At 43.6% G+C, this 72,089-nt stretch overlaps 1 protein-coding gene across 1 annotated transcript; it reads left to right on the forward strand.

The window, feature by feature from the left end:
* Nucleotides 1-7,266: 7,266 nt before the first annotated feature.
* NT5C1B (5'-nucleotidase, cytosolic IB) lies at nucleotides 7,267-42,556 on the forward strand. Its single transcript, XM_066596965.1, has 6 exons — nucleotides 7,267-7,572; nucleotides 7,645-7,812; nucleotides 25,190-25,319; nucleotides 27,675-27,797; nucleotides 33,020-33,204; nucleotides 37,752-42,556. The coding sequence occupies exons 1-6, from the start codon at nucleotides 7,441-7,443 to the stop codon at nucleotides 38,124-38,126; spliced, it is 1,113 nt and encodes a 370-aa protein (XP_066453062.1). The 5' UTR covers nucleotides 7,267-7,440; the 3' UTR covers nucleotides 38,127-42,556.
* Nucleotides 42,557-72,089: the final 29,533 nt, after the last annotated feature.

The following is a 72,089-nucleotide window of genomic DNA, read 5'->3' on the forward strand; positions in this document are numbered from 1 at the left end:
AATAGTTGATCTGTGGGGGCTGCTGCTCAAGATCTCAGCCAGTCAGCTGATTTGTCAATGCAACAGGGCCGATTGTCGTCATCAGTGATTAGAACCGGAAGTGTAATAGACAGCTTCACTCCCATTGAAAGCAATGGGGGCAATGCCTTTCATTACACTTCCAGCTTCTCATTGTGATCAGAGCCAAAAGTGTAACAGAAAGCATTGTTCCCATTGATTTCAATGCGAGTGAAGCCATCTATTAAACTTCCCACGCTGACCACTGATGACAACGTCTGTCCCTTCTGCACTGACAATGGGCCGGACGATTAGCGGGGATCCTGAGTGGCAGACCCCTGCTAATCAACTACTGATGACCAACCCTGAGAATAGATCATTCATAGTAAAATTGTAGAATATCCCTTTATGGCCAAATGTCCACGGGTGGAGTTGATTTGCGGAATCTGCATTTCAAAGTGCCCATAGAGAAGCATTGGCATCCGCAACTGAATTTAAGCATGCGTATCTGATTTACAGACCGTTTGGTGTAAAAAACAAATCACAGCACGTTCCATTTCAGTGCAGATTCGGTGCAGACGGGCTCAATAGAAGTCAATGTGTGCGGGCCATCCGCCGTGCATCTGCAAATACAATTGCGTATTTGAAGGTTAAAATTAATTAGGGAGGTGGGGAAAAGGCAGGGAGATAGGGTTGCAGATTTTTTTCCACATGGATGATCCACAGTGCATCTGCATACATCCGCGTGGAAAAACCATTAAATCCGTAATCGCCCACAAATGGTTTCCGCGGGTCTCCCACTGTGGTAATCCGATCCACCCGTGGACATGAGGCCTAAGGGCCGAATTTATATAACGTTCTATGGATAAGCATGAAAACATTGTAATTGATATGAAGTCGCTAGAGAGAGGGCCTAGACCACATTGACTGCATCCCTTATTTTAATGTGTGATGAGAAACTGTTTAGGGATCACCTCTCCGGAGGATCTACAAAAAAAAGGATCTATAGAATTTGCACGAGACTAAAACAAAAGTACCAGAATTTAAAGAAGGAATAGTAACGTAGTATGTAAGGCCCGAAAAAAAAACAAAAACATATGTCCATCCAGTTCAGCCTATTAACCCCCAATGTTGATCGAGAGGAAGGCAAAAAAAATGTCCATTGTTACTGCCATCACCAGCCACCACACTGCAGAAGCCAGGGATATGTAAAGGGAGGCTAGCCAATGATAAATTCATCCATAAATGAGTTACATACCAAAAGTCTCAACTACAGGTTAGAAAGCAGAAAATGATGAACTAGCAGCTGGTTGTAACACACTTGAAGCACCTTGGTCCCAGTGCAAAATCTGTTTAGTATAAGCTAGTTCTTGCAGGCCTACTAAGATATAATAATTCCTGGTTTATGTTGGGTCTTTCCTACTCAACAATACAATTTGTTTTTGTAAGTGATTCAATATGCTGTTTAGCCCATGCATCGTCTCAAAAGTCTCTACCTGGATCTGGAGATCCTCTCCATAAAGAGAACAAATCATGTTATCATAATTGCTACTGAAGCTTTCAGAATAATATCAACCCCTCTGCCTATTCATCCTTTGGCAAAATATATAGTTTTTTTTATCTTTTGTATTTTTTTAAGTCTTAAAAAATAAAAAAAACAAGCTAGTTTAGTGATGATTCGGCCCTGAAATGAAATGAATAGGGATAAGCGAGCATGCTGTTGGAGCTTGATGCTTGTCGAATAGTAGCATACTCGATTGTGCTCGTTACTTGAGTGAGCATCACGCCGTGTTCGAGAACATTTTATGGCCCCTCCCCGCTTTAGCACTTCCTGCTGTGACGTGCCAAGCGTGTGAATGTCTACAGCAGTGTCTGGGGAGAGAGAGAAAGAGAAAGAGAGAAAGAGAAAGAGAGAAAGAGAAAGAAAGAGAAAGAGAAAGAAAGAGAAAGAAAGAGAAAGCGAGAAAGAGAAAGAGAGAGAAAGAGAAAAGCTCGACGCCCGGCGGGTCCATTGAAAAATGCTCGACTCTCCCATTGACTTCAATGGGGTTCGTTACTCGAACAGAACTCTCGAACATTACAATAAGCTCAGCTCGAATAACGAGCACCCGAGCATTTTGGTGCTCGCTCATCTCTAGAAATGAACACCAATCAACATATGTGTCAATCACTGCTTGTTAGATTGGGCTGAGAATTCAGCCTGTGTAAAAAGACCAATAGACTCCATTCCCTATTCTAGTCTACTCCAAACCGGTTAGTAACCCAGTAGAACCACTTCCTGACTATATTAACTCTCTCTGTCTACTTCTAGATATCTGTTGCCCTGATTATAAATTTATATCTTTCAGCTCTTTATTACAGCTTTATGGCCCATTGACATGGTTGTATGCCAGTTGCATACGCGATTCTTAGGTGCAACTCACCTTGGACAGCACATGGATACACAACCATGGGCTGCCCGATACCTGTGGCCAGAGGACATTGCATGTCCGATTCTGGTTTCTCATATAGACCAGAATAGGACATGCTGTGATTATTTTTGGTCTGTGTGAAAAACACTCGTCGGATGGGAATATGCCTCTGTGAATAGGCCCTTAGAGTTTAGTGTCCTTAGATCTGTGTTGGATTTATGAAGCCAACTTTTATGTTACCTTTGAAGCAATGTCTAAAAATCATTCTGTCGATACAGGGGGCAGACTAAAATATGGAAACACCAAAGCTGTAGTCTGCTCTTTTTCATCACAACCCTCACAATAATTGTCTGTCTCGGTCACTCAACACATATTTCTGTCCACACTGGTGTTCGTCAGATGCGGTTTTTCCTGTCTTACTGTATGCAGTCATAATCTTCTTCGATACTGTGCCTTGTGATACAGGAAAAACTTCTGCTACCTTTGTTACAGAGGCACCCACCAAACGGGCCCCACCAATTTGACCATGTTGGAATTCCATCAGCTCTGCCATGATTCTCTCAATTGCGCAGAATGTCTCGAATGAAAATGATGCTTAGCACGTGTTGGCGCTGTTATACAGATTGCATCATGCAACAACTACAGCACCGCCTACTAACTCTGCTGTAGTACACATGTGGATTACGGACCTTCAGGAAGGATCCGTATGGGATTTTAATCATTAGCACTGAGCTGCCCTTTTGATATAGTTAAAATTTACTGGTAGTATTGTGAAATATGATTTAGAATCCAATGTAACTTAAGGCATGCATTTTGTACGGTGTTTCCATATTTTTGTCCACCCCCGTATATACAGCCGTAGCCACGTTGATTTGTCTTAAGTTGGTTTTTTATTTTTATGTGTTTTTTTTAATAGTTAAAAAAATAAAAACAGATAAAAAAATATATATTTTTGACAAATGGCGAATAGGCGGAGGGGTTTATATTATTCTAGAAGCTTGAGTAGCAATTATGATAACATGATTTGTCCTCTTTATAGAGAGGCCCTCCAGATCCAGGTAGAGACTTTTCGAGGCAACGCATGAGCCAAAAAGCATATTAAATCACTTACAAAAACAAATGATATTGTTGAGTAGGAATGATAAAAGACCCAACGTAAACTATGAATTATGATATCTTAGAAGGTATGCAAGAACTTGCGTCTACCAAATTGTTCGTATGAATGCTGAAGTTCATGGGCCACTATGGGACGCTATCGAGATAAACTTAAGTGGCTTCAATTTGTCAAGCCCTCTTATGTGCTATGAGGCAAGATCCTTGGCATGTTTTCCTCACCCTGTACTAAAATTAATCTTCTGATTTGGGAATGGGAGAAGCAAATGATAAACTTCTTTAAGCCAACATTAGGTCATCCTATCAAGACCAAAGCCAATGTTAAAACGACAGATGGACTCCATTGGGACGGTATTGGTGTCTTAAACTTTTGACTCAGTGAGAACTTGGTGGAAAATTAAAAGTTGATTTCATCTGGACCTAAAGTATATCAATGTGTTTCTAATACTAAAATGTAATAAGCCAGCATAGGAATGTGCATCAGATGCATGAAATGGACTGTATTATCGAGGTTCCATCTAAGAGTACTATAGCTATGGCCAATAGTGCTGGCGGTAAGGTATTTGAGCTCAATGGATGACATTACCACCCACCAGCATTAAAGGGCAATATACTTTAGGGCACTATAGCTGACATTACAGGGCTCTATGACTGTCGGCACTCAGGCTGTGAGCCCTAGAGCTGTTGTTAGGAGGTGATATGGCTGATCATATAGGGCACTTGGGTTGTAAAATGTATTGATCTAGGCATTATGGCTGCCATTAGATGGGCACCATGACTGTAAATACTATTACTATTATTAAAAAACGGTTTTGCCCATTCTTAGACTATTGTTCACTTGGCCGTAGGCATTCTGGCTGGTCTTATAGGGTTTATTGTTATGAGAATAATAGTTGGATTATGGGGTATACAGATTTCGGCACTCTATTTGTTATATGGTAATATGCCTGTCATTGTTTCACACTTTGTGGGTATTTTGGCTGTCATTATGCAGGCACTGCGTTTTTTATTATGAAGGGGCTATAGCAGTCAATATTGACTGTTAGCGATACGGGTACTATGGCTGTTGATAATGGGCACTTAGACTTTATGGCTGTAGTCATTATGAGTAGTATTAATGTTCCCTGACAGTTGGGGCTTATAAACGGCTGTCCAAAGGGCTGATGGCTCAGTAGGTAGAGTGCAGGAGGTCCTGGTTTCGAGTCCCGACAGTTGGTCACATGATCAGCTCTGGCCAACTAGACAGTAGTGCATGCAAGGTAGTTAGAAAATTGCTTCAGCCATCTTGGACAGCTGAAAACAGGGAACCGGTGGAATCAGAGGGGCGGCACAGAAGAACAACTAGAGGTAATATACCACTCTTCTTTCTTATTGCAGGACAGAAATTTGTCCCCAAATCGGAGGTTTACTTTAAAGGGTTAAAGAGGTAAGAGCAAGTTATCCCTTATCCACAGCACTTGGAGATAATTTGCTGATCAGTGGGGACCCACCGATCCCGAGATTTCACCTATGGCTCATCCCAAAGTTCTGGCAGCGCATACACGCCTCTATTCCATTCACTTCACTGGAGATAACAGATTTAAGCACTTGCCTACCTCTAGCAGTTACACTGAAATGAATGAGTGGAGGCGAGCATGTGCAGCCACCATTGCCGGCACTTCGGAACATGCCGGAGGTGAAATAGCAAGACTGGACAACCCCTTTAAGGAGTAAATAACCTCTGTCCTTACCTTTTGAATCTGCTGGAACTCCAAATAATTAAAGAGGTATTCCAGGGGTGTAGCTAAAGGCTCATGTGCCCGGGTGCCAAAGGTTATCTTGGGGCATCCCAACTTCTTCTAACCCCTTAACGCAGAGGCGTAACTTGAAGCTTCTGGGCCCCAATGCAAAACCTGTAACAGGTCCCCCAACTATAATGCTTTATTCATAGTACTGGGCTCACTATATGGAGAAGAGAGGCCTTATGGGCCCCCTAAGGCTGGGGTCACACAGGGCGGATTTGCCGCGGTTTTGCCGCGGATTGCCATTGCATATCCGCACTGCGGCAAAACCGCTGCGTTTGCAGTGCAATGCAGCACAAATCAGATTTGCCAAAAAGCTGTTCTCACAGGACGGATTTTTTCCGCACAGCCGCAGTGCGAAAATGCAACTGCGTCGTGGTTTTAAAAGATGCAGCATGTTCATTCTTTGGTCGTTTCCGCAGCGCTTTTTTGCCCATAGACCTCTATGGACGCAGCCAAAACCGCACCAAATACGCGACAAAAGTAAAAAAGCGCTGCAGAAAAAAACGCTCGCAGATTTTTCCGCGCAAAATCCGCAAGCCCAAATTAACCTTTGAAGCGGTTTTGCCGCAGAAGCAGTTCTTCTGCGTCAAAACCGCAACGGAAAAACCGCAGCAAAACCGCAACAAATCCGCCCTGTGTGACCCTAGCCTAAGGCTCCTGGGCCCGGGTGCAACCGCATCCCCTGCATCCCCTATAGTTACGCCAGTGGCTCGGTATTCCTAAAATTGACTTTTATCGCCTATTCATAGGATAGGTGATAAAAATATGATCAGTGGGGGTCTTCCCCACAGATCCTGAGAACAGAGGTCCTGTGTCCCCCTCTCTTCCTCCCTGCGAAATCACTGCACCCCCTGGATTGAGGAGGAGACTGAACAGATTGGAGGTTGAGCATGCGCGGTGCCGTTCCATTCATCTTCAATAGGACTGCCAGAGATAGCAGAATGCTTGACTATTGTCATCCTCCCCATTGAAACTAATGGAGCAGTACCGCAAATGTGCGACCACGACTCTATTCAATCTACTCCTCACTGTAGCAGCTGCAGTGAGCATGCAGTGAGAAGAGGGGGATGCGGGGCCCCCATTCTGGGGATCAGTGCAGGTTTCACCAGTGAGACCCCACCAGTCGGACTTTTATCACCTATCCTACAGAAAGGTGATAAAAGTTGATTTGGGGAATACCCCTTTAACTACGGGTCTAAATTTCGCATTTACACGTAGATATATTTAGCTACGATGGGAACACAGAAAATAATTTTCATCTCTTCCAAAATAAACTATTGCTATTTCCATGATGGGATTTTCCTTTATGAACATGTTGTAGCAGAGGTGAGCTTGCCAGACGTTTTAGTGCTGAGTCTTTTAGATGTAGCAGTGCTGAAAATGTCGTTTTGCGCTTCTTAGATCAGTAGTTTTATACAGGTCAACTTACCACATTATCTAACAGAAACTGCATGGATACTAGTCATGACTTTACGCACATTTCTCTACTATCTGATATGCCATAGTGACTGAAAATAGCATTGGTGGGCACTGGCTTCCTATATGAGTCTTTCCACATGCTGTGAAACTACAACTCCCACCATGCCCCTAGGAGACCACAGGTTGGAGACGGTAACATTAGAAGATGCATATTTTATCTAAATGACAAACTCAGCTCTGCTACATCTGCATCATTGTCAGGGCCAGGCGTTCTCCTATCAGTGCAAACAGCAGAAAGTTGCATGCTGTGTAGTGTATATGTGCAGAAGCTGCAGAAAGTCATGCAAAGGGGTATGAATAGTTTGCAGGAGGGGCGAGCAGTCTCTGCCCATAGTACCCACCCCATGGCATGTTAATTGCCTGGTATGTCTGAGTTTCGCCACAGCCCTACCCAGCCTCCTAGCTTTCACATTGTCCCTCCCTCCCAGCGTGAGTCAGTAAGCAGAGGGCGTTGGTTCAGCTTCCTATTCATGTCTTGTCTTTTTACGTAAGTGACAAGGAAGTGTCCTCAACTCTGTATAGTAACTGTACAGCAGCGCCGGCTGTCACTGGCACTCCTCTTTCATTATTTATTGCAATAGTCGGTGACACAGCGCCAGGCAGGCTGCAATAAAGGAGTCCAAAGCCAACTCCGGTCCAAGAACAGAGCTTACACAATGAGCGGAGCCAAGGATAACTCTTCACCGGACACGACCCAAGCATCACCCGAAGAAACAGAAGGCCAGCATGACACTAATGCAGCCAAGGCCTTCTACGATAGCATTGCACCCAAGAAGAAGCCTAAGATGGTAAGTACCTCCAAGTATCTACCGGCGCAGAGTCCTAGGATCCCAGTCTAATACTCTGCTTTATCTCTGCAGCCCAAGCCCCAGAATGCCATCACCATCGCGGTGTCATCCCGGGTTCTGTTCAACATGGTTCAGGAGAGGAAGATGTATGAAGAAGAAGGGGTGGAGAAGTATGTCCTCTACCAACAGGAGCACGAAGAGGAGCCGCTCAAGCCGGGGCCTGCATTTCCTTTCGTGAAGGTAATCTGTGATGGCAGTACTTACTTTACAACGAGCAGCGGTTAGGAGTAGATGCCTACTGGAGATACGTGACATATTGTAGTCTTTATAGGGGCAAATATTGGGATTGACTTCATGCCATTGAAGAGGACTATATTCCGCCTCGTCCTAGGGCCCTTTTGGACGAGCCGATTATCTTTTGAACGAGCGATGACGTCATCGTTAGCGCGTTCGCTCTCGTGCAGCCTGTTTAAAAGACAGATACATGCTTGCTCGTTCAACGAGAAGCATTCAGTCATTCACATTTGCTGTATAAGTGACTGAGACAACTGAATAAACGGAACGCTAAGCGAACGAGCCAACAACGATTTTCGTGCCTGTATAAAATAAACGACGAATGAAAAGTAAACGATTATCATTTAGTTGTTGGCTCGCGCTTAGACCGAACGATTTTTGTTTACTTTCACTCATTTGATTGCTTTTTTTGAATGATTTTCGTTCCATCTAATGTCCCATTTAAACGGGCTGACAGTCGTTTTAAACTGGGTCGGTGGGCTAACATCACTGCTAAGGTTACTAGCGCTCATGCTCAGCATTTAGGAAGGTAGAGAACACCGCTGGAACGCGAGTGTCTCACTCAGCGTTTCACCTTCTATATGAAGCGCTGAGTTGGGAACGTTTACAGGCAACGACAAGCCCACAATCCAGCAAAGTCAATTTCGAGTCCCATGGAAATGGCCTTAAAAGCACTTCTAGCCTGAAAGAACTGAAAACAGAGAGCAATAGATTGTATGCAAATACAGATGAGATAAGGTCCTGCAAACAACCACTGAGGATGTGGTCTATGCAAACAACAATGAGCATCTCAGTCAGTACTCATTTATATTCACCTAAAGCCCCATTTACACGCAATGATTATAGCTCAAAATTCGTTCAAACGCTATCATTGTTTACTTTTCGGCTGATCGATGATTTTAAGGTGAGCTTAAAATCCATCATTAAACCAGAGAGAAATAACGGGGACTGCACGCTGCGTTCTGCACGGGAGTCGGAGATTACATTGTAGTCAGCCAACAGCCCATGCCAGAACAATGGTGATGTGTGCAGAGCTCAGACCTCATGCTGTGCTCTGCAAACATTTTCTGGAGGCCCTTTTACACACAAATGAAGCTGATAAAGTGTTCATGGACATTAGTGTCCATTAGCACGTTATGCAAAACGACCTCTAAAACTGTCAATTTTCCAATCATTTGGAAGATTGTCTATGCGTGTAAATGGGCCTTACAGGCTCATTCACACGAGCATTGTGATTTTTGGCCACCTGCATCGCAGCTGATAATCGCATTAAAGATAATCAATTAAATGATTATCGCATGATAATCACATGAAAGAGAAAAAGCGTCACAGCCTGGAATTCTGTCAGTTGGGAGAGATCCTTCAACTGGCTTAATGGAGCCAGCTGACAGTTTAGCAGCGCTAAATTCGCTTCCCCTCCCTTTGCCGGCAGCTCCCGAAAATAGAAGTTCCCATAGAAGCCTATGAGAGCTGACGTTCAGCTGATCATTTAACTTTTTTATCCTGATTGTCGAGCAAATGAGCGTTCGTAGGAACGCTTAGGCCATGTAAAAGGACTCGTTACCTTCAGGGTTAGGGCGGCATCAGACAAGCATATGAGTATTTACGCGCAATTCTGCGCAACATATTTGCACCACAAACGAGGTTTGATAAGGTAGATTTGCGTGCATATCGGCGCATAGTACTGCACTTTTTGCACACGCAGGCCCTGTTCACATGCACACGTGGGACACCCCGTCTGTGATTTATAAGGCTAGTCAGCCCTGTCAGGCCCAGATGTGTTCTTTCTCCCTGTGGAATTGTGCAGCACATTGCGCATTTGCGCGCATATTGAGAGCACATTTACGCACTTCCTTGGTGTGCAAATATAGAGCAGGTCCTATTATTTTGCACCTGCATGGAATGCAGGTGCAAAACATGTTCACGACAATGAAGCCATTGACATCAATAGGTTGTATTATCTGCACATCGCACTCGTATATTTTATGCACACACAAACACTCACAAATACGGTCACTGAAAAAGCCCTTTCAACATCCTCTATACCATGTATATTTCTGTTGGCCATCACTACCACTTTATTTCTCCATGTATAGACGCCTGGTTGTGATTGTGTCGCGGGAGGTGATGGGTGACACAGATAACAGGATACGATTATTACGACTTGTAACGGTAAAGAGAGGTAATTTTGCAAGCGTAGTGAACATTAGGCAAATGTTACATAACTTCAACAATTCCAACACACAGTCCTGACTATAGCTAACTAGCAACAATTACTAGTATGTGCAGTTTACAGTTAGTGATCACAATATCAATAATATACTTCAACCAACAAGTGAATGATGCTTCAGCAGTAGGTAATAACTCCATAATGGTGGCTTGCTGCACACTGTCCGAAGATAGTAAAAGAAGTGTCTGAAAGCCTGTCCGCAACTGACGGATACATACAAAGTTGCAGTGAGTCTTTGGCTTAACTCCAATAAAGTCCCTGTACTTACACTATGTGCTTGAGCCAATGATGTGACAAGCAGGTCTGTGTAATCCCTGTCATTGTCTCACTTCTTGTGGACATGTGCAGGTTTTTACTGAGGACCGACCTCACTTACACACCCAACATTATCAACCATTCATCCATATACAGTTTGTATACTCCCAGTGATTACTGCTCGTAAATGTAACTTTAACCAGTGCCAGTCGACATGATATATCATTGATTGGCGCATATTAGGGGCAGGTTATCTTCCTGTGTAAATAGCCCTTAGCTTAAATGTAAACAACAGTTGTTCCATGTGAACATGGTCATCAACCGGGTGACTAATGAGAATTAGTTCACAGGTCGCTTTGTTTCAGCTCACCTATGTTTCAGCTGTTGGTTCATTAATTATCATCTGATGTAAACAAGTAATCATTCTCTTTCAACTACTAGCCAACATCTTTGCATGGAGGTGTGCATCTGTTTGGTGTGCTCCTCCCACTGAATGCTGATTGGATCTCTCCTTTTTTGAACCTCCCACTTAATGCTCATTGGTTCCCGAAAACACATAAGTACATGCGATTGATCCTCCACTCAACAGTCCATGCTGGTCTTTGAAAGAACACTCACTTCTTTGGTCTTCTGGTTTTGGTCCAGTGAGTGAGTTTAGCAGGGAGTGTCCACTTGGAGACAGCTCACACGCATTTATGTGCAATCAGTGGACTTGGCAACCAATGGGTGTGTGTTGGGGAAGGGTTGAAACTTCAAATACATGCCAAAGAACCTCACACCCCCTGACAAGTGATACTTTGCTCTGTATAAAATCCACACAGCTATTCATTCAGCGATCATGAAATTGTAAAGCAATCGCTCATATAAAAGCACACAAGCATTCATACCAGGGGCGTAACTATAGAGGGTGCAGGGGATGTGGTTGCACCCGGGCCCAGGTGCCTTAGGGGGCCCATAAGGCCTCTCTTCTCATATAGTAAGCCTAGTACAATGAATAAAGCATTATAGTTGGGGGCCCCGTTACAGGTTTTGCATTGGGGCCCAGAAGCTTCAAGTTATGCCTCTGTGCAGCATGGTTTAGGTATGGGTACGGGTACAGATACAGATAGAGGGGGCCCAGCTCACCTTTTGCATCAGGGCCCCTGAGCCTTTAGTTACGCCCCTGATTCATACTCTTTATTGACTATTTCCAGCAACTAATCAGACGATAGCCGTCCCGTATACAGCTGCCCTTGGATGGAGAGAGATAGTCAGGGCGGTCATTGATCCCGGTGTAGATGTTAAGGTGGGCTTAGACAGAACGATTATCGTTCCAAACAGCGGTCAAATGAACGAAAGTGAATGATAGTCGTTCAGTTTAAACTTGAGCCAACGACTGAACGGCGAATGAGAATCATGCGTTTCTCATTCGTCATTTAGTTTCAGACGGCATAAAAATCCCCATCAGCTCGTTGATTTCTCATTGCGTTTAAACACTAATCGTTCATTGTATCCCATAGAAATGTAAAACACTGAACGACAAGCTCACGATTCCCAACAATGATTTGTCTAAACAGGCTACCTGAGCGCGAAAGAGCTAATGATGACATCACCAGCCCGTTTCCTTGGGCAAATGAGAATCGCGCAGTTCTCGTTAGGTGTAAAATGGCCATTAGTCTTAGACCGGGCTCACACGAACGAGTTGGATTTTGCATGCGGGAGGCCTGCAGCGGGTTCCGGCGGTGAGCCCGGCCGGTGACCCTGCGTACCTCATTAAACTGTATAGCGGATGACTGCGGAGGCTCGCAGGCGGTCATGTGCAGTACATTTTTTTTATATTTGCTTATGTTTCCTGTGCTGTCGCTCAGCGATGACGCGGGTAGCTGCAGCCCATATGTAATGTTAACTACGTACGGGCCGTAGGTCGGACGCCTCCATTGATTCCAACTGCACGGAATCCGCAATACAAATCCGGTCGTCAGAGACCGGCTTAACCCCCCTTCCCCCTCAGCTGGTATATCCAGCCTGGAAGTTGCTTCCTATCTCGCTTTGTTAAGGCTCTTCCTCCTCTACAGAAATCACATACCAAATACAGCAACACATCGCTGACCTGCAGGCGTGGGGGGAGGTAGAACACTTCCAGAAGTATTTGGGATGGCTTGCCAGTTCTGGACTATCTTATTACTGTAAGTCATATTAAACACGTATAGAAAAAACAGAAACCTTCAATGTAAGGCAAAGAAAGAAGGTGACAATACAGGAGACTGCCATGTGTGAGGTCTGGCTGAAATTATAGATGGTGCATATGGACTATGAGGGGAGTTGTCGCTACACGGGGTATAGAGGAGGCAGTGGCACCTGGCACATGGGTGCCTTAGTATGCCCATAGGTCCCTCTGCCACATAGGAAGATACCCGGTGAGGGTCTTCTTACAGATTTTGTATTGGGGTGCAGGAGCTTCAAGTTGTGCTTCTGATGCCCAATGTCCACGGGCGGATCCGATTTGTGGAAGATCCACAAATCAAGCTGCCCATAGGAATACATGGGCATCCACAAGTGAATTAAAGCATCCAGATTTGATTTGCAGACCTTCTGGTCCACGAAAAAAATTGCAGCATGCTCCGTTTCACTGCGGATCCCGCACGGACGGCTTCCATTGTAATCAATGGAAGTCGTCCAATTCACGGCCCGTCCGCAATTGAATTCCTCCACTGTGAGACTCAGTCACCTACTTTTAGCCGTTTAAACTAAGATTATGGGCTAAAAGTAGGTGACCCGCTGAGTCTGGGGCAGGGGCATAACTAAAGGCTCAGGGGCCCTGATGCAAAAGGTGAGCTGGGGCCCCACCTCTATCTGTACCTGTACCCATACCTAAACCATGCTGCACAGAGGCATAACTTGAAGCTCCCGGGCCCCAATGCAAAACCTGTAACAGGGCCCCCAACTATAATGCGTTACTCATAGTACTGGGCTCTCTATATAGAGAAGAGAGACCTTATGGGCCCCCAAGGCTCCTGGGCCCGGGTGCAACCGCATCCCCTGCACTCTCTATAGTTACGCCCTTGGTCTGGGGATATAAGTGTTATACTTACCCTCCCCGTCGCTCCCCCAGTGTCAGCGCTGAAAGATGCTGCTGCAGTGCATTGAGTGGTGCTGATAAGTACCGGTAGTCCCCTACTTACGAACAGGTTCCGTTCCAGTAAGCTGTTCATTAGTGCATTTTGTTCATATGTCCAAATGCTTGTAATGGAGGGGGATGGCGGGTGGATCTCTCTCCATACAACATCAGGTGCAGGCTGATTCTTACAGCCTGCACCCACCTGCAACAACTTCGATAAGCCATGCCGCTCATCGGAGCTGTTAACTCTTTAAATACCGCTGTTGACAATTCATTAGCTAATAGTTAGTAGTACAGGCAAGAAAAGATACAACCTGCGCTTTCTTTCTTGCACGTAGCTTATACTACGTGCTGGAGAGTAAAGGCAAGACCTATCTGCCCGCTGCTTTTTTTCATACTAGCACACTATGGCGCATAGTTTGAATGGTCCCAAAAGAAAAACACGGTTCATGTGCCACTGTGCTCTGTAGCGGCGAGTGTAATTGCGCATACACCCATATGTTTTTGCCCCCTGACCCATAGAATAAAGTTATATGATTTTTGCCACAATGTGTACGCGGTGAAAACAAGACCCTCTAAAGCTAGTGGATTGTGTTTTTTTTCTATTTCACTCCACTTAGAAATTCTTAAAACGTTTTTCAGTATATTATATGATACGTTAAATAGGACCATTGAAAAATGCAACGCTCCCTGCAAAAGAAGGCCGGCGAACAGCTATGGCAAAAGGAAAATAAAAGAGTTAAAAAAGTTTTGGACAAGAGGAAACAAAAAAAGGCCCCCAAATAAAGAAGACAAAGAAAAAAGACATACATGATGTAAAAAAAATCCACAAGGGCAAATACATGAAAAACTCTACATATGTCTAATATTATCGTAGTCACACCGATATAATATATCTAAGTCGCCTTCCTATTTGCACTGGAACCTCCGAAGTTCCGTCGCAGATCCGGCACAAAATCCTGGAAGAAGTAGTGCTGCATGCGGTGCCTTTTCTTCTGGGCAGCTAAGCGGAAACCGAACAGACCCCATTATAGTCATTGGGGGTCCGTTTGGCGCTGTTCGGTTCCATCATAAGACGAGCAGGAGATTCCCCTTTTATGCTCCACGAACGGAGCAGGGAAACTGAACCCTCAGCACAGATGTGAAAGCAGCCATCATGTGCCAACCTGTGCTTTATAGTGTGTGGTAGTAGTATAGGATCACTCCACCCAGTGATTTACTGACTATGCAGTTAATCTCTAATACAACATACCATCGGTTGTTATAATACCCGCCGTGGGTGGGTAGTGCCAAGGTGCATTTATTGTAGATAGCTACCAAGGGTGTAACTCGAAGCTTGTGGCCCTCAATGTAAAATCTGTAAAAATACCTTTTTCTCTACTGTTATACATCATTTCTAGTACATAGGTCAGAGGGCATTTAGCGCCCCCTATAGTAATGCCCCGATAGCTTCTATTAGATGTGCCAGTGGTTATTCGGCAGACAATATGCGTGACATTTGCCAACTTACCTCAACTTAGAGGAAAAGTCTGCAAACAGCAGTAACAATATGGAAAAAGATTTTTAAAGGGATTGTCCGGTTACTGGAAACCCCTTTTTAATAAGACCCCCTAAGGTAAAATAATAAACAGAGAGATACATACCCATCTGCAGCCTACTGCGGTCCTGGGCTTCACTGTGACAGATGATGTCACAGGAGGTCAGGTGACTAGAGATGAGCGAGTATACTCGCTAAGGCACATTACTCGAGTGAGTAGTGCCTTAGCCAAGTATCTCCCCGCTCGTCTCTAAAGATTCGGGGGCCGGCGCGGGTGACAGGTGAGTTGCGTCAGGGAGCGGGGGGAGAGAGGGAGAGAGATATCTCCCCTCTGTTCCTCCCCGCCCCCGCCGCCCCCCGAATCTTTAGAGACGAGCGGGGAGATACTCGGCTAAGGCACTACTCGCTCGAGTAATGTGCCTTAGCGAGTATACTCGCTCATCTCTACAGGTGACCACTGCAGCTAACTAAAAAGGCTGCAACGTCAGTTTCTTGACCACCTGAGTAATGGCACTCAGGATGTGAGCGCAAATGACAGTAGAACGGGCGGTGATGCTGCTGCCTCTCATTGGGGGTAGCAGTCACATGATTTCCTGTGACGTCATCAGTAACCAGACAGCCCCATCAAAGTAACCCTCCAGTTTTAAGAGAAAATTCTGTCTCAGGACTGCAGGGGGTGTATTTCCTGTAGTTGATCTTCTCTGCCATCTCTACGTTACACCAATTCTGGGTTCTGTTTTTGAGCAACCAAGATAGCCAACACAATCTTTAGACTACCAACAGTGCATTAGTAGTGTTACCCTACCAATGCACTATACCTGCTGCCTGATTGGCCAGCACTGCTTAAGTGATCGGCACTGGCCAATCACAGAGCAGTGCATAGTGTGTCTTAGGTAGTTAGAAAATGGCAGTAGCCATCTTGGCAGAGTAGAAGTGGAGCCCCGAACTAGCAGAATGGACAGATAGCTGAGAGGATCAGCTACAGGTGATATACCACCCCCGCACCCTACCCCTCCAGTCTTGGACAGAATTTTGTAGCAAAACCAGAGTCTTACTTTAAATCTAGTGGTGTGCATCGGTGCTGGCTCCCTCTCTCCAAGGGCCCCTATAGCAGTGTCATGATCTGCCTCTATCGTATATCACCCTAGAACATAACATAGGCAGTACACAAGTGGCCCAGTAGAGTTGACCAGTAGTAGGCTTTTCCTTTAAAACATATATCCGATTTTGTCATATTTATTAGAAGAGCCCAATGAAAACTGGGACCCCAGCAATCAGCTGTAATCTAACAACAAGATTTTAATTCCCCTGCAGCGCCACCACAGGAGAAATGCAGAATTGCATGCTTCTTATTGAAGTAAATGATAAAGGACTATACCAGATCCTCCAGAGCAAGAAACACTCTTTGTGGCAACTCTCCACCCTCCATGAGGGTTCTGAACGCAGACTTCCCCCTTTAGAAAAAAAAACTTTTAAAGACTCAATGAGTAAGAAAGAAACCTGTTGTATCACTGTTTATATAATAGTCCCTAATGATTTTTATTACATAACTACTAATTGTATTTAATGAAGTGACTCTTCTGCTCTCAAGGTTGGGTTCCCAAGCTGGGAAATTTTGTAGTTGCTGAGCAGTATGAGAGTCCAAACTTATTTGCTGTTATATAAACAGTGATTGGACTTTGAACCTGATGTTATTGTCACCCCATAGCATCTCTATGCCCTCGTCAGACTGTTTGTATATGGAGGCTTGAAGCCATATTATCAATGTGTTTTCCTTAAAGGGGTTTTATCAGTTTTTACTATTGATGACCTAGGACAGGTCATCAATAGCAGATCAGTGGGAGTCTGCCGCTCTGGATCCCAGCTGATCAGCCGATCCTCCGGCCCACTGTTAGTGCAGTAGGGTCAGACATCCACATTAGTGGTCAGAGGTGTGTTGGTCAGCTTCACTCCCATTGAAATCAATAGCAGCCATGCCTCCTATTACACTTCTGGTTCTAACCGCAATGTGCACTTCCAGCCTGCTGCACGCTTAGCGTGCCACAGGATCAACTGATTGGCGGAGATCCTGAGCTTATCAACTATTGATGACTTGTTTTGAGGATAGGTCATCAATAGTAAAAGTTCAAACAACCAATCTCTCCTGGCCACCGGCCTCCATGCACTGCAAACAGGCAGTCGTTCATAGATGAGTGACTGCCTGATTACACGGACCCATAGTTGCTTGGTTTTTAGGTGAGCTAAAAGCTGAGCGGCTGTGACAAGTGAGCAATTTCTCACTCACTGGCCTGCCGGCAGCCAGTTTATGCAGAATAACTATCCCCAGAATTGCCTGTTTCCAGCAATTATTCAATTGATAATCACTTCATGTAAACGGTACCGATAGGTCTCTATCAGGTGTCAGTTTTTGATTTCACTGCATATAATACTACAGCATGCTATGCAATTCCCCATTCCACACCCCTCCTCTATTAGTCAGAAGGGAGAGCTGTTAGTAAGGTGTGGCTCTCACCTAAGCAGTCTGTTCATGTATCACTTGGTTATGGTCCTTTTTACCTGGGATGAACTGTCGGGCAAACGATGCTCATTCCTGTGCTATTACACAGGAGCAAATATCGCTGGCATCACTTTCAGGGCTGCCGGAATAGATGCAAAGTGGGCCGAGGAGCGATCTTTTTTTCCTGCCCGCCGGGATGACTATGAATAGAGATGAGCGAGCACCAAAATGCTCGAGTGCTCGTTACTCGAGTCGAACATTCAGCTGAGAGCTGCCCCTGAGCCAATCAGAGGCAGCACTCACTCACCCATTCATGAATTCATGAATGGGTGTGAGTGAGACCTGCCTCTGATTGGCTCAGCGCAGAGCCAATCAGGGGCAGGTCTGACTCACACCCCTTTCACACCCACTGCAGGCCGGCCGAGCTGAACTCCGTCTGCTGGGACAAGGTGAGTATATATATTTTTTTTATTTTTACACATTTCTGGATGAATTGCAGGGAAGGGCTTATATATTTAAGCCCTTCCCGACAATTCATCCTGCGATCGCCGGCAGCCCATTGCTTTCTATGGAGCCGGCTGTATTGCCGGCTCCATTGAATTCAATGGTCAGTGCTCGTTTAATCGAGACGAGTACCGCGTGGTGCTCATCTCGAGTAACGAGCATCTCGAACACCCTAATACTCGAACGAGCATCAAGCTCAGACGAGTATGCTCGCTCATCTCTAACTATGAATGATAATCAGCCAGTGTAAAAGGGCCATTAGGCTGCTTTCACCTCTGTGGCAGGGATTCCGTTTTCCTGCTCCATTCGAGGAGTCTGTCTATTGACGGAACGGAACAGCGCCGAACAGACTCCATTGACTATAATGAGGTCATTCAGTTTCCGTTCACCTGCCCGACATTATACTGGTAGAAAAAGCGCTGCATGCAGCGCTATTTCTTCTGGTATTTTGTGCCAGATTTGCGACAGAACCTCCAACTGGAGGTTCCATCGCAGATGAGAAGGAGGTTAGTCATTGGAATGACCATCATGAAATAATATTTTACCCCTGTAGTGGCCACTGCAGGGAAAATATATTATATGGCCACCATAACTTCTCTCATTAATATCTGCTGTTTCAAAGTGGCTTCAAAAATGAGACCGATGACAATCAGCTGATCCTTGCATTGACCTCAATTGGAAAAGAATTTGTCTCGATGAGCTTTGTAAGATTGTCTAATTTGGCTGGTGGAGAATGATCAAGTCTACTAAGGTTTAAAGTGTCAATGAGCAAATTATCTAAGGGTTCCAACAAATCCTGGTTGTTCAAAACATTTTATAACTATCTTCATGTCTAGTAGAACCACTTATGTTTTTAAGTCTCCACCTCACAGCCACCCCCTACATGTTCAGTTACCACAATCATTGATAAGTCTTTCCTTTACAGTTATGAGAAATTGGATGGCAACTTTTTTTGTAACTTTGAGATGATGTTGACAGGTCGGATACATAGACAACGTTTCTGTTTGCAGGACAAATACTATCATGTTTCTATCTACAATTACATTGCAAACCCCCATTTAAGGTCTCGTAAATCTACAAATGATGGATAATTTTATCCAGTGATTAAAGCAGACAGAGCAAAGATTTATGTAGTCAGCATTTATGGGGTTGCCCATCTACTATGTCAGGAGCTACTGAATAAACAAGGTGAGAAAATCAATGTCGATAACTGTCAGGGCCGGTCTGTAATCCTAACTCATGTCTGCCTGTTGCGTGATATGGAAACATTATGCAAACACATTTAGGGTAAAACTCATAGTTATGTCCAGACATCTAGACCACAGGAGAAGTGATAAAAGTGTGATCAGTGGAGGACTCATCGATCCTGGGAATGGGGTAGTTGTGTCCCCCTCTTCTCAACACTGTAGGGTTGTTACTCCCACCCGCAGTGACGTCAGATTGAATAGAACTATGGCCGCATATGCATGGCTGTCACTCCATTCATTTCAGTGAGACTAATGGAAATAGCTGATCACTTGTACTCAGCTTTCTCCAACAGTCTCACTGAAAATAAATGGAGATGCACCGTGCAAGCCTGACTGGCGGTCCCTTCAATCTCCTCCTCATTGCCGGGGGGTACAGCGAGGTCACAGCGGAGAGAATGAGGAAAACAGGACCGCCATTCTTGAGGACAGTGGGGGTCTCAGCAGTGAGATTCACAGCGATCATAATTTTATCACAGGATAGGTAATAAAAGTTAATTCTGGTATAAGCCCTTTAGAAAATGTAATAATGGTTTAATGGAGCCATAAGTCGTCACATAAAGTGACATTTTTGAGTTATTGTTTTTTTTTCTTAAAGCTACCCTCCACTCAGGAACTCAAAATGGATATGTAAATCGGTACCTACCAGGGATGATTACCTGCTATTTATTTTTTCCCGATCCTGCTCTTTATTTGCTTTTTAGCTCCATTCTATTAGGACATATTAGCTATAGTGCCAAATATGAAGTAGTCTGGGAGACATCTTTTACGTGTTGTTCCTGAGACCTGAAGTTCTATGGGTTACCAGGAGTATACTTCCACAGGTGTGGGATGATTGAGCTGCCTGGGTGTGTGGATTGCTCCAGCCAGCCAATCACCACTGGTCTGTGCAGATAAATTTCATCCCCTTTTGCTAGAGGGTACTGGTCATTTATCCATTTACATCTTTCCCTTTCAGAACTTATGGTGGTTTGTGTTATGCAGGCTGCTTGTTTTAGTTGTTTCCCCCACCTTCCCTGAAGATGGTCTGGACACCTGATCTCCCTGTCTGCTTGTTCTGCGGGCGCCTTCTTCCTTCCCGTTTATCAGGTGCGGCCTCCATACTTATTGTAGGTGTAATTGAGCTCGGTTCTGTACAGTAAATTTTTGACTCTTGGTGCTTCAGTGTCGCTATTTTCTTAGACCGGGAAAGAAAATTACTATTGACCATACTGATCCCACATCACTGGGGCTGCTACAGCACCTTTCCAATATGAAGACCATATCAAACAGTTCCTTGTATCTCAGCTTTTTGGACTCACATAAGATTGACACGGAGTAAATTTTGAGTGTAGCATTACATTTCATAAACTTCTAACATCGTGTAGTCATATGTCAGAAGTTTCAATGCTGAGACTCCACTGACCTCAAAAGCAAATGGACAGAAGCACTCATCTGAGCGCTATGCCTGTCCGGCTGTCATCCGATAGTGGTGTATGGACTCCATAGACCTTTTAGGAAACCAATACATTGCTCTGAGCAAAGCCAGAAACAGCCAAACAGGCACAGAGCTCAGATAAGTGCTGCTACTGCTCACTTTAGTGGTTGGTTGACCACACCGCTCGAAACCTCTGACACGTCACTATGACATGTCAGAAGTTTAAAAAATGTTAAGCTACACTTTAAGATTTAAAGAAGTGTTTTTGAGTTTGAGGGGTGGGTGGAGATATAATGTAGGGGAATCTTTAGAAGTGATAGATATTTTAAGAGAAACAGGTTGAACAACTTGGTGCTCAGTTTTATGAGTCTCTTGTAGTCTAATGTAATTTTTTTGAGAATCCCAGTTAGAGGGCTACTCTGGTGAACTTTATTTCTCATTCATTATGTAACTAGCCCCCCACTATATATAAGTCAACTAGTAATTCCGTGTTTACTGTACATCTGAAACTCCTTGCCTCCTTCTCCTCCTGTTGGTCATGTGATCTCATTCTCACCACCTGGGAATCACTTGTCTTTCTGTTCTCTCCAGAAGTCACTGCTTCAGTCACTAGAACTGTATGATCACACTGCTTGGACTGTACCACACAGGCTCTTCACAGGGGAGGGCAGAAACTCCTATCTCACTTACTGGTGTTGATTAGAAGCTCCTGTCACACAGATTTAGTGAATAAGATCACAATCCATCCTCCTGACTGTATACTTATGATCTTTAGCTTATTTAGGTAAATATGGAGGATAATGATATCATGACATTGTCATCCCAGCAGGCAGAGATGGTACTGGCTGTAGCTAGTTACGTGATACTGTGCTGATGCATCATGGAATTGCTAGCACAGCATAGAGGAAGAGAAAGCAGGGAAAAATCAAGTTGGTACCTGATAAGCATCAGACAGGGGGATGCACTGCATGGAAGTGACCACAATATACATAGGAGACATGTAGAGTGTGATAGGAAATCAGATGAGGGGTGCAAGATGGAAAATATATTTTCGTTGGAGTAGCCATTTAATGAATTGGGGATTTCAAGTTGCTTTAATAATTGTCTCCCGGGGGCTGACTAAGTAAAGTAAACCTGCTACTTATTTGTTCAGATCTTTGTACACATATTTAATTTGTAGATCACACCTTGTGCAAGCCCTGACCTGAAGCCTTAGATAAGATAACATACTGGATTTATTTGCTCACTAATTTTTTTATATGAGAAAAGTAATGTGAATGCTGCATGCCAACTCCCAGACACATTCTGAAGGATAGCTAAAGATATATCACTAATTAAAGGAAACCCATCAGTGCACACATAGCAAGCTCGACTCTTTTCAGAAGGCTGTATGCGGACATTCCCATAGAGATAAATGGGGGATCGGGCGAGTATGAAAATAGGCTTCCCGGACTCCGCATTACCTAACCGTAAAGTACCATAACTTAGTTTATGTTGCTTACAGTTGATAACAGGTTCCCTTTAAAAGAGCTGGCCCATGTGGACACTCTCTTCTGTAAATGAGGATCGCCTAGTGATCAGCGGTGATTACCAGAGAAGCAGCACATTTCTCTTGCACTGGCCACTACTGGAGAATTGTGGTATTACATGACACCCTTTCAAATGAATGGGTCAATATATAATAAATACATGGTCAAGTTTGACCTCCAGAATGGAAGCCACTTTTTGCAGAGAGGGGAACCTCCTTGACATCCATATGGACAATTCTTTTAAATGTGCTAGCTGTAGTAAATACGTTTGATATTTTTTCGACAAACATTAGTAAACTGTAATGTCGTTATATAAAGGGATATTACTGTTGGCTTGTTAAATATCCCCAGTCACACCCATCAAACTATGTGATTATGTACGATTGTCCTAGGTGTATAGTCCTGTGTATCTTCTATGGTAATTATTGGTTGGCAGCTTGGTGTTTGTACATAGGTTTGTCTGTGATATGAGGGTGAGCAGGACTTAAAGGAGGCAAAAAAACCTTCAAAAATTTCAAAGAAAATTCACTTTTAATTAACATTACAGTAAAGACACATTCCCATCTGCACCTGTGGTTATGGTCTATTTTTGTTGTCCTTGGGCTGGGTCCCCACAGGGCGGAATCCCACCGGAAATCTCAGCGGAAAACAGCGAGACTTCCGCGGGGAAAGCAGGGCACTTAGCCGCGGGTTTTGGAGCAGCTTGGTCGCATGCTTTTCCGTTGCGGACGGCGCTGCCATAAGGGGAGCGCAGCCGCAACTGAAAAAAATTGACATGCTGCGGCCCGGGAGTCCGCGTCGCAGCGCTGGCTTTGCCGCGACGGCTTCTGCTGGCTTTGCCGCGATGGATTGGACATCTCGTGTGGACGAGATTTTTGACAAATCTTGTCCACATGGCTGGCTAATCCCAGGATTAGGGGCCGCAGGTGGATTTGCCGCAGCAAAATTCCACCCTGTGTGAACCCAGCCATAGAGCAACAGAAGTACCAGACTACTGGATCTGGCATATGCTGGCCTGATCAGTGCTGAACAGACCCAGTTGCTTATAATGGGTCCACCTGGCTATCAGCATTCTAACCAGAATTTTTCTGGCTGAAATAGCACAGCATGGTGCAATATTCTATCTAGGAGTTTATACCAGATCTGATGTAAACTCAGCCTCAGGGTTACACAGTTACACAGGGTTGACAATAAATCATTCAAAATCCACATCCAGCTGGAATCTGAACTATGTCATTCAGTGTACATGCATGCCCCGACTGAACGACGAATGAGAATTTGTTCGCTTCTTGTTTTTCGTTCAGTTTCTGTATGCAGAGAACTGAACAACGAATCGGCCGTGTAAACAGGCAGTCGTCCATCTATGAACAACTGCCTGTTTACTGTGAGTGGAGGCGGGTGGGTTGGAACAATCTCCAGACCACTTCACCTCCATTCACTCATTGCTGCTTGTTTCTATGTAAAAGCACAGGAATGATCATCGCTGGGACAACCTGTCAGGCATCTGCGCCCGACAGATTGTCCCGTGTAAAAGGGCCCTATCTCTATATCCAGAAAATCTGTCTGTCTTTCCAGCTATCTGTCATCTGTCTATCTAATCATCCAAATTGTAACATAATACTATGTAAGCATTGCATGTTCTTGTGTTTTTAATGAGTAGGGGGTAGTACGGTGTTAATTACCCAATCAGCCTCTCAGCCTATTCAGGGCAATACATCAATCATGATACAACAGACACATATGAGTAGCAGATCAGTAAGCAGCAACTTGTTGATGGTTTCTGGATGATTTAAAAAAGGGAGTGAAAATAAAAAAATACCTTTTATGGTTCGCTCACATCAGCGTTGGGAATTCCATTTGCCTGCCCAATTCAGGGAAAAGGAAAACGGCACTCCCTGCCCCAATTGTTCTGTCTTGTGACATAAGAATATGGCGCCGAATGGCCCCTCATTGACTATAATGGGGTTCATTTAATTTCCAGACAGCAGTCTGGCATATTGCCGGAGTTTACAGGATGAAATATCCCACCCTGCTGCGCTATTTTGTCCCATTTTTCCTAGTGGAAATCACTGATGGAGGTTTTGAATGGGATTTTATGACGCTGTTGTGAACAAACCCTAAGTCTCACGTGCATGGCAAACTCTGCAGATCTGCACATGGGGTCCCTATGGATCTATATTAGGGCGTATTCATATCTCATTATGGCCTCTGTGCAGGGGTGCCATCAGGTTTTTCATGTAAAATCCCCCAAATTCCATGTGAATTCCTTGTTAAATCCTGAAAGCAGCACCCTTGGGCAGGACCTGAATGGCAACTATCTCTGTCATTATGAAATCTGCTGAAACAAAAACCAATAGATTTTCATTTTGGCAGGTTTCTGTTTCTTTCTGCCAAAAAGAATAGCATCATGGACCCTGTTATTACATTCAGCAGTGCTCACTAATGTAAAAGATTTCCGTTCAGGTGTATATAGGTGTGCCATTTTGGGGATTTTAAATGGAATCCTGATGGCAACTGTTGACGAAGATCATAAGGAGATATGAACAGGCTCTTATATGTTTAATTCTATGGCGTCTCCATGAAGCAATGTCTTTTTGTAAAAGACTGCAGTCCACTGGGAGAGACTCCTGCTTCAACTTCCGTCCTGCACCAAGCACTTCTCTCAACTGCTTCCTGTCTGTTCCTCCTACTTAGCTTTGTTCCTCCATTCCTTTCCTGCCCCTTCTCGAAGAGACAGTCCCATTACAAAGGAAAGAACATCATACTATCATTAAAGAACGATAATCTGTACCTGTTACAGCCATAGCTCAGACCACCATGACCATTACTTCCTACATTTTCACAAATAACACCTACTATTACATGTTATAAAGATCTCAGAGGTTTTAGTAGGTAGAGTGCATGTTAAATAGGCTTGGGCCAATATGTATTCACAAGTCATTCATGATTAAGTCCTTCTGCTACTTCATGTCTTCCTAAAACCCATATATATATTTGTCTTCTTCTTACACAGGCCTTGGAGGAGGTCAACAAGCACCTGAGGTTGCTTTATCCTGATAGTGAAGAGCTCTTTGATATTGTACTCATGACTAATAACCATGCCCAGGTCGGTGTACGGCTCATAAACAGCATCAATCACTATGGTAAGTAATACCAATATCTCTTTCGAGATCACATTGACTTCCATGGTGAAGAGTCCTGTATATTGAGATGCTTTTTTTAATGTGCATATGTCTACTTGCCTATGTCAGGGTATGGATGACAACACACTTTTTGACTTTTATCAGATGCTCCATTCCAGAAAAGTAGTCTTAACTTATCACACTGCGGTCGCAGCTGAAAGTGATCTCCTATTCTATGCATCTTATTTCCATCGAAGAACGCCCCCCTCCTTCATTTTCACCCTCTGGCGATACAGTTGGCTTAACAGGAGGATTAAGTGCAGATGTCCCTGGTTGTGAGTAATGATGAAATGATGACATCTTCCTCCTTGCTGGTGGGTCGTACAAGAAATAAAAGAGTAAAGACCCTCAACGGGCAGCTGGTGGAAGAAAAAGCTCCGAAAATGTGAGGTCAGCAGATAGAGCTCTGGATGGAGTTAATCAGGAGGAGTGTCAGTCCGGGGGTGGTCTGCTGAAGGCTTTCATCATGACACCTATGTCAAGAGCTGAAGAATAACAAACTCAAGTCTTGCTATTTCAAGTTAAGCACAAAGTAAACCCGGGCCCCTCGTCCTGATGAGAATAATATACGCCCCATGTTTCCAGTTGTGCCATCAAAGTACAACTTATTTTCATAAAATTGATTCATCATTTTTCTACAGCACAAATTACTACGACTTCCAATTTCTTCTCTTTGGTCGTTGGACTGTAAATATATAATGTGTTATACACTGAATGGCCCCTTTATTAGAGGCCCCGTCCTTTCAAGATTAGAGCCATGACCCCGGAGTCCAGCGTAAAATCCACATTAGGTGGGAAAATCCAACGATCCAACAAGGCCTGGTCATCGGTTCTAGACTAGCCGGAGTCGGGATATTACTGCCAAACTTGTGGGGCTTTCTCGTACAACAGTGTGGAGAGTGTACTGAGGATGGTGTGATCGAAAGGAAAACATCCAGCGTAAGGGGATCTTGTGGGCATAAGCAACTCATTCACTCATAAGGGGTCAGAGGAGGATGTTTTGAATCATTTTGATGGACAGGCGTTGCACAGTCAAGCAAACTGCAGCTGAACACAACACTGGTGCTCCAACTAATGAACCCACAAGGCATCATTCCTATCATGGGTGGTCTATAACAGCAGATGATCTGCTCCAGCATCATTGTATTGAGTTCAAACTGTGTTCTTTTTCTTGTGCAATTACGCAGTGTTTCACACATCTCCTAGCATATTGTGCATCACCATTAACTTCTATTTGGACTTTTGTTGCGCAAATGCACTGGAAAATAGAGAATGCTACAATTTTTTTGTGCAACAGAAATGCCCAGGAGAAATAGGTGCATATGAACAAGCTTGATCGAAGTCAATTGGTTCTATCCCCTGTGTATTGAGCACTCACATTTTGCATGCCCAAATACTCGTGCAAATAAATACACCCGTGTAAAGCTGGCCTTAGAGAAACAGAAAGGAAAGACTCCAGTGAGCAAAAGAGAGCAAAACGTGCATCACTAAGCAGTGGAAAAACATCACCTGGTCAGATGAATCCAGATATCTGTTGCACCGTGGTGATGGGAGGTCAGAATTTGGCACAAGCAGCATAAATCGATGACCCCTTCCTGTCTGGTGATCAGAACATGTCAGTACCTCCATCTAATGTGCAGCAACAACAAGAAGCTTCCTGTCTGCAGGGGCTGATATTCCTGAAGAATGATTCCAACATCTAGTGGAATCTATGTTACAGTGAATTGCTACAGTACTGAATGCCAAAGAAGGTCCAACGTTCTACTAGATGGGGGTCTCTAATATAAGGTGGCCATTAAGTGTATATACCTGTAATCTGCACATTAAATATAGGTTAAGTATGTAACATCTACTAAGGAACTTCAAGGATATTCTTAGAGGGTCCTAGTAGGTCAAATTCTTCAAGTATGGGTGGAGTCTGAAGGCCTCAAAAGAGGATGGAATAATAGTCTCTGGCATGCACATTCACTGCATACGTTAAATTAGTCCATAGACCCCTGATGATGTATGATAGATATACAGTGGCATACATCAAGGCTTTATGGTCAGTGTATACAGAGGGAGATTTTCCCATATGCATCAATGTGAACAGAGCCTTAGACCTAACTCTAAAGCTTTCATTACATTTCCCACAATACACTGCTCTCAGTGCATTGCAGGATTCCAACAAGTAATTTGCCAACAGTTAAACAGAACATTAGATAATCCGGCACATGCCAAATTCTTGATTAGGCCATATTAAAGGAATTTCTGGTGGCACTGATACTAGTGAATTTATCTGAACTTTACTCATGCTGATAACCCCTTCTATTTCAGGCCTGAACATTGAACGATTCTGCATGACGGGAGGGAAGAGCCCAATCGGGTACCTGAAGGCGTATCTCACCAACCTGTACCTATCGAAAGATTCAGAGAAGGTACAAGAAGCCATTGCAGAAGGTAACGTCCACTCACCACTCTCATATGTTGTCTCCCTTTAGGGCAAAATAACCATCCACGGGGTCCCTAGAAAAGGGCCAAGGTGATAATGAGGTGGTGATCGCTGCATGATAACCAAACTCTGCTGACTCATCACTCGGTTGTGACAGTCTCTTAGTTGTGGTATCAGCGGACGTTTGGAGTAGAACTGGTTTTTGCTTTCCCCACAGGGTTCCAGACTGACTTGGCCACTTTGGCATTGGTTTGACAGGCAATGGCAGGCCACTTTTCGTTTATTCTTCCACCAGTTGCCAGTCAATGAATCTCTCTGAACTAGGACAGTCTGCTTAAGGGTGCGTTCACATGTGGCAGATTTGTGTTCGGATCCACAGAAAAATCCACACCATATTTAACACTGTGGATTTTAGTCTGAATCCGTGGCAAAATCCACACCATCTGGTGCAGGTTTTGTTGCAGATCCGCAGCATATTTCAACCTTTCAGTTGAACGGTTGACGTTTGCTGAGGATCTGCATCAAAATCTGCACCAATGGTGAGAATTTTGATACGGAATATGATGCAGATTTTGGTGCGAAAAGGAGGATACTGGGCTTAGCCAAGGGGTAACTACACTCATTGTAAAAAAAAAAAATCTCTCCTGCAGAAGTTGTCGGAATAGAATGACACTTTCTCTGTGTGACTGCAACGTTGATATAAGTAAGTAATAACAATATCAGATAATGTATTAGCGAAAACTGACCCTTTGAAGGGAGGCTCTAGTACCCTGTTGTACCACCTCTAGCTAGGTTACAAGATGTGATACGGGCAGGCATGGAGGCTCTAGTAACCTGTTGGGCCACCTCTAGCTTGGATGCAAGTTGTGATACGGGCGGGCATACAGGCTCTGGTTCCCTGTTGTGCCACCTCTAGCTTGGATACAAGATGTGATACACGTATGCATGGAGGATATAAGTTCTGTATGGTATCCTGTGGCATATTAGTCCACATTTGCTGTAAATGAGCCTCTAGTCATGCCATCTCAAAGGTTGTTGAAGTTGACATCTAAGATGATCCCATACATGCTCTATTGGTGATAAATTTGTCAATCAGTGTGACAATGTTGTGGGGGCTTCCTGTGATCCCCTTGTGTGTGCGGCCGAGCATTATCCTGCTGGATGCCTCTTGGAAGCCGCCATGAGAGAAACACATGTGGTTGCAGGATGTCCTGAACATATTGCTGAGCGGTCATTGGCCCTTGTACAACTATTAGGGTGACCCACTGTTGTATGTGATGGCCCCCAGATCATCACACCAGCAGTAGGGGCAGTGTGACGCTCCACAGCAAAGGCAGGATTGAGTGTTAACCTCGAGGTCTCCAGACACGAACATCGCCGTCGTCAGTGCTCAAACTAAACCTGGATTTGTTCCTGAAGATAGACTGCTTCCACTCCATAGCAGTCCAGTTTCGTAGTTCAAGAGACCACTGCAAACAGAGATTATGGTGGGTGTCAAAACAATACACGTAATGGGTGCAATAAGAACAAATGTCCTTCAGCCAAGCGCGTTGAAATGTTTCCGACAGGCACAGGGGTGTAACGATGGTGCCACCTGTCTCTGGATGTTGGACAACGATACGGTTGGATTTGCTTGTGCTTGTTGAACGATCAGACGATCCTCTCTACTGGTGGTCTGTCCAGGGCGTCCTGAGCCCTGCTGCTTTAGGTGTGTGCTCTCAGGCAATCACTGGTCCCAGTATCTCTAAGCAGTCAGATCAGGTGGTGCAAACTCAGTGCTACAACTGTCCAGCTTCTCACATTTCAATAACATTCCCCTCTCAAACTCTGTTAGTTCTGCAAAATCTCTTTGAAGGCGTATGGCTAATGGTCAACAAGCTCTACGCAAGCAGGAAAGAGGTCACCACACACAAGTAGCCTCAGAGAGCCTTTTATAGGCCAAGGGTGGAACCACTTTAACAGTCTCAGGTTCCAAGACTGTTCATCTAATCACACCACAACTCTAATCATTTACATATCTGCCTGAGATGTAACTGCATGCCGGGTTTTGCAGCAAAACGACAACTTCTTCTAGAGGCTTGTTTTTTTATATACTAAGAGTGTGTATGAGTTGCAAAGGTTACAGTCAAATATGGTCCCAGGTACCCTTTTGGCTCCTTTCCCGCTTAAGTATTCAGTATTATACAGGGTGGCCCATGGAAAAGTAGCCTGACGCGACACTCTTGTAAAAGCTGTCTAAAATAAAATCTTTCCTTGTTGCCCATAGCAACCAATCACAGCTTTCATTTCTTATACTGCTGGGGTAAAATGAAAGCTGCGCTGTGATTGGTTGCTATGGACAACAAAGATAGATTTTATTTTAGATTGCTTTCATATGAATGTGGCGCTGGGCTATTTTTCTGTGGCCCACCCTGTACTCATCACCTGGTAGGTGGGGGCTTTTTTATAGATTTTGCATTGGAGCCGAGGAGTAGGAAGTTGTATATTGGCCTGAAACACCTATATCTGGCCCCTTCATAATTGCCATACATGTCTTGTATTTAATGTGGATGCACTGTGCAAAGTGTCTTGTCTGCTGTTATGTGTATTGCACAGCTGCAGCATGTAAGAGGTTAATGTATGAAAGTGGCTGGGAAAGTAACAAGTCTGTCTAGTTATGTGATGTTTGTACATTATAAATATGAGTGACTGAGAGTGAGGTGTGGGTCCTTCTACTTCAACGCCTGAAAGAGAAAGAAGAGTGCCAGCCACATGGGGGTACCTTCAACCCTCACATGGTGAAGTTATGAAAGCGGAGGAGAGGTATCCAGATTACCACCATTCTAGGAACCACCTCTGAGGAGTGAGAGGAGAAAAGGAGTCCGCCGTGCAGCATCTATCCCAAGACTACTGAGTGTCAGCAGAGAGTTGTGTTCCCCTCCAGAGTTATTCTGAGTCCCAGAATGGGCGTGTGTCCAGGAGCGGAGCATTACAGATAACTTAGAGCATTGGCCCCGTCAACGCGAACGAGTAAGCTGTATCCTGCCAAAGCAGAAGTGAAGTTCACCGGTCACTGCCCGTTCCCAATGATTGAGTTTTCCAAGTTTATCTGTGTGTGTACTCTCATTATTTTACCACCGGAGAATCATTGGTGTGAAAAGAACATTGACGTCATGTGTGACATCATGCAGTCCACTACACTTATTCAGGTAACCGTCACCAGGCGTTGCCTGGAAAAGGCCGAACGGTGCCTTGGCTGAGGTCCCGTGCGTCCCTCCAGGGAGTAGTCTGGTAGAGCCACCATGATAAGTGACACCTCTACCCAGGGGCGTAACTAAAGGCTCAGGGGCCCTGATGCAAAAGGTGAGCTGGGCCCCCCCTCTATCTGTATCTGTACCCGTACCCATACCTAAACCATGCTGCACAGAGGCATAACGTGAAGCTTCTAGGCCCCAATGCAAAACCTGTAACGGGGCCCCCAACTATAATGCTTTATTCATAGTACTGAGCTCCCTATATGGAGAAGAGAGGCCTTATGGGCCCTCTAAGGCTCCTGGACCCGGGTGCAACCGCATCCCCTGCACCCTCTATAGTTACACCCCTGCCTCTACCCCTGCCAGCTCCTCAGCATGGCCCTCGTGTCTCGGTAGTCGTGGGACACCACAGCTGCACTATTGGATTAGGTTCTAAATGAGTCTCATGGTGAAAGTGCTTCTAGGATGTCTCCCTCCGTGAGGGTCTGGGAGCAGGCTGGATCCCTTTGGATGCGTTCCAGGCGCTGTCAGTCAGGCGCTGATGTTGTGGAATGGATTTTACATGTGTATATTATTTTGTGCATAGTTTGTTATCCTTCCTTTGGCACGGCCTCCTTCTTGTAGTAGCAACATATTCCACAGACAGAGCAAATCAGACAGCGCTGCCGCAGCTCTCTATGGCTTCTGTTGTGTAAACCTCCACTGTCAAGGTCAGGCTAAACAGGAGGCACATTCAGGGCCATTGACAGGCAAAACTACACAAAGTATGAGAGCAGGAATGTGGGAGAAGACAGTGAAAGTCCAGAGGTTAGAGAGTCCCTCTCCAGTGACCAGCCATGTACAATACTGCTGAAGTCACACGATTGATAGATATTAGGTAGATATTAGATAGATTGATATGAGATAGATTGATAGATATTAGATAGATAGATAGATAGATAGATAGATAGATAGATAGATAGATAGATAGATAGATATGAGATAGATTGATAGATATGAGATAGATAGATAGATAGATAGATAGATAGATAGATAGATAGATAGATATTAGAAATAAATAGATAGATAGATATGAGATCGACAGATAGAAGATAGATGGATAGATATATGTGAGATGGATAGATACATAGAAAGATATGAGATCGATAGATAGATAGATAGATTACAGATAGATATGAGATATATACACATATTAGAAATAGATATAAAATAGATAGATATTAGAGATAGATAGACAGATGTGATATAGATAGATGATAGATATGAGATAGATAGATAGATATTACATAGAGATAGATAGATAGATAGATAGATAGATAGATATGAGATAGATAGATAGATATTACATAGATATAGATAGATAGATACTGTAGATAGATATGAGATAGATAGATAGATATTAGAAATAAATAGATAGATTACAGATAGATATGAGATATATACAGATATTAGAAATAGATATAAAATAGATAGATATTAGAGATAGATAGACAGATGTGATATAGATAGATAGATAGATAGATAGATATTAGAGATAGATAGACATATGTGATATAGATAGATAGATAGATAGATAGATAGATAGATAGATAGATAGATAGATAGATATTAGAGATAGATAGACATATGTGATATAGATAGATAGATAGATAGATAGATAGATATTAGAGATAGATAGACATATGTGATATAGATAGATAGATAGATAGATAGATAGATATGAGATAGATATATAGATAGATAGATATGAGATAGATAGATAGATAGATAGATAGATAGATAGATATGAGCTGTGCATTTATATGGTAGAGGGATCTCAGGTATAAAGGCTTGGGTGCGGCTACAACCTCTGCACCCCCTTTAGCCATACAATTGGTGGCATTCATAGACAATATGGTTGCTACTATGAAAATTAGATTGTACGTTCAATATGGGGACCCAATTTTAGTGACTGTATTAATGAATTTAACCAGCATATTTGTTTCTCTCATAATCAGGAATTGCAGCCGCCACCATGTTTGTTTGTAAGAAAGATGTTGTTCTACCAGAGGAGGAGCTCCGAGTGGCTTTCGATGGGGACGCCGTCCTGTTTTCTGATGAATCTGAGCAAATTGTTAAGGAAAAGGGTTTGGACTCTTTCTTCGAACATGAGAAAGTATTTGAGAACAAGCCGCTGGCACAGGTACAGTACAGGCTCACACTCGTTAGTCAGAAGGACATTTAAAGGGACTTTCTATTTTAGTAGTAAATACACATAATTACTATCATGCATTTGGAAAGTCTTCACACCCTCTCACTTTTTTAACATTTTGTTATGTTTTCTCCTTCATTCTGCCCTCAATACCCCATAATGACAAAGTGAGAACAGAATGTTGGAAATCTTAGTTTTTCATTTTTCAAAAAAATTACAAAGATTTTGCACTGACATAAGTAATCCCACCCTGCACTTAGTACTTAGTTGAAGCACCTTTGCAGTGATTACAGCTTTCAGTCTTCTTGGGTATGACACAAGGTTTACACCTGGATTTGGGAATTTTCTTCTCTGCAGATCCTCTGAAGTTCTATCAGGTTGGATGGGGGCCATCTGTGGACAGCCCTTTTTAGGTCTCTCCAGAGATGTTCTATTGGGTCCAAGTCAGGGCTCTGGCTGGGCCACTGAAGGACATTTAGAGTTGTCCCTAAGCCCCTCCCGTGTTGTCTTGGCTACATGCTTAGCGTCATTGTCTTGTTGGAAGGTGAACCTTCTGAACAGTCTGAGGTCTCTTGTGCTCATTTTTAGGTTTTCATCAAGAGTATCTTTATCAGTGCTATGCTCCATTCAGCTTTTCATCAATCCTGACCGGTCTCCCAGTCCCGGGTGCTGAAAGACATCCCAACAGCATGATGTGGCCACCACAAGGCTTCACTGTAGGGATGGTGTTGGGCAGGTGATGAGCGGTGCCTGGTTTCCTCCAGACATAATGCTTAGAATTGAGGCCAAAAAGTTAAAACTTGGTTTCATCGGATCACAAATTTTTGTTTCTCACAGTCTGAGAGTCCTTTGAGGGCTTTCATGTCTCTTTTACTGATGAGAGGCTTCTTTCTGGCCACAGTGCAACAGTGATGGTTGACCGTCTGGAAGTTTCTCCTATCTCCACACAGGATCTTTGGAGCTCAGTTAGTGACCATTGGGTTCTTGGTCACCTCTCTTACTGAGGCTCTTCTCCCCCTATTATTGTTCCAAACTTCTTCCATTTAAGATTTATGGAGGCCACTGTGCATTTGGTGATTTTGCTTTCGGTAAAGCAAAATTTTCTTGCAGCCTTCTCCAGATCAGTGCTTCCACGCAATCCTGTCTCCGAGCTCTATAGGCAGTCCCCTACCCCCCCCCCCCCCCCCTCCCCTTCATGGCTTGGTTTGGGCTCTGATACGCATTGTGAGCTGTGAGATCTCCTATAGGACAGGGGGATGTCTTTTAAAATTATGTCCAATCCACTGAGTTTACCCCGGGTGACTCCAATCAAGGTGTAGAAACATCTCAAAGAGAAATGGGAGGCTACCAGAGCTAAAAATTCACGTGTCATATCAAAGGGTCTGAATGCGTATCTCTATGCAAAATGTAAGTTTTTCATTTTTAAAAACTTTACAAAGATTTCCAACATTCTGTTTTCACTTTGTCATTATGGGGTATTGAGTGTAGAATGATGGGGGGGAAACGTCATATTTTTTTAATTTACACAAAGCCACAACATAACAAAATGTAAAAAAGCAAAAGGGTCCAAAGACTTTCCAAAAGCAGTGTATTCATTGAAAAGCTCTGTAATTTTCTAATATACTTTTTGTTTCAATCCTTCACCATTTTCAAGATCTCTGCTTGTTGTAAGTGAATGGCAACACAGCTGCAAACCACTACAAACCTTGTCCTGCCTAGTACCATAGATACATTTGTATCTAGTGTTAGCAATGATCTCTGAGCTGAAGAGCCTAGACTCCAGGCTGATACACTGTAGCAAATTAGCTGAGAGATTTGTGCAGCTGCTGCTAATGTATTTAGCTCACAGAGCATTGCCTAGATTACAAGATGATTATGTCCAGTGTAGACAATGCTCTGTGAGTTTAACACAGCAACAGTAGATGAACAAATCTTTCCCTTAGTTTGCCAGGAAGTATCCGCATGAATTCCAGATTGTTCAAGTATGTCCATACACTATAAATGCAGCAAGAAAATCCATAGTGGCAAAATATGCATTTCAACAGCCACATCGCTCCCCTCATCTGTGCAGTCTTTGTCAGCGCTCCCCGCCACCCTCCACTCAGTGGCATCTAGTTAGCGCAGCGCTGCCAGTCAGATTATTCCACATCCACATCACCTGACTGGCTGCGCTTTGCTCACTACAGGTTGCTGGTTACTGGGTGTTGGGGAGCGCTGATAGTGCGAAGATTGCGGAGGTGAGGGGAACGCCGTATCTTCTAAAATCAGACATGCAGCTGATTTCGAGTCAAAATCGGCAAATTTTACTTCTGTTTCGGATGCAGAAATGTTGTGGAATTTGCCATAAAAGTTTTTGCTGTGGCATTTCCGCTATATGTAAGCGTAACCTAAATGTGGATTTTGAAGTGGAATTGCAGACAGAATTAAGCCATTTACAAATATTCATCAATGTCCACATGTTAAACATACAAATTCCGGAGCGGATTTTTCCACACAGCGTGTGTGCATGTTCCCAAAGAGCGTTCTTCCTCAATGACAGCAAAACAATATCGCGAAAATGGTGAAAAGTTAATCAAGCTTTAATGAAAAAGTTGCAGAACCTTCCATCTTTGCAGTTAGTCAGTTTACGGTCGGCGACTCACCGCTGTATTTTGGTCGCTGCTTTGCATCTGTAATACAGAAGTAAATCTCAGCTTCGATTACATAGAAGGGGCGGATTTATGGACACCAGTGTAAAGCATAAATGGAGCAGTCGCCGCTAGCAATCTATCAGGCTGCAGTTTTCGGCCCTCTGAAAATGAGAAATCTAATTACTTGCTGTCGGCAATTGTTCCAATGTTTGCCTTGTACTAGGTATGATAAATCTCCCCCAATATTGTTCTGTTTATAAACCACAAAGGGGCACTGTGAGCTAAATAACACCACGGACAGATCCAACAACAGCTTGTAAAAGTGGTAATGAACAACACTAGATAGATGGTGAAGACTTGTAGGGATGAGACCTAATGATAAGGTACAGCACACAAGTGGTCTGCAGCTATGATATATGTGTCAATTACCACACTGGGCCAGCTTCCTTATGGATGACCCCAAATAACACAGACAATTAGATAAGTAGTTATAAAATAGAGAGAGGATAGATGGATGGATAGATAGATAGATATATAGATAGATAGGTAGATAGATATGAGATACATATTAGATAGATAGATAGATATGAGATAGATAGATAGATAGATAGATAGATAGATAGATAGATAGATAGATAGATAGATATGAGATACATATTAGATAGATAGATAGATAGATAGATAGATATGAGATAGATAGATAGATGATAGATAGATGATAGATAGATAGATAGATATGAGATAGATATGAGATAGATAAAAGATAGATAGATAGAAGATACATATTAGATAGATAGATGATAGATAGATAGAGAGATAGATATGAGATACATATTAGATAGATAGATAGATAGATAGATAGATAGATAGATAGATAGATAGATAGATAGATATGAGATACATATTAGATAGATAGATAGATAGATAGATAGATAGATAGATATGAGATAGATAGACATATAGATATGAGATAGATAGATATTAGATAGATAGATATGAGATACATATTAGATAGATAGATAGATATGAGATAGATAGATATGAGATAGATAGATATGAGATAGATAGATAGATAGATAGATAGATAGATAGATAGGTAGGATATAGATAGATAGATAGATAGATAGATATGAGATACATATTAGATAGATAGATAGATAGATAGATAAGAGATACATATTAGATAGATTGATAGATAGATAGATAGATAGATAGATAGATAATGAGATGGACAGATAGATATATATAGATAGTGGTAGGTTTTCATCAACCTCTCAGTTGCACAGCCTGCAGTGAGAGATTTCATAAGTTCCATCGATATCCATTTAGATACATCAGAAAATGGTTCTGCATTTACATAACTAATGACAGGATCCATCATATTAGTGTGAACGGAGCCTTACACTGGTTACTTTTTCTGTATACGTAAACTTCTCCATTCTGGAGTTTGAACGTCTAGTGCCATGTGCATGAGGGAGGCACCTTGTACTATATACATGGTACCAAGTCAAAAAATGGCCTAAACTGCTATTTCTTGCTTTGTTGTGACAACAGCCGGCTTTCATTTAGCGTAGACATGTACAATGTAGCGAGTATCACACAACGCTCTGAGGATTTGTTATTCTACGTTTTCAAAACACTAGAGCAGGATTGTTATGTGATTTTTAATGCAACAATAGCCGGTGCCAAGTCTGTGCCCAGTGCCAAATGGGATTACGCAATCCAAGCTGCCTGCTATAAACAGGTTCTATTAACAAACATTAAAATTATTAATAATGTGATTATTCCGTCCAGTGTGCCTAAGATTTTGCAATTTGAGTTGCCCAGAATCTCAAAAGATGTAAATACTGCCGCCACATTAAGCATGTATATAGTATTTAATGGGAAACATACTCTTGTCTTCTCCAGGGTCCATTGAAAGGCTTTCTAGAAGCATTAGGGAAGCTCCAGAGAAAGTTTTATGCCAAAGATGCTCGACTGGTGTGCCCCATAAGGACCTACCTCGTTACTGCCAGAAGTGCTGCCAGCTCTGGCGCCCGAGTCCTGAAGACTTTACGCGCCTGGGGTTTGGAGATCGATGAAGCACTTTTCCTTGCAGGGGCCCCAAAAGGACCAATATTAGATAAGATTCGACCTCATCTTTTCTTTGATGACCAGATGTTTCATGTAGAAGGTGCCCAAGAACTGGGTACCATTGCAGCTCATGTTCCGTACGGGATCGGTCAGAAGTACCACAAATCAACCTTAAAGGAAGAAGCCAAGAAGGACCCGGAAAAGAATTAGAGAAACTTATGTTTAAGCACGCTTGTATGTAAATAATTTGGTATCTTCTATAGGTGATTATGGTGAAACAGGTTATCAATAACAATCCACTGTTTGAGTCACGTAAGAAACTGATCACTTGACTTGAAGAAGCTCTTGAAAAACATTCAAGAGGTGGACTGAGCTAGTGGTAGGACACCGATTTCTTATATTTTCACACTCTACAATATGGTGTTTTAAAGTAAGACATTTAGTATGTGATCTCCATTAGGACCACCCAGGTGGTGGCAATTCTACGTCTAACGTGTGCCTTCTATATGGTCAAGTGGCTTTAGTGCCTTCAGTGAACCGCAACCTTCATTTGATATTGTCACGAATGTCATCTATGTTTTTTTCTAAGCACTGGAATTGTGGCCTACATGTTTTTTAGGGAGCCATAGAAACCTTTTGAACAGGAAAACAGTATTGAAAAGTGAAAACCATGATCAAATTCTTAGTTTAGGTTGAGGTGATTATTCTAAGATACCAAGACCTTTGAGGGATACATCTTAGATAAGGCAGGTGATAATAGACACATCTTTGGATACTACAACTTTTTGCCCGTCTTTTGGACGCTGCATGCAATGCTTTTTCTTCTGGTATTTTCAGACGGATCTGCAACAGAACCTCCGGCCGGAGATTCTGACGAAGATATCAAACTACCCTTAGATAAACCATTTGTCTTGCAGGAATGCTGATCTAAACATAGATAAACCATAGTATACGTGTCTGAACATACATATTACATTGTAGAAGCCTTCTTAAGACATCTGCATTCAGGGGAAATCAGGAGACCCTCATACTGGTTAGATAATCAATTGATCTCACTGAAGTCCTTGGGTTTGGCCTCGAAACCAAACAACATAAAAACTGGAAGTGCCAGATGCAACATATGCAGGACCTGGACGGCGCCGAGTGGACCGCATTGACTAGATTGAGGTCCGTTCAGCTTCCAGGATGGAGGGAGAGATTTTCCCAGATGAAATAGCACAACATGCTGCTCCATAATATCGGGAATTTCATGCCTGCAGCCTCCGGTGTAGATGTGAACTTAGCCTATATTTATTCTAAGAAGTCTAAACAACAGTTTTCTCATGGTGGAGGTCTTCTTCAGGTAGATTGTATGAAATAATTTGCTTTGAAAGTCATTTTGAATTTTGGTGCTCGTAGACTAAGAATAGGGTTTGATAGGAAACCACATACTGCACTGAGGGGCCGGGTAAAAATAAGGTGTCCTATGTTATTATCGACTTACACATTACATACTGTCTTGTTTTTGCATTGCATTGGATTCTTGGATGATTATACTGAAGTGCCCTTATGTAATGTTTGCTATATAGCTCATACCGCTGGATTCAGATGACGAGTTTTCTGTGCAAGTTCTGTCCAAGTCCGAGATGTACAGAACTCACATAGAAAAAGAACCCATTCATATAAATGGGTCCATTCATTTGGACTGATAGAAGAGTTAGAAAAATAGCTGGATGCCCTATTCCTGTCCGATTCTCGGATGAGAATAGTGCATGTAAATGTACAGTGTTTCACTTATGGGACAACATAAGGACGGGGCGTCAATCGGCTGTCCGATGCGAGTTGCATTTAAGAATCTCAGACGCAACTCGCTATCAGCCATATGAATATGGCCTTAGATTGGGGTATTTGAGATGATGAATAGCCATAGCTTGGGACTACACAGTGATAAGCTATCTACTGTTTCCCCATTGAAGGACAGTACTTACCTTTGTTCTTGACAACAGTGGGGGTTTCAGAGTTCAGATCCCAACCCAAGTTACCTTTATGGCATGTCTGGTTCAAGAGTTATAAAAGTAAAAAAACTGGTTATTTCACTTTAATTCTTTGACTAAGGGCCCATTTACACAGGCCGAAAATCGGCCCCTTGTAACGAATGTTGATTGACAAAGCATGTGGATTAGCACTCGTTCACGGCAGATGATCAGCCTTATGGGGATCATTAAAGTGATCTTTCATACCAACAGAGCTGTCATTGGTCAGCTGTACATCACATGGTCAGACGAACAGCCAACCAGCAAGACTTTTATGCTTGTATAGATGATCAGATCGGTCAAAAAAATAGTGTTTGCTCCTTCATCGGCTGATCTTTTGTACATTCACACAGGCAGACTATTAGGGAAAGGAACGTTCGGGTGAATACTAGTGCCCAATAATCGACCTGCATAAACTAGTTCTTATAAGGCGGTTTTGGTTCGAATCAATTAGATTTTAATACCACATTCACATTTGTTTCCATGTAGGTAAATGTTGGACCTGGTTTACTGATCTTGAGTTACAGCATGACTTTGTAGCATTCTTATCCCTTTTATAAGTCTATATGATACTGAGCTCACAACACGTATCAACTCCTGCTGCTTCAGAGTCTGTGCTTACTCTGCATGTCCCAGAATGCATTGAAGCTGCACCTCCTTCTAGTAACTCAGTTGATTCTTTAGGGGTGTTCACAGCAATACAGCAGACTAGTTACAGTATCAATCAGGTGGTCTCCAATCAGGGCCGGCTTGAGGTTTATGTAGAAAACACATTTTTGCATTCCCCCCCCCTTACCTGATTGCCTGTCACACACTAGAGGTCTCCTCTATGTACTGCAGTAACTTCAACATGGTGCAGCCCCCTATCTGATGCTTATCAGGCACCATCTTCAGAGTGAGATTTTTTACTTTCAGCTTCACATCAATCCCAAGATGCATCAGCACAGCATTAGCTGAGACTATACCATTTTGCCTGCTGGGGGGATAGTTTAATTATCATTACCTTCTATATTCCCCTAAATAAGCTACAGCCAATAATTTGCTACATAATGAATGAATTTTTTTTAAATCATCAGCCCTTTAAGTGACCCCCTTAGAAATTTATAGACCTCATTGCGGGTGCCTAATAATTTTTAGGCTCTGCTGTGCCTATTCCGTAATTTATAGGCTCCACTGTGCCCATTTAGTAATTTATAGGCCCCACTGTGCCTCTACAATAAAATGAAGCAATAAACTCACCTCTATCACGCTCCCACAACATTATTCATAGTCTGCCTTCGTCTGTTCTGGACAGGATTGTGCGGAACAACGGAGGTGGCGAGATGATATTATGCTACTTGTGTGACAGAGAAGGTGCAAGGCGGCAGAGCAGGAAGCACTTGGCTTCCTGCAGTACTGCTCTCACAGTTAACTGTATCCGCATCTTTAATACCCCATTTTCACTGACAGATGATCGCTCAAATATCGCTCGAACAACAGCTTGAGTGACAGTTTTGAGTGATCATCTTTGTATACTTTATAGTAGCTAATTAGCTACTATACAGCTATGCAGGCGCAGAGGGACCCCGCCGCTATCTCTCAACGAACACTACAGCTGTTCTGCATAAGCAAACAGCTGTAGTGTTCTCTGTGCTTACAGCCTGTCCCCCACTGTGAATTCACAGCAGGACACAAGCATAGAGAATCTTATCAGTGCAGCCGGTTGATAACAGCCTGCTCCGCTGATAACAGCTGATCGCTCAATTCTAGCAAGCTAGAATTCAGTGATCAACGACTCGTGCACGAAAACTGCATGATGTCCCCTTATTTAGACCAAACGAGAATCACTCGAAAGATTCTTTTGAGCGAATTTTGAGTGATTCTCGTATCTAAATTAGCCTTAGGAAATGCATATAATTTATTTCAAAGAGTGAGAACTGGATTAATCCCACCCAGGAGTTGGACCCCCCAGTCACAGTTATCCCCGACACCGTCCCGGCTTTGTCAAGTACTGACATAGGCTCAGTCTCAAATATTCGAGATTGGATTGCAAAGCAATATATTTGTGAAGCTGACCAACATTTCTGTAGATTATATCTTGACATGAGCTACAGGACAGTTTTATTGCAAAAGCACTCCGTGCTTGGTTGTTCACAGGGGTAGGCTGGTTTCATATCTGTGTTGGAACCTTGATTGGAGGTTCCTTGGCAGATCCAGCTTTTTTTCCAGCAGAAAGCCAGGCAGCTGAGTGGCAGTTGGGTCCCTTTGGAGCTGTTCGGTTCCAACATAAGACGGAGCCATTCACCCAGGGAATTCCCCTTTCCTGCTCGCTGAACACGGGAAACCGGAACCCCGCCCCAGATATGAAACCACCCTTAGACATGGCATAGGTAGTCGGTAAGGACCATCTGCAGTGATACATTGTCCAGCGTGATACATTCTATGTTCTCTTGACTTGGCTACAATCTGTAATGTTTACAAACACAGAAGAATGAAGTTGTGATGTTCTCATGAAATGCTGGGTTTTTCTCATTTTTATTGGTGCATGTGAAACTTTTGGGAATATTTGTGAAAAAATATTTTTCTACACAACACAAGGTTTTCTTTCATGCTTTGTTAAAACAGTAATTAAAACTCATTAAAAAACAATATTTCTCTGGTGTGTTTCTTTGATTTTCGCTTTTCGGTGTTTCGGGCACAAACATAGACTAAAGAAGAGATGTACCAGACCAAGAATGATGCTCCCCTGAGTCCCCCAGAAGAATGGTACGCATACCACTGCTCCATCCACTTCTGTGGGACTAAGGACTTATTCACACGGCGAGAATTTAGTGCGAGTTCTGTTGGTTGCGAGATGCACAAAACTCGCTGCGAAGACGCAAAACATTGCATGTTCTATCTTTGGGCGTTCCCTCGAAACGCCTTGCCCATTGCTTTCAATAGGGCACTAAAAGATATTGCATGCCGTGCAACGTGTATGCAAGTGCAATGTGATGTTCACCATTGAAATGTGTTTTGTGGCGATCCTCTCACACCATGAAACATGCGCCTGAGGATCGCAGTTTCGCAGAAGCGATGCATGGCGTTTTTGAATTACAAACGCCTTGCATTGGCGTGAAACACAAACGTCGGTAAGCGAGATATCGGGCTGAGTTTCTCTGTCCGATATTGCGCTTGTCTGTGTGAATATATAGTATAAGGGAGGTAGCATGCACACTGACAGTGAATGAAGCGGTGGCCACGCTTTGTGCCAGTGTTAAATTTTTCTTGGTGAATCAAGGGTGCGACATTGTCATGATCCCTGGGGGTCACAGCAGTCAGACCCTCAGCGGTCAAATATGTATCTTATGGATAGCTAATAAATGTTTCTGGTGGCCTAACCTCTTTACAGAGGACCAATCAGCTCTCCTGACATGTCTACTTACTGAATATGTGTAGTCTGCATGTCATTCTATACATCTTTTCTTACCAGTTGTTACCAGTTTAGGGCGTGTCCAATCACTAAGTCCAGACACACCCTAAGGAAAATCACAAAACCCAGTTGTCAATTTATTCTCACATATCCAGGAGGCATAAAAGAGGAATGCACAGTATAGTTCTAAGAAAGATGCTCAAAAATGAGTATTTCATAGAGAATAAAAGTATTTATTAGTACAGGCTTGTCCACTTAAACTCCATAATTCAATAAATAGTGTATTAAATTGATGTATCAACATAAAGACAAACGAATGGTAGTGTTTTGTGGGCTCCAAATTTAGGGCATCTGCACGAACTCTGTAAGGTGGGGCATGGAGTCCCTTTTGGTCCATAGTGCGGCGTAGGTGGCACTCCGTTTGTCACAGTATGGTACCTAATACTTCTAGGAGCTAGTACGTACATGATGGGGGTTATTTACTTTTCATACGCCAATCAATGTAAAGGCAGTGGCCAGCTACGAGCACCAAATGCATTAAGGAGTGACTACCTCTTAATACATTTATTTTATCTGGGCTCTGCATGACAGTTGAAAACCCAACACCAGCTCCGAGCTATCATTTATGCTAGTTTCTGGCGTAGATTATAGTAAATAGGACAAGCTGTGTATGGCCCCAGCCCTTAAGCTGGGCCCCACTCTTGAAAAAACTGACGGGGTGGGGTGTATATAGCTAAAAAGTCATGATTGCATGTGTATGCCAAAACTATGACTTTTGGATACCAGAATTCTTGTAGCATGGCCTTTATACAATAGGCATGGGGCAGAGCTGGGAGTGAGTAAATGGAGAAGGCATAAAAGGAGTAGGTTTACGGCCTGGTGTGGGTCGTCAGAGGAAGACACATGTTGCTGCAGAGATTTTGCACTGGACTCGAGTCTTGCATCCAGGCAGGGAAAACCAGACTCTCTACGAAGGAGTAACAGTTGGTGGAAATCTAGAAAAAAATGCTGCCAGCTTTGACCCGCACTGCCAAGGATTATTATACTGGTGAGAATTGCATTTCTTTAAAAATCATTAAAAATTTCATTAAATGCTCATTAAAAATTTCAAAGCAGCCAACTGGACGAGTTAAAGATGTGCTTGCGTCCAATAACCACCACGCGGTATGCGGCCTCAATAGCGAATCCTTGCGATTGGGCTTTTGTTCATTCCCACCTCCAAAGGGGCATTACAGTCCCCAACCCGGACTGCCTTGCATGTGACTTCCCCACCCACCTCGATCTTGGCTTGGTACATGGATGGGGCCTCCCAACTCTTCCCCGATGGCACATATTGCAGGAGATAGTCACAAAGCAGTTGGATTTCAACTACCTGATCCGTTTATTCTCATTAAATAAGCTGGTGCCGGAGGTCTCCGGTAGCGACTTTCTCCCATCTCTGGATTCAGGACACATGTGAATGGTGGTATGAGGTGAGCGAGCCATCAGACAAACAAACATATGGCTGTCAGCTTTTTAATGTGTATAGGCAGCCTTAGGGCGTCTTCACATAGGCATATTTGCGCGCTCGCTATGCAGAGGATAGAACCCATTGATATCAATGGGCTTGTACATATTTTCCCATATGTGATAGAGGGTCTATTAGGATTCACCAGACAAACTGCTCACTTCACCCCTTAACATGTCATTGACCCGACAGGTGTAGAGCTTCTTTTTTCACGTACTTGAAAGGTATCATATGAGGTTAAGCATAAAAAACCTTAAGAACATTGCTTCAGCCAAGAACCTCTGTTTTATTTGGCAACGGTTTGTTGACCTGGAGCAAAAGAACCTGGCTGCATAAAACAGGTACTTGCACATTCTATTACGTCGGCCCTATAAAATGTTCACTAGACTATTATTTTCACTTAAGAATTTATTAGTGAATAGACTTCCAAATCCTAATCAGCCTTTTGGATATGGTATGCATCGGGGGGACGGAGTAACAAGAAAAAAGTATTAAGATCATGCAAATATATTCATCATTCTTCTATACTGCATGCTAGAAAGTAGGGAAAAAACTTAAAAAAAAATTAGAAATGTCATTTTCTTTTAACAGAAAATCCATATTTAGACAACGGATTATTTCCACAATTTATTGATGCAGGTGGAGGATTGTAGCGAACGTTCCCATGGATCAGTGACAAAATCACTATATCAAGCGGAATATTACTGATGAAATATGGGATCAGAAGAATGTGCGTTCCCAGGCAGTAAAGATGCAGTGAGTTTGGGTTGCGTTATAGGGTCTAAGCTGAAGGAATTCTGGAAAGACATGGGATCTATTATCCGGAAGCTTAGTATTAACAGTATAAGCCCGTTATTGCTGATACTGAACATCCTGGAACACATTGTCCACCTCCTACAGGCCCGGGCATCAAGCAGAGTGTAATACTAGGAGTAGAAGCCAATAAATCACTGTATATGATCTGCATAGAAATTTAACTATTTAGTATTACCATATTACCCCCAACACACATTTTTTTAAAAAGTTCTTAATGAGTTGTCACAATGAGTCAACCTATTTTTTAAAAGAAAGACTTTTTAATACATGAAAAAGGCCACTGTTGGCCGAAACGTAGCTTTTTTTTTTAGCATGGAATGAATAAAGTTCTACTTTTAATCTAAGAGATTCCACCATTTATGCTGCCACTTCCGTTGCACTACTTTTGGATTCGTCTGGAGACGGTGGGTTCAGGTCTCTAACCAGCGGCTTTGCATGTTGAACACTTCCCCTGATTGGGTTGTATTCTAAGTGCTGTTGGCTTCTACTTCTCTGTTTGTGGACCTCTTAATGCTTGCCGGGCGTCTGACTTAGGGAAACCCCAGCAATCAATTGTTATAGGCAATAGAATTGGTATTGGTGGTTGCTGATGGGGTGGCTGGAGTCTTACCTATATCTTGCCATGCAATAGTTGACAACACCTCTGCCATCAGTCTGTATTTCCAAAACATAGTGGACCCTCCTTGGAGAAGTATGACTGTCTAGTCTTTCCTCATTTACACAAGCATAGACCAGAAGCAATGGGATGAAACTGAAAGGAGGAGACACAGATTAGATATTAGACAGTGAGGGGGATCAATGAGTGGAATAGGTTGCCACGAGAGGTGGTGAGTTGTCCTTCAATGGAAGTGTTCAAACAAAGGCTGGACAGATATCTGTCTGGGATGATTTAGTGATCCTGCACTGAGCAGGTGGCTGCTTATTTCCTGCACATAACAGCGCTCCTCTCACCTCTGCATGCTGAGTGCACACTGCCACCACCAAAAGTGCAACACAAACAGTCACCTTGCATCTGCTACTGAATGCCAGGCCATGTCATGCGGAATGGGGCTGCCTGTCACCAGGGGAAAAATCATGGTGGTTCCTGATGATGGTGTGCACTACGATCTTGGTTCTGGCAGCGAGTACTTAATATTCAGAGGTGAGAGAAGCGCTGTTACGTGCAGGCAATGAGCCCCCATTTGTAGTTGTGTCTACGTGCTCCTGTTAGGTGTGACAGTGGTAGTTGAATGGCTGAAATAAGAGCTGTGGATCTACAGCTGAATCCAAGTCAAAATCCGCACCAATGATGCAAATTTTGAGGCGGAATTGATGTGCATTTTGGTGCGCATTTTCCGCTGTGAACAATCAGCATCAATTCCGCTAAGTGTGAATGCACCATAAAGCAACATGAAGCTTCAAGCATATCTGTAAAAAGTTTTAAAAGGAGCATGGAGCCCTCCCTATAAATGTTCTATCTTAAAAAAAGGAGAACGTCTCTTTTAAAGGGGTTGTCCAACCAAATACAAACAATATGGCATAAAGCCAGGTCTTCTCTATGGAAAAAATGGGAAAACACATAGAATGGAATAGAGTGTAGGTTCACATGTGCCAAAAGATGTAAAAAAAAGCCACTTATCTCCCAGCAGGGCATTGACAGTTCTTCTATTGCTATTAGTAACCACATAGCAATCTGGAAATGCAAGAAGGCTAGAAAGAAGACTCCAGGGGGAAAAAGATTGCAAAACATGGATCACTGAGCAATAGAAAAACATCTCCTGGTCAGAAGAATCCAGATTTCTATTGCACCGTGCTGATGGAAAGGTCAGAATTTGTCACAAGCAGCATGAATTGATGAACCCTTCCTGTCAGCTGGTCAGAACATGTCAGTACTTCTATGTAATCTGCAGCAACTACAAGAGGCTTCCTGTCCGCAGGGGCCAATATTCCTGTGGAACAATGTCATCACTTAGTGGAATGTACAGCACGATGAATTGTCGCAGTTCTGAAAGTCATTACTAGATGATGTCTCTAATAAAATGTCCATCCTGTGTAGATCTGCTTTAAAAATTCCACAAGAACACTGTACAGAGATAAATAAGGACAAAACACGACAACGCAGATATAAGATAACTGAAAATACACAAAAAGAACTGCAGCATTGATACAATGAAACAACAGCATCCTGCCATTGCTCTACAGAAATGGGGACTGCCCATAACACTGTAGAAACGAAGACATAGCTCCAAGGTCAACAATGGAGGTTCTCCAGCTAAAGAAGTATCTTAGAGAGCTCAACGTGTCGTCTTTCCTAGAAGTAACACAGGGGAGAAAGTTATTATCTTGGCCCATATTATTCAAGAATTGCCTGTTCAGCCCCTTTATGCATCCTCCTCAAGGATGACACTAAAGTTCCAAAATCCGGGCCAGAGAAAATAAATTCTGAAGTGTGTTCCACAAAATAGATTGCAGAGATTAAACTCTCTGATTTCCTCAGAAGACATCTTGAAATTAATTTGTAACTTGACAAATAAGAATTGTCCACGCCTGGTTGGGCTATCCGATGGAACAATGGCTAGGTTACAGAAACCTGTAGGCTGCAATTACAGTAATTTCTCCTCCTCCTAGGGTGATATCCAGTCCAGTGATGTATCTGTTCAGTCCCTTGTGTCTACTGGTGTACAAACTGGATATAGGGACATAGCTAAAGGCATGTTGAGGAGGCAGTTACAGCCGGCCCTTGTGCCTTAGTGCCTTATAGATCCCTTTGCCATATAAGAAGAAACCAATAATGAGTGGCACATGGTGGATGGAGGTCTTGTTATAGATTAGGCATAGCGGCCCAGGACTAGTGTTCAGCAAATCGAACTAGTAGAACGCTGTTTTGCATCGAACTTTGCTAAAAGTTTGGTTCGGATTCCAGCTTTTAGCAAAGTTCCATCCAAAACAGAGTCCTACTGGTACGATTGGCTCAACACTAGTCCTGAACACTGGTGTATAACACTGTCTAAGAGTCATAGGAGCTCTGTATAAGGGTTCCTTCACACAGGCATATGTGTTTTTGCACTTGCCTAGCACAACGTAAAAATGTTCACAACGTTGTGAACAAGGTACCTTTGCATGCGTATTACTGCATTCTACTGCCCTGACTGATGTTCGAGGGTCCTGTATGGCCTTCTGAAAGGCCCCAGGGCTGCCATTGCAGAGCACCTATCAAGGCATGATAGACTGCCTGTCAGATCGCAATATGATGTAATGCTACAACATTACATCATACTGCAGGAGCGATCAAAGCATCACAAGTGCTTGTCCCCTCTGGGAACTTAAAAAAAAAGGAAAAGTAAGTTTTAAAAAGTTTTACTAATAATTAAAAAAAATAGAAGGTAATAAAAGTTTTTAAAAAAAAACCCTTTGTTATATTCATAACAATAGAATCAAAATAATAAAAGAAAAAAACATATTTGGTATTGAGGCACACGTACAAATCCGATCTATCACAATGAAAACAGCCGGCCGATATATGCTACCATCTGATGTATTGGGCTCCAATGCATCAGATCACACGGGTGTATTCCAGTGGCGTTAAAGCGCCCGGCCAGCCAATATAGTGCCAGGAGCTTATACGCTGGCCAGGAAAGATAGTCCTGGAACTATCTTTCCTGTCTGAAATACGTTGGCTGCTGCATAGACTCCTATGGGATCCAATGACAGCTGCTGGAGAAGGGAGGTGGGAGGTAGTATAGCAGTGTGACTGCTGAACTCCCCCCCCCCTTTTCTCCGCCCCTTGATCAACCCCAATCCCTCTCCATACAAACTCTGAACCTCTATGACATAAATGTACGTCCTGGAGCGTTAAGGGGTTACAAAACAGTTTGCATGAGGCCAGCCTCAAATAATCTGTATACAGGAGCGCTGGACAGACGATTGTTTAACTTTAAAATGGACACAACTTCTAGAAGTACAGTGAAAAATTAAAGCTGTCTCCATCAGAAAGTGTCACAAACAGGGCCAGACTAGGCATATAACACAATGTCTGCAGCGCACATGTGCTTGCTAGGAGTCATGGGAAAGACAAATAGGACATGCTCTACTTTTGTTGCGCACCAAAGATCCCCATAGAAGTCAATGGGGGATGGGGGGGGTGCACAAATATGTGCACAATATGCAAGGATATGCATGAAACGCTGCGTAATTCTGCTGGAAAAAGAACACATTTGGAACTAATTAGCCAATTCAAGAAGGTATATCATTCTTTGCCATGCGCTAATGAACATGCCTTGTGAGCACAAAAACGACAGTAAAATACGTCGCTGTGTGTGCAAAGAAGTATCGTTCATTCCACAAAAGTGTAGCACTTAGGCGGCTGCAAATGTGCTTACGCTCATATGAAGCTGGCCTAAGGTTGGGCATATTATGGGTGGCATAATATGAAACTATATAGGGATACATTATATAGTCATATGTATGAGGCTTAAGGGTCCTGCCAACTACAGGAGGTCACTTTGAGCATTAGTGTGGGCACATGTAAAGCCCGACACTGAGTAAACATTGGGTGTTGCAGTGTGACGGTGAGAGGAAGGGGCAGGAGAGGTGATAAAAGGTAGAGTTTGGTTCTAGAAGGAGGTGTACGGCAGTGACCACGTGTAGGGACCTGTTGTGGAGCAGCAGATCCGTGTACAAGTGCTGTTAAAATAGACCGTTGTCTGTAAACCAGGAGACCTGGGTGTTGCTTTCCAGTTAAGCCCAGTACAACTACCATGAAACAACCCCCTTAGTTGATAGAGAGACTTTGGGTGCCATTAGTAGGTCGGTGTGAACTGTGTTGCACCAACCCAATACTGGGTTGTCAATCAAATAATGAGAGACCAGTTGACCTGAAGCCTACTGATGGGCATTTCCATCCAACTGAAGCAGTATGAGTCTTTTTGGGGTGTCTTAGGGCTCAATCTGGGCTCAAGGATATTGGGGCTTTTTTGTGTAGCCTTCACGCAGGCCAATTCAGATGGTATGGTAGATGGTTACCCCCCATACTGTTTAATTGCAGCCGGCATCACGTCCCCTGTTCACACAGAAAAATATGCTGCTAAAAATGATAATTTTTGGTTCTCATTTGCTTGTTTGTTGAGTGATTGGAAGCATCTATACATGCTCCCACATTCCAAGGAACTTTCTTGTCCGATCATCAAGTCAAGTAAAAGGCCCTATAATCACATAGTTATTCTATGTAAAATTTTAGGTGCCGTTATACAAAATTCCCATGGTTTACCCCTGGACGTGCCGTTTACATAAGGCTATCTATAGAAAACCAATGAGAACTACTTTTTATTGGTCTCATTGTTGTAATCGTATACCCTTGGATTATTAACAATTCTAATATGCAATCAAACAAGTATTTGTTTAGGGAGTAACGTGTCAATTTGGCTAAGGTATAAAAAGGAAATAGGAACTGTAGTTGGGGCTCGGCCATACATTTGGTATGAGGTGGGTGAGGCTCAGGCTTAGCACTTCACAAACTGCCCTTTAAACTCTAATCTCCGATCCTTCATTTACGATTTAAAGGAAAAGGATAAAACAAAGTTAGCGCTTTAACCTAAACAATATCCTAAAGATCGGGAAGGAATCTAAAGCATTTGAGATATTATTTAATAACGGTAACCACCTCATAAACATGCCGTACAGATATTTTGGATGACAGTTACGGCTAAACATTTTTGGCTTCACATCTGAAACAAATATCCAGACTGCAGTGAAAGGCCAGCCGAGGCGAAGCTAGAAAAATCACACAGCATATATTTATTTAGTACTGGCGAAAATATTTTTAAAAATCCTCAACTGTGAGAAAGTGGCACAGGGAATACAAGTATTAGGCAACGGACCGCGGTTATTACCGTGCCAAATAACAATATGGAACTTGGCATCTGAGCGTGATGGGAGTCAATTATTTCTGAAAATAGGAAAACAAGAACATGGAAGCAGATTTCCTGTCATATTGCATCTGAATGTGTGCGGAAAGCAAAGCAGCTGCTGAAGCGAAGAGCGACTACAAAGAGCAGCTAATGAGCGTAGCGCCTCGGGTCAGGTGATGTGGAAAGCTATGTGACATCACTAGACCAACAGAAGTGCCATCATCTGACCAGCGGAAATGCCATCACCGAATGAGCAGAAGTGTCATCAACTGAACAATAGAAGTGCAATCAGAGGACCAGCAGAAGTGCAATCACCAGACCAGTGGTAGTGCCATCACCAGACTAGCGGAAGTGCCATCGTTAGACCAGCGGAAGTGCAATCACCAGACCAGTGGAAGTACCATCACCTGATGAGCAGAAGTACAGTCACCGGACCAGTGGAAGTGCCATCACCTGACCAGTGGAAGTACCATCACCTGACCAGCAGAAGTGCCATCACCTGACCAGCAGAAGTGCCACCACCTGACCAGCGGAGGTACCATCACCAGACCAGTGGAAGTACCATCACCTGATGAGCAGAAGTACAGTCACCGGACAAGTGGAAGTGCCATCACCTGAGCAGTCGAAGTCCCATCAATCGACCAGCGGAAGTGCCATCAACAGACCAGCGGACGTGCCATCATCTGACCAGCAGTGCTGTGCTCAGTGCAGGCCAATGGGTACTGGGTGAAGGAGTGTGCTGACAGCGAATACTTCAGGGGTGAGGACAAGTGCCACATCTTTTAAAAATCAGCTATGGATATGCAGCTGATATCTAGTCAAAATTTGCACCAACGCTTTTGGATTCTGCGGCGGAATTTGCTGTGGATATTTCTGCTGTGGACATTCTGTAGCATTTCTGCCCTGTGTGAACATAGCCTGAGGAGGGCGAGATGAACAGAGCGGTCTTGTCTGAGTAGCGAAAGGAGAAATGCAAGGATAAAGGGCGCATTCGCGTGCCCTCCTGGAGAGAGACGATGCATAGTTAGGATGTATTCACACAAACGATATTCTCGCGCGTTGTGTGAGATGTGATGCGCAGAAAACTTGCACGACTATGAAATCAATTCTTTTGAATGGATTCATTTACACAAGTGAAAAAATAAAAAAAATATTGCAGTAAGTTCTACCATTGGACGTTCCCTCGGAACGCCTTCCTTATTTTTTTCAATGGGATCGCGAAAGACATCACATGCATCCGAATACCGTGTGATGTGCATGCAAGTGCGATGCGATGGTTCCCAGTCCATTGGAAACACTTGCGATCCTTTCACATGCAGGAAACACGCGGCTGAGGATCGCAATTTCTCAGATGTGATTATTGATCAAAACCACTTTGCCTTACCGTGAAAATTGCACGTTGGCAAGCACAATAGCAATCCGAGTATCTCGCCTGATATCACGCTCACCAGTGTGAACGTAGCCTTGAAGCGAGAGAGCAGAGACACTGGGCTCCTGCCCATGAGAGAAAGGTGTACAAAAAAAGGAGAAACAAGGAAGGCTGACTTTGATTATCCCATTGAACTGCAGTGTATTGATGGGTCTTTTGTGAATGCACCGCTTCTCAATTATCTCCCTGACGTTGACGGGATTGGTGAGTTGCCATCGTCCGGACATTTCTGGAGACAGATCAAACACCAGAAATGCTCAAGTTTTGCTTGATAAGGCATTCAAACATAATGTGGCTTCATAGCTCTCTCCTACAAATTGGATAATCAAGCCCAAGTACACAAGGCGTGCTCAATGGAGTGTATATTCCAGTCCCATACTGAGACTCTAAAGGGTTTATTAGAGACATAAATACTGATGACCTTATACTTAAAGAACTTTGTTACTCATCACATGCAGTATACTCCATAAATTCATTCATTGATCCATCCATGACAGATAGCATACCCTGGCTGAGATGTGAGACCATAGAGCAGGGGTGTCAAACTCATTTTCAGTGAGGGCCACATCAGCCTTATGGTTGCCTTCAAAGGGCTGATTGTAAATGTAAGGCTGTGAGAATGGTGGCTGCAGTAGTAATAAGGTCCCCCATAGTGGCCTCAGTAGTAAGTGACCTATATAGTTACCCCAGTAATACAAGTGACCCCCATAGTGGCCCTAGAACTATAAGGTCCCCAATAATTGCCCCAGTAGTAAGAGACCCATATAGTGATGCCAGTAATGAGAGTGCCCGCCATAGTGGCCCTAGAAGGAATAGGGTCCTCCATAATGGCCCCAGTAGTGACCCCCTATAGTGACCCCAGTAATAAGAGTGACCCCTCCTTAGCGACCCCAGTAGTTACTGACCCCAGTAATAGGAGTGACCCCCCTTAGCGACCCCAGTAGTTAGTGACACCTATAGTGACCCCAGTAATAAGAGTGACCCCTCTTAGTGGCCCCAGTAGTTAGTGACCCTTATAGTGACCCCAGTAATAAGAGTGACCCCTCTTAGTGGCCCCAGTAGTTAGTGACTCCTATTGTGACCCCTGTAATAAAAGTGACCCCCATGCTAACCCTAGTAGTAATAGGAACCCCCATAGTGGGACCCCCACAGTAGTGATAGAATTGCCTGTTAGATTGTTGCATGTGTAGTGTCCCAGAACATCATCATGGTCCCTTCCATGGGTGTCATACATATTTGTCTTATGTAGATACACCGTGCAAGCCTGTCTTGTCCTATCCAGTGTGTGTGTTGCACAGCTGCAGCGCTTGAGAGGTTAACTCTAATAAAATCATAGTCTTCCTGTAAATGTATCAGTCTGTCATGTCATGTGGTATAGGTGAGGGTATAAATAGAAGTGTTTGAGAGCAGGGAAAAAGAGGTCCATCTTCAGAGAGTCCAACTGGTCTACCACCGGTCTAACACAGAGCCACATGGAAACATTTTCAGCTTCGTTGTGGTAAAGATGGAGGAGAAGGAGAGATATCCTATAGCAACTGCAGTTTGGATGTGAGTGGAGTGAGCTCTAAGCCTAAGAGAGAGCCTTTGTAAGTAGTAACTTTTTCTGGCAAGACCCAGTGCATAGGTACTAATTCAAAGTCACAAGTTTTTCCTACACGGCCGTCCAAAGCCAGGATCACCGCGTAGAAATACTCTGCAAATCACACCCACGCGCCTGCCGTGCAGGGTGCAAATCCTAACAGTAAATAATTTCTAGAAGAGTGTCTGTGGAGTTACCCTACCCCCTTCCTCCTCCGGAGTGCTCCCAGTCCAGGATCAGTGCCATATAGATAACGTAGACTGTAGGATCGGTTTCATCTTGTGTATCCTCCCTGACCTCTGAACTTCCTTTCTTACTGTGAAGAATTGTACCTGAATTGTTGTGAATAATTGTTTTGCCAGAGTTTTTCCAAGTAAAGTTCATACCGGGCCCTAACCGTTCCTGGGGAGCCGAGGTACTATAAAACAGTGTCTGTGGTTATTCTCCACCGTGTAGCATACTGGTGTGTGCAGGGGCGTAACTATAGAGGGTGCAGGGGATGCGGTTGTACACGGGCCCAGGAGCCTTAGGGGACCCATAAGGCCTCTCTTCTCCATATAAGGAGCCCAGTACTATGAATAAAGCATTATAGTTGGGGGCCATGTTACAGGTTTTGCATTGGGGCCCAGAAGCTTCAAGTTATGCCTCTGTGCAGCATGGTTTAGGTATGGGTACAGGTACAGATACAGATAGAGGGGGGGGGCAGCTCACATTTTGCATCAGGGCCCCTGAGCCTTTAGTTACGCCCCTGGGTGTGTGGGAACAGTGGCGTCACCCGTGACAACTACTACCCCCATCATCCTGTTTATTGGCATTCCCTATCCTAGGGCGGGTCGACGATGGCCTGCAATCCCGCTCTGGCCTTGGCTGCTTGTAATCCCTCTGGGAAAAGGAGCCTGGTAAGTGCTGCCGTGACAAGCCAACACTTATCCCTCTCATGACCGATGGGCCATGTGTTTGACATAACTGCCAATGACCTTTTAGCATTTGGTTACACTTCTTCATGGGCCCGATGTTTAAATACAGTATATGACTATGTACTCTAATCATCTGTAGAGCACTGTAGTACCATAGATCCCAGGTGCATGGGACTCCAAAGTTTCATGACAAGTACAGCAATGCTAATCCTTTTCTGAACTTTCCAGCATACAAATATCGATGGCCTATCCTCAATATCAGATCGGCATAGATTTCCCTCCTGGCAACCTCCTGCTTGAAGGGTCCGCGACGATCATTCATCAGTCACACGGCCATACTTCAACTGAGTCCTATTGAAGTGACTAGCTGCAATACTACAAACTGTACGGCACCGTGCCTGGTGTATAATGAAGAGGCTGCAGCGTTTGCCTGAGCTTCGCAACCCCTTCAATCTGCTGATTTGCCAGGGTGCCAGGATATTCACGGCCTTCTCTAAGAGTAAGTTATCATTATAAAAGTCCTGGCAAACCCCTCTAAAAAGAATAAAGTAAAAAAAAAAATAGTGTTTAAAGAAAAAGAACTCCCCCCCCCCCCAAATCATTTTTCAATGTTTCTTCTTTAGTGATGATGTATTTGCTACAACCTATATAATAATGTTCACATACTATTTATATTGAATCAGGGTGTGACTGTTCCCTCTGTGCCCCCTATAAGGCACTGACATGGCTGTTACATCTATTTATTGGGGTGCATTTCTTTAAAGATTAATACATGTAAAAAGTGACAGCAAGGCGGTGAGTGAAGAAGCGAGAGTGTATGTGAGAGGGAGTACGTCTGACCCCATCTTCTGATTGCATAGTGGATGGGGGACATGGAGAGATCAAGTGAAAGTAGTTCCAATGCAGCTGAGTAAGGACTCCTTCAGACAAGCAAAAGTGCAGAAACGCTAACCATATTGCGACTTTTTGCACTGAAGGCCTCGGTCACACAGGCATTTTTTCGCGTGATTTGCGTATGCGATCCGCGTAAATATAGACCCAATGCTTCGCAATGGGATCGGTCACATGTCCGCTTTTTATGCGGATGTGCGATAAATTATAGGACACAATGATTCGCAGAACGCGCCTGGGCAAATCGGTGTTCTCTATATGCGCTCAATGGGGCCGGCGGCAGCAGTGCCGACCCCATTGAGAACATATACTATAAAGATCGTTCTCCTCTGCCACAGCTGTAACAGCTGTGGCATAGAAGAACAATGTTCGCCCATTGAATTCAATGGAGCTGGCAATACAGCCGGCTCCATTGAAAGCAATGGGCTGCCGGCAAGCGCTGTATTAATTTTCGGAGGAGGACTTAAAATATAAGCCCTTCCCTGAAAACCATCCTTAAAATGTGTAAAAATAAAAAAACTGGTTACTCACCTTTTTGCTGCAGCCGGAGTTCAGCCACGTCTGGCCTGCAGTTCTCCTGAACTGCTTTCTGTAGTATTCAGCAGGCGGGGATGGGCTGAATGGGCTGCCTCTGATTGGTCACAGCGCTCAACCAATCAGAGGCAGCTCTCACTCACCCATTCCTGAATTCCTGAATGGGTGAGTGAGTGCTGCCTCTGATTGGCTGAGTGCAGGGACCAATCAGAGGCAGCTCTCAGCTATCTGTTATGCGATCCGCAAATCGCGCGAAAAAACGCCCGTGTGACTGAGGCCTAAAGATCGTGCTATTGTGCGCGTATCAGCGCTTTTTACTGAACTTTCTGCTCTGCCGGAGACCATTCACATCGACGTGAGACACACCCGTGCCGTGACTTAAAAGACAGTGCAGCCTAATTAGCCCCAGTGCAGCCTGATTAGTACTTTCAATTTCGCCTGCTGTTCGTTGCACAATTTCGCAGGCATCATGTGCGAATTTGCACATCTCCATAGACTCCTTTGGTGTGCAAATGTGCACCCAAATATAGTATGTGAGAAAGTGAAAATGAATGCATTGAAAATAATGGGTGCTATTCTGTGGAAAATGCGTAAGCAGATTTCACACGTGTAAATGCGCGTGCAAACGTGTCTGTGTGAGTAAGCCACAAAGGCGCTTTTAGATATAACGATTATTTTTTAAAAATCGGTCAAACGAGCAAAATTGAATGATAATCGTTCGGTCTAAATGCACGAACGCGCTTGCCTAGTGGGCTTGCCTAAAAGCAGTCTTAGAATATGAGTCATAGAGATACCTAAGCCGAGAAGGAGAAAAAAGACTGGAAGGGATTCTAGTTGTAGGACTGTACTACCCGAGCTAAAAATCGGTCCAGTGCCAAACGCTGAGAAATACTGGAGAGTGACTCTTGAAGAGGCGAAACGTCTAATGTTGAGACGGAAACACCTCTTGCTGCCATTAGTTCTCCCTGCAGTTGTGTTACGGATATTATACCAAGTAGTAAAGAACACTTTCAACAAAGAATGTGATGTCAGCATTGTTCTGTGCCTGCGTCACAACTGGTTCCTGTGCAAGAGGTAGTTCTACCAAAAGTAAGAAGCTGTGCCGAGTAGGTGGGCCATCTGTGCCGAGATATGAATGCCAAGTTGGCATATGCCAATCAAGCTTCCGAAGAGGCGTAGTTGCTCCAAGTCTTGCAGCAGTTACGTCTATCCCTTTGATCCTCAGCCCCTCCGAGTCAATTCTTTTCTAGACCAAGTTCTTGCCAACGCTGCACTGATGGCCCCCAAACCTCAGAATGGAAAGCGTCTCTTGTAGAATACAGTATATGGCGACTGCTGTCTCTTTTTTTTTACAGCTCAATGATTTCTGACTTACACATTGAGGGCATCCAGAGCGGTGATATTTACTTTGGACTGGTGTTGGGCAGCCGAGCCGTACCAAATATCAGTAATAACTTTCAGATTACATCAACTGCGCCTGCTGTTTGCTTTGGAGCGGGAGCGCTCTATGTTACAAGCGAAGACTTGTTGTAGTATCTTTCACACTCAATTCAGAGCCTCTCACATCGTCTTTTTCATCGCCTCCACTACTACTTCCACATAAACACTGACCTCAATCCCATCGACTTCATATAGGGAGCCATCAAGTCTTCTTTATAACACCATCTGTCTTGGCTGTGTCTTCTAGTGGAATGTGAGAGTTGTAGAAGGAATGACGCTGACAATATGTTACTGATCGGATATATCTTCTGCTGACTTCTCGTACTAAAGGCGACTACTTGATTCGTTTTCTCTCGTTCACATGATCAGATTGCAGTAACTGAATACATGCAGTCCATTAATTAGTATGACGTGCCTACAGAGTCTAAAATTATTTGTCTTCCTGAAAGTACCCAAATACCTTCAATAACTGTCAGCTGAACAACTGCTATTCCTCCTTGTTTATTAGTATTTATCTAGAAGTGCCATTAAGTAATTGCATCGTGCTGTACATGTACAGAAAAACAACTAAAACATCACGAAATGTGCGACAGACTGCAACAGAGGCGACCCTGCCCATGAGGGGTACAGTAATTAACACAAGAGAGTACACTGTATGGTTGCAAATAGATCTGGATTAGAGATGAGCGAGTATACTCGCTAAGGCACATAACTCGAGTGAGTAGTGCCTTAGCCGAGTATCTCCCCGCTCGTCTCTAAAGATTCGGGGGCCGGCGCGGGTGACAGGTGAGTTGCAGCGGGGAGCGGGGGGGGGGGGGGGGAGAGGGAGAGAGATCTCCCCTCCGTTCCTCCCCGCTCTCCCCCGCCGCTCCCCGCCCCCCGCCGACCCCCAAATTTTTAGAGACGAGCGGGGAGATACTCAACTAAGGCACTACTCGCTCGAGTAATGTGCCTTAGCGAGTATATTCGCTCATCTCTAATCTGGATACGTTGGGGGCAGAAAAGTGGCAAATGAGGTTTAACATAAACGTAAGGTTAATGATAAACGTAAGGTTCTGCACATGGGCAGAGGAAATACATGTCACCATTACACACTAAATGGGAAACCCCTGGGTAACACTGACATGGATAAGGACTTGGGGATTTTAGTTAACTGAAAGCTTAACCGGAGCAACCAGTGTCAGGCAGCTGCTGCCAAGGCAAATAAGATCATGGGGCGCATCAAAAGAGGTCTAGGGGCGCATGATGAGAACAAGTCACTGGGCAGACCACACATGGAATATTGTGGACAGTTTTGGGCATCGGTACTCAGGAACTAAAGTAATAAATCGAATGGGTGGACAACAATACCCAGAGAGGTTATCAAAATTATGATTATTTAGTTAAGGAAAAAATGGCTGAGGGGCGACCTTATAACTATGTATAAACATATAAGGGGACAATACAGAGATCTCTCCTATCATTTATTTACCCCTGTACTGTGACTGTAACAAGGGGGCACCCTCTACATCTAGAGGAAAGAAGGTTTCAACACCAACATAGAAGGGGGTTCTTTACTGTTAGAGCAGTGAGACTATAAAACTCTCTGCCTGAGGACATGATAAAAGAGTGCAAGGGGGCCTGGATGTCTTTCTTGAGCGATACAATATTACATGTTATAGTCACTAATGACTTCAGAAGGGTCGGTGATCCGGGGATTGTTCTGATTGCCAGATTGGGGTTGGGAAGGAATTTTTTCCCCTAAAATAAGGAAAATTGTTTTTTTTTGCCTTCCACCGGATCAACATTACAGGATAATAGGCAGAACTGGATGGACATATGTCTTTTTTCAGCCTAAGGCCCTTTTGCATGGGCTGATACATCATTCAGATTGTTGCACCCAGCGGGAATTTGAATGATTATTATTCTGTGGAAATGCATACCCTGACTGGAAAACGAATGAGAATCCGTTCGCTTCTCATTCTGCATTCAGTTTCTATGAATGATTGCCTGATTACTATGGATGGGGGCAGGGGAGACAGAATGATCCTCTATTCACTAGTGGTGACCATTCCTGTGTAAAAGCACAGGGACGATTATGGCTGGGATGACCTATCCAGTATCTGTGCCCGGCAGGTCGTCTCCTGTAAAATGGCCCATACACACTATGTTACTAAGAGGGCTTACGATCTATCAAGGGTGAAGAAGACAATAGATGAGCAGGCAGCATTAATGTCTACCTATGAATCCATGGCAGGCCTAGAAAGGTTCACAAGTAGAGTTGAGCGAACGTACTCTGCCGAGCTTAAAGCTCATTTGAGTATTAGCATACTTGATGGTGCTCGTTACTCGAACGAGCATCACGCCATGTTCGACCCCGCCCCAATTTTTGGCTCCTCCCCGCTGTGACGTGCCTGTTTTGTCCCCCCTTCCGGCCGCAACGCAGCGCGCGCGTCAATGGCAAACTTTTTGGCTGGCAGGCAGTGGGAGTGGGGGAGAGGGGGAGAGGGAGAGAGGGAGAGAGAAAGAGAGAGAGAGAGGGAGAGAGGGAGAGAGGGAGAGAGGGAGAGAGGGAGAGAGAGAGAGAGGGGAGAGAGGGAGAGTACACATGAACAAAGAAAAGAAGAAAAAAAAGCTCGGCACCCGGCGTCCCACATACAAAAGTGCTCGAGTCTCCCATTATAGTCAATGGGGTTCGTTACTCGAGTAGAGCTCCCGAATTTTACGAAAAGCTCGACTCGAATAACGCGGACCCGAGCATTTGGGTGCTCCCTCATCTCTAGTCACAAGGCATCTTGTGTCTATGGTAACCAAACAGTGATCTAGTGATGAGGAAGCCATTTGTATGACAAAAGGAGCCCCTTCCCTCTATCAAGCCATCTAAATGCCACTGTCAGTACTCATAGGGACATCTAAATGGTTGTTTACTTTATACACCATTAAATCCACAAATCATATTATGTGGGCTCAAAATGATTTATGAAAATAATGGACTGCCTCGTATCATAAATTTCCAGCTCATAAGATGAAGATCATGCATTGTCCTCAGTGTGAAACTAACCAGTCAGCAAAGTATAATTCTCCTTTTTGTTTTGTATATCCTAATACGTATCTCTATAATTGCCTTATTGTTCTGGTGGATGCTCATTGTCATTGAAGAGACCCAGCGGGTATATGGAGATTTATTAGTAATCAATGCTTCATGGGAAAAAATATGCAAATTAGCTCATCTGAGTCAATCTACAGACTCCTATTTGTAGACAGGCTGTTTCAAGGATCTTGTGGTAGGATCTGTAGTGTGTATCTATATAACCGGCATGACTGTGAGGTCGGCAGAGCACATGTAGTTAATCATCACCCTAAACAAATATTGGCGGGAAGCAGATAAAAGAAGAGCATCCTAGCTTCAGCAATTTGTCAGTGAGGAGGAGACAGTTGTGAAGACAGAAATGTGATGACAGATCAACAACAAAGACTGGCTGTATGGTAAGTGAAAGTGCACAGTATAATCAAATCTCACCAGAATGGTATTGCATGGTGGCATCGTCTATCAAGGCTTTCATCCTTCTGGGTCAAGTAGTTTGGTAGGAAAGTTAGGAAAAGAAGAAACTTTAAATCAACCAACCAAAAGGAATGAACATTACAGGGGCCATGCCAAAAACTATTTCCATAGGATAGGTGATAAAGTCTGATCAGTGGCATTTCCCTGCTGAAACTCCCACCAATCCTGGGAATGGAGGTGCTGTGCCTCCCTTTTACAGGGGCACTGCACTCACCTGCCATGATGTCAGACTGGATGGAGCAATGCTTGTGTATGCGTGGTGCCACTCCATTCACTTCACTGGGTCTCTCCGAAATAGCTGATCTCCAGCAGTCCCACTGAAAATCAATGGAGTGGCTCGGCATATGCGTGACCGCCGCTGCATTCACTCTCCTCCTCACTACAGCAGGCTCACAAGGAGGAGGCGGGACATGTGACTCTATTCTCAGGATGCCAACGATCAGACTTTTGATAAAAGACTTGTGATTTATATCTTTTTTTGGTACAACCCTTTTAAGATAGTACCCTCTAGTCTTCCAAAGCATGAGGCTACACTACTGAAAGATTCCCTTCTGACTTTACATAAAATTCTCCAATTATATTATACTATATCACACTAATCAAATTAAAGTACTGGACTATAAATTACACATTAAACATAAATATATAACATACTACATAAGGCCGGAAAAAAAAAAAAAAAACATGTCCGTCCATGGACATGTTTAGCCTATTCAGCCTATTACTCCCCCAATATCGATCCAGCGGAAGGTAAAAGCCCTAATGAGGTACAAGCCAATTTTCACCCATTTAAGGGGAAAGAATTCCTTCCGGACTCCAATCTGGCAAGCGTAATAATAATCTCCAGATCACAGACCCTTTTGAGGTTACTAATGATTATAACATGTAATATTTTATCGCTCAAGAAAGGCCTCCAGGCCCCTCCAAAACTCTTTTATCGAATTTGCCATCATCACATCCTCAGGCAGGGAGTTCCATACTCTCACTGCTCTTACAGTAAAGAATCCTCTTCTATGTCAGTGTAGAAACCTTCTTTGCTCTAGATGTAGAGGGTGCCCCCTTGTTACAGTCACAGCTGCGGCAGAGGATCGCGATCTTCTCCCATTGCTTTCAATGGCGGTGAGGTGAGTATATATATTTTTTATTTTTTTCCACCAGCTACGGATGATTTTTAGGGAAGGGCTTATATTTCAAGCCCTCTCCTGAAAATCACTGGGTGCGTTGCCAGCATCCCATTGCTTTATTTTGATACAATCACCTTTTTATGACACCTGCATCAGAAGCCTGACATGGGTCTCCTGGGACCTGCTCAAACAGCAGGAACAGAGAAACCTCCAATCCTCTCTGTTTATGTTTAATCTGTTTATTACATTTTAAATATAACATACGAAGGTAAACAAAGATACGGTTCTATATTTTTAAGGCGTGGCCTTGAATTCCGAGGCAAGAATTGTACCAAATAGTTCTTTGTAACTTTTTTCCTGCTTTTCTCATAGTCCTTCCAATACCATAACAGCATGTATAGGGTTCTCAGCCATCTCTTTGGTGACAGGCTGTAGAGTTACCTTTTATGCTAGGAGTCTCTTTGTCGGAGCAAATTGTTCATTATGAAGTTATTTGTCATGTATAATCACTTTAGTGGATTATCGCTTTACAGCTGAGAGAACCCAGTATTGTAGCAACTTCAGAGCGTACTAACGGTAGTATGGGTTATAGAAAAGAAGCATAGAGAAAAGCTAGGAAATAAGAAGAAAAAGAGAGAAGAAGGAAGAGAAGAAGAAAAAAAAACAAAGAGGTGGACTAAATAAATGTACATATATATATATTAATGGGGATGGAAAAGGGCAGATATGGGTGGATGTGTTTGAGTATGTTAGGAAGCGTATTGGGGATATTAGGGAGGGTATTGCTCAGTGCTGTGTTCTCACTCTAATAAATTTAAGAATTCTGGGATTTCCTGAAAGGTGGTCCATGCCAACCATGAACTCACATTTGTGCATTATATGGTTCAGCTCTTGTCAGACTCCAACATAGTCGGAGGGTGAAGGGTCCTCCAGTGCTGAGAGCTTGTGGAGCGTGCTGCTGTGAGCAAGTATTGCTATAGGCCCTTTTTTATCTTGGTGAAAGGACCTGGGATGATGGAGAATAGTGCTAGTTGGGGGGAAGCCTCTACCAATATATATGTGGTTTGCTCATATAACTGGAAAAGTTAATTCCAGAAGATTTGAATAGTCGGGCATTCCTAGCAGATGTGAACCATGGTTCCTGGCCCAGATCCGCAGTGCCAGCAGATGTCTGATACAGACCGATAAGTGTGATAGATAAGGTCTGGACATTTATACCACCCAGTGAGCAGCTTGTAGTTCTTTTCCTGTGCTACGCAAGCTACTAGTATTTTATGGGAGAATAATAATAATAATAATAATAAACTTTATTTGTATAGCGCCAACATATTCCGCAGCGCTTACATAGACAGGGGGAATACAGAAAGACAAAAGTACAAACATTACAGAACCACGGTTACATAGTAATCAATTGATGGAAAAAATAGGGGTGAGGGTCCTGCTCCAACGAGCTTACATACTACAAGTAATGGGGTGATACAGAAGGTAAAGGGGCAGGAGATGTGCACTGTATGGCGAGGTGGAGAGTGAGGGGTGATATACACATAGACAATGGTCAGACATTTAGCCGTGTGACGGCAGAAACAGTATGACTGCAGGAGCGGTTTATGATGGCTAGCAGGGATTGCAGTCAGAAGGTCAGGGAGCATGTTATCAGGCGAGTACAGAGGGGTTTGTTTAGGGAATTCGGTATGCCTCCCTGAAGAGGTGCGTTTTTAGAGCACGCCTGAAGTTCTGCGAGTCCTGGATTGCTCGGGTAGCCTTTGGTAGTGCGTTCCAGAGGACCAGTGCTGCTCTGGAGAAGTCTTGGAGGCGGGAATGAGAAGTTCGAATACAAATGCTTTGTCCCAATCAGAGCCTGAAACCATGATAGACATCTCCCTCTACCAGGATGAGGTAAAGAAAGGGTTTCCTAGAGTAATCTGCATCAGGAGTATGGTATAGATCTTTCATAGGGACTGGTGGGAGGTTCCTTCCTCAGTAGTAGGTCTTTTATCAGGGTTGGGGGGGGGGGGCAATCCTCTTTGTTTAACCCTCACTAACCTATGACAACCGGAGGTTTGAATCTCATCTCCAGGTCTACCACCTAGGGTGGCCTATGAGGCTCAGCCTCTGGCTGAGCTTTAGAGGCTTTACTAGCTGATATATCTGGCTTCGCCTGAGTTAATTTGATACAGGTGTTTACGTGTTGTTTGAACATAAAAGATTATGAAGGCAAGATTACTTTAGAGGAACTGAGGAATAAAATATGTATACACAAAGAGGAGCGTTAGATTCTCCTCAGGCTGCATGTACCAATATCCCTCTGCAGGATGTGCCACCCCTCCGACTCTCCCCATTTAGGACCTAAAGAATGCTTGCGCCAAATTTCAGCCTTGTACGACACTGGGAAGTTAAATTGCATAGGGGTGCTCTTACTTTAGCTATTAGCATTGAATAATCAAGTTGTGACCCCTTTACTTTTCCTAATTAGGACCTAAAAAATGCTTGTGCCAAATTTCATGTTTGTATGACACCGGGATGTTAGAGAATTAGATTAGGTACATTACAAAGGGGTGCCAATACTTTTGCACTTAGCACTGAATAATCAAGTTGTGACCCCTTTACGTTTCCTATGTAGGACCTAAAGAATGGTCATGCCAAATTTCATGTTTGTACAACATTGGGAAGTTGGAGAATTAGATTTGGTACATTACATAGGGGTGCCAATACTTTTGCAATTAGCATTACATTTTTGGGGTGTGACCCCTTTAATTTTCCTATTTAGGACCTAAAGAATGCTCCTGCCAAATGTCATGATTGTACAACATTGGGAAGTTAGAGAATTAGTGGCTGGTCAGTGAGTCAGTCAGTGAGGGCTTTCACCTATATATAGATAGATAATACACTGCTATACGGAATAATTAAACAAATGATAAAATATGGTGATATTCCACTCCCCAAGTGGGGCAAAAAAAAAAAGTTTAAAAAGTAAAAAAAATATAATAAAAATGTAAAAACACCCTTTTACTATGTAAAAAAAAAAAAGAAAAAAATCACAAATTGGGTATCGCCATGTTCATAATGCCCCAGAGAAAAAAGTTAGTGCATTATTTATGCCACAAGCAATGGAAAAAAAATCCAAAAAGTGGCAATTATTGCTTGAGTAAAAACATTACTCATGGGAAGGAAACCATTGTAAATCATTGGTTTCATAATTTGCTTTTTTACTGCCTCTTGCATCACACAAAAATCTTGCCCGTTTAAAACCACCCTTACATGGCTATGCCGATGGGAAAATCAAAAAGTTATGGCTATAGGAATGTGACGATGAAAAAAATGGAAAAATTAGTTGGTCATTAAGGCGCAAAGAGGCTTCGGTAAAAGTGGCATTTTGTGATAAATTTGGAGAAACCAATTGTTTTTGTTTGGCTGGTTTTTTTTTTCGCAAACAGTTAAAAGTTTGTAAACTTTGCAAATAAACCTAATTTGCAATGAGGGTTGAATAACTTTGATAGCAACTGCATTGTGTCCTAGTAGCGTGAAGTACTGCCACATATTTTATGGCTCTGTGTTTGAAGCCGTCTTGTAACTGTATGTTTTAAGGCCCTTAAAGAAACCATTCCACATTCACATCATAATCTTGAGCTACAGTAATTCACAGTCAGATCTATTTTTTCAGCAGGCACATAAATGTCTGGATTAGGTCACTGTAGCTCTTTGAAAAGGGCCGCATGATTTACATATCATATTAAACATGACATTTCCTTTTGAAAAAAAAAAGTCTTAATTGAGAAACATCTGTAGAAGATCGAGTCGATTGGACATATCTAGTTATGAAAACATACCAGCCGCTGCCTGTAATGGTCTCCAGTACTTTCCTAGGTTTAGAAGTTCACCGAACTGATAACATAATATGGTCTGTGATATGTCACGTCAACCAAACTCACTGTCAGAGGTGCCTCACGCTAATAAATATTATTTAGGTTTCAAAATTAGATGATGTCATTTCGTTTTTGGTTATTTTTGGAATGTTTGTAGGATGTATTCGTAGGCTGGATTTTATGGCTGTCCCACTTGGGTCTGACATAACGCTGGAGATCATAACTCATTTCCTGGCCAAAACTCTCCCCCGATTCTGTATATATTGTGTAAAAGATGCTGAGACTAACTACACTCTAAGAGTCCCAGTAAGTTAACTTATAGAAAGCCTAGAATGCCTCAACCAGGAGCGTAACTATGGAGGGTGTAGGGGATGCGGTTGCACCCAGGCCCAGGAGCCTTAGGGGGCCCATAAGGCCTCTCTTCTCCATATAGGGAGCCCAGTACTATGACTAAAGCATTATAGTTGGGGGCCCTGTTACAGGTTTTGCATTGGGGCCCAGAAGCTTCAAGTTATGCCTCTGTGCAGCATGGTTTAGGTATGGGTACGGGTACAGATACATATGGGGGGGGGGGGCAGCTCACCTTTTGCATCAGAGCCCCTGAGCCTTTAGTTACGACCCTGGCTCAACTAAAGTCATTTATAAACTCCTCCCATGTCAAATGTGATTTACCTGTCCCTATGATTTGGAGAAAGCAGACAAACAAACAAAACAGCCACCAATGGAAGTGTCACCCAGCTTTTTTAGACTATGCCTAGTGTAACACTAGTGGATAATTCACGTCTCGGGACTGCTATCTTTTCCTTACAAGATGGTGGCGACACTTTCAAAAAAACTCCCTTCCCAACTGGAACTTTCTTTATATCTGGCAGTTTTATTCCATCACCAAAATGGTTCACAGCAGTTCACAGTTTACATTAAATCGGTATATAATTCAACACCTGGCCATCTGGCCTCTAACTATGCAGTGCATACAGCCCTAGCTAACAGGCCTATTGCCTTAACATATCACATCACCATAATCAAACTCCATTACAAACTTGTGTTGCATTACAGAGGGCATCTCTTCTACACAGTCCTGAATCTCAGGAGCTGATAAGAAATGAAGGTGTTTAGGTGTTTCCTAAAGGGTAGAGATATGCTTTCCCTGCCAAACAGACTTTCAACCTGTCTGTCATCAATCCCCCAGATGGCTACTTCTGTAGCTGCACTGCTACACTAGTTACAACTATGTCCTCCCCTCCCTACTATCCTAGTGCCTAACTTTTTTGGAGAAACCACAGATGAAGCCAAAACGTTAGACTTATTTGATACCACTCAACTTCCGACAAAGAAAATGAATAAACAGATTTAAAGATGTTGTCTGGGTTAGAAAAACTGTTTTCAAGTAATTTAAAGCAATGTTACTTTGACCAAGGGACTCCCATTCAGGACCTCATCTATTATCCATATTGGAGAGGCTTTATTTGCTCTGAAGGCGTTGACTGCCGTTGCATGGAAAACATCTCTAATTTAAAATGAGAATTTTGTCATTGTAGATATGTTTGTTGCAAAACATTTTTTTTTTTTTTTTAATTAAGGACACTATTTCTTTAAGATAGTTTATAATAATCTGTCATGATGATGTAATAGCACACAGCAGGGTGCCACTAATGTGGGGAAGGGGGTGGTATCGTGATGTAGATTCAGAATACGATGCTGCAGAAGGAGATACAAAATAATGCAAGTGAATTATGAAACAGCGATCAAGCAGTTTGACTTTTACCCTTGATTTACATTATGTAACTATGGCTAACTGAATCCTAGGATTAATGATACTTTATGGGCAAGAAGAAACAATAATACTTTGTACTTAGTACAAAATAATTCCGGCAAAACATGTTTAATAATGCTGTAACCAAATCAGTGCCGTTAATCAAACATATAAATCACGTAATGTAATACACAGTTCATCTATAAAGGATCAGAAGCAAAATTTAAATGAAACTCTGGGATTGCAAGCTCAATTCTTAATAGTATAATTATCTCAGTCCACATCCGAGGGCTCAAGCCCAGAAATTGTAACAGGTGTTTGAACAACCGGTTAATGTCTCTAGTTACAGCAAGACTGCTGACAAACCTTTTGTTCTCAAGTAGTGTGCACATCAAGAGGCTTTACTGAGGTTGGCCTCACTTACACGTTGTTAGCAACTAACTCTCCAATGTCCTGCCTAGTCTTGATCTATTGGTCTACAGCACAATCCTGCTCTCTCTCTGGCCTCAACGTCGCTCCTATCCCTGGATTCCAGCATTCACTCAGACCAGCAGAAGCTACTTGAACAGTCTCACTGGCAGCCACCGTGCTCACTATACATTCTTAGACTCAGCCAGTACCTCTGTCCACTGACTCTACCCTCTCTCCTTGTGGCGCTGCAAGAATCCTTCTTTTATAGCAAGGGTCTCAGCCAATCGATAAAAATCTTCAAGGTATGTTCAGTCCAACTATGCCCAAATGTGGTGCAATTTCTGTATGTGTAGTATTTTTTTGCAACTTTTGGTGCGGGATGGGGGCGAGGCTAAAGTCCCCGAATTAGCCCCGCCCCACCTCTCCCTATTGCAAATAGTGCAGAGGGGCGGAGAGGAGGCAGAGAGGGGGCGGGAGTACAGGTCCTGCTCCTGGCTCTTCCATCCTCCCCCCCCCCCCCCCCTGCAGATGAGGACAACGTATATCGGCTTGGCGTGAAAACCGAGCCGATATACGTTCGTGGGAATGCAGCCTTAAATGGAGAGATTGAGCCTCTATATTAGCAGATTATAGGAGATTTGCAAATGACTGACTGGCCAGACAATTTTTCAATGTTTTTAGTTGAACCTGATTGACAATTAAATACAGCTCTGCAGCTATCAAATACTTAGCACATTACATATGTTTCCAGTCCTAGGCAAGTATTGTCTGTGATCAAATCAATCTTTCAGAGGTGCTGACATGCAAGTTACCAGGGCTGATAAGGAAAAATAGTTCAGAAACAGAAACTGCCTACCGGTGAAAGATGAAAATGATTCAGCTGCAACATATATTAAACACAGTAGCAGAATCCCATCAATAGTTCAATAGAAACACAAATATCCTAAATATCAAACAAACAAAGCACAGAAAAAGACATATCAATTCAAAAATCCCAGAAGTCGCCATACTTAGGCTGCCTGCACACAGGCGGATTTTCATTGCGGAATCCGGAGCAGGCGTCCGCATCCAGATCCCGCAGCAAATACCGCCCATAGCATGCTATGGCAAAACACGATTTCCACTACATGAGCGGAAATCAATTGTGATTTACTGCTTGCGGAGAAGAAATCGCAGCATGCGGCGATTCTGTGTGGCTTCCATGCAGGCAGCTTCCATTGAAGTCAATGGAAGCCGTCCGCCCCGTGACCCTTATGCAATCATCATTGCGGAAAGTTTGCGGGATACACGTCATCGCCTAGTGATGGCACGGCACATTCTGTACTGCGCATGTGCGCCGGCCCGCGCAGGATCTGACCCGGCCGTGTGCAGGCAGCCTTACCAGTATGCTGATACAAAGGTACAAGGGCAGTGGCAGACACCACGTCCCTCAGCATGTAGACAAGCAGACTGCTACAAGGAGGAGCATTGCACAGGTGTAGAATACTGATGAACAACCACTCGCACACCTACCGCATATTGAGGGGAGGTGCTTAGTATTATACTTGCACATATATAAGGCATACAAAGGGTGCCAGTTCCACTGACACATGTAGTGCACCATGCAGGCTTACAGCTTTTTAATGTCACATAGGCTGGGTTCACACAGGACAGATTTGCTGAAGAATTTCCGTGCGGATTGTCCACACAGAAATTCCGCACGCGGCTTCTTCTAATCCTGAGATTAGTCAGCAAAGTGGACGAGATTTTGCAAAAATCTCATCCACACGCTGCGGCCAATCTGTTTTGCGGAAAAAGGGTGTGGAAAGGGCATGCGGCGCAGAAATTAAATACGCAGCATGTCAATTACTTTTTTCTTCTGCAGCGGCCTCAATTCTCTCTATGGGGAGAGATGGCCGCAGCGAAAATGCAGGCGGTGGAGCTGCTCCAAAACCCGCAGCTGCAGTTTTCCAGCGGAATTCTCGTGTATTTTCGGTGCAGCCGATCCACGAGAATTCTGCTGGAAATCCGTCCTGTGTGAACCCAGCCATACTGTGCGACAAATCCTAATGGGTTGCTCTGCACCACAAAAGTGAAACACACCGGACTGACACCCCGGGGCTCCGTCAGCATCTAAAGCCAGATGGCTTACTGCAAAAATAATGGTAAACACCGATAAATAGGAGGTACATCACAGTTTCTCATTATCTTGTCCTAGCTCGCATCCAGCACTGAAATGACAGTTAGCCTGTGCCAGTGTGAGGATAACGCCGTGTCATCACCCCAGTCCCAAACCCCATTGGCTGGCAAGTTGTGAAAGCACTGCTTCTGGCTTCTGTTGGCTTAGAGCAAGCGTCTACTCACTGCCATGAGTGTAGAGCCCTCTTCTGCCCGATGCTGGTGGCATGATGCAGTGATGTCATTGCGCCACCTATGTAGGGACACTGACCATCCTTGTTTCTATGGTCTTGTAGACCACAGACAGATAATAGTAGGGCAGTGTGCCTATGGCTACAAATGCAAATGAGTGCAGGTTTGCTTAGGGCACCAGGTATGCCCCAGCAAATAAATGGGCCCAGGAGCTTCACCTGCCTTACCCCTGTGCTCCGGGAATAAAACTGTCATGGTGTGGCTGGTAGACGGTCATGGATCAGGGGTGGTGTCACAACATCAGTCCCAGCCCATGTGATGCCTCATGTTGGTGCGTGTTCATTTTATGTCAGCACTGATCAGCAGGGAGTTATAGTGAGGCCGCTTTCACACAAACAAGAAAATTCAAACTAGCCTAACTATGCCTTGCTGTTAAGTAGTTAATTGACTGGCCGAGGTAGCTGGCGGCACAACCGATCAGTATTGTCTGGTCATTTAAGGGCTGGTTGCATTAACCAGTCTGTCGATCCTGGTTTAGTTAATCTTTGATCAGCTGTTGAACTTGGTTTAACCCCTTAACGCTAGAGGATGTACAGTTACGTCATGGCGGTTCCGGGTATGTATGGACGGGAATCAGGGGTTGATTCCTCTCCATACAATGTGAGTGCCCGCTGTTTCTTACAGCTGACACCAACAATTGCGAACAGAACTCCCACTGATTGCAGCTGTTA

Source organism: Eleutherodactylus coqui, chromosome 1 (genome assembly GCF_035609145.1).
Source record: "Eleutherodactylus coqui strain aEleCoq1 chromosome 1, aEleCoq1.hap1, whole genome shotgun sequence".
NCBI lineage: Eukaryota > Metazoa > Chordata > Amphibia > Anura > Eleutherodactylidae > Eleutherodactylus > Eleutherodactylus coqui.

Excerpts from the sequence above, each read along its gene's own strand:
- NT5C1B (XM_066596965.1), top strand. The coding sequence starts at position 7,441 with ATGAGCGGAGCCAAGGATAACTCTTCACCGGACACGACCCAAGCATCA. Across the intron at positions 25,320-27,674 it reads AAACAGCATCAATCACTATG|GCCTGAACATTGAACGATTC; the intron begins GTAAGTAATACC and ends CTTCTATTTCAG. Across the intron at positions 33,205-37,751 it reads AGAACAAGCCGCTGGCACAG|GGTCCATTGAAAGGCTTTCT; the intron begins GTACAGTACAGG and ends TGTCTTCTCCAG.